At 41.6% G+C, this 72,089-nt stretch overlaps 3 protein-coding genes and 1 pseudogene across 3 annotated transcripts; 3 read left to right on the top strand and 1 right to left on the bottom strand.

Annotated features, from left to right (window-relative positions):
- The first annotated feature begins 8,713 nt into the window (after positions 1-8,713).
- On the top strand, positions 8,714-14,936 carry LOC145416284 (hemocyanin subunit-like). The gene is made up of 3 exons (XM_080285285.1): positions 8,714-8,813; positions 12,809-14,335; positions 14,506-14,936. Exons 1-3 carry the CDS (start codon positions 8,717-8,719, stop codon positions 14,934-14,936), a joined length of 2,055 nt encoding a protein of 684 aa, XP_080141411.1. The 5' UTR covers positions 8,714-8,716.
- A 22,206-nt stretch (positions 14,937-37,142) lies between these two features.
- Positions 37,143-44,348, top strand: LOC145416274 (hemocyanin subunit-like). The gene is made up of 3 exons (XM_080285275.1): positions 37,143-37,248; positions 42,211-43,737; positions 43,915-44,348. Exons 1-3 carry the CDS (start codon positions 37,152-37,154, stop codon positions 44,346-44,348), a joined length of 2,058 nt encoding a protein of 685 aa, XP_080141401.1. The 5' UTR covers positions 37,143-37,151.
- On the bottom strand, positions 38,583-38,702 carry LOC145416883 (5S ribosomal RNA; annotated as a pseudogene).
- Positions 44,349-60,986: 16,638 nt separating the features above from the next.
- LOC145416264 (hemocyanin subunit-like) lies at positions 60,987-67,533 on the top strand. The gene is made up of 3 exons (XM_080285266.1): positions 60,987-61,092; positions 65,396-66,922; positions 67,100-67,533. The coding sequence occupies exons 1-3, from the start codon at positions 60,996-60,998 to the stop codon at positions 67,531-67,533; spliced, it is 2,058 nt and encodes a 685-aa protein (XP_080141392.1). The 5' UTR covers positions 60,987-60,995.
- Positions 67,534-72,089: the final 4,556 nt, after the last annotated feature.

Below are 72,089 nucleotides of genomic sequence, written 5' to 3'. Positions count from 1 at the left end.
TTGGATAAGGGCTAAGGCGTTGCCCCTGGGTAGAGGACTTTGGTTTGGAGCGTGTAGCATTTTATGACCGGATGCCCTTCCTGATGTCTACCAATGACCCTTGGGTGGATTCGATCCTCCGACCCTTCGGTGAGAGCGGAGCGCTGTAACCCACTGAGCCACGTAGGTAACAGTTGGGAATATAATTAATTACTTTAATCTACACACACACACACACACACACACACACACACACACACACACACACACACACACACAGAATCAATCCATACATACAAACATACATACACAGAAATACGCAAGAATATACACACACAAGCATAAATATTTATTTATTTATTTATTATTCATTTGCTTACAAGTTTATCTGGGTGTGCTCATCATCCACTCATTTGATGTGGTGCTTTCATCAGGTGACTCTACAGTGAGTGACAAGCCAAGTGGGTTCCTGTATCCCGGGAAACCATAAACTACGCTGGATGGTAACTATACAACCAAATTACTCTTGGTGGTTTAGTGGGTTAGGGCGGTTCAGCCAGATGGAACCTGTAAAAGTTTCCATCTGAGGGTTGGTTGGGGTTTCTTTCTGATATAATGGCACACACACCTTTGTTCTAAATGTCGGGACTGTGTAGCCTACCCCGAGGCCTTTTCACTCCTGATGGGACAAAGAAAGGATTGGATGATGGATGGATGCATTTCCTTGATGTGCCACATCTTGATCTAAACTTTTTCTTAACTAACTTAACCTAAAATTGTAATATCTTTATTATGAATGTGAGTTGAAAGAATACATAGCACTCGGATCCTATGCCTGTCGAGATGAATGCTATGGAAAGAGTGTACACAGTCGTAGTATTGTCTTTTTCTGCCACTGAACTATACAAAATACACTGCAAAAGGACCAAAATGTGGGCCAAGCTAAGATAAAGCGAGTATTGTTCGAAAATGTACAGTGAGGTGAAAAAGACTGAGTTGCATCGCAATATAAAACACAGAGCTACAGTATCCATTACAGTGTTGGGGTACTAAAGGAAGTAGTTGACAACAGAGCTGTGGAGATCATTTTTGGTTAAGAGTGCAGAGAAGACTATTAGAGATGTGAAAATGTATGTAGAAACCAAACTAGAGGTCCCCCCAAGGGGGAGTCACACCAACCGCGGGCCAATATATATCTGGCGCGGCTCGGAATATGACCTTGACCTACTTTCGCCAATTTTGAACTCTTAGGAGATTTTCATCCCTACTACACACCTGTAAAGTTTTGTGATGATACCTTGAGCGGTTGCGAAGTTATCATAGTAACAGACACGGGGACCTTGACCAACTTTCACCAGTTTCGGACTCGATAAAGATTTTCATCCCTACTACACACCTGTAAAGTTTCGGGATGGTATCTTGAACTGTTACGAAGTTATCATGCTAACAGACACACAGACAGACAGACAGACTGAAAACAATATTCGTAGGAAATTTTTATCCCTACTACACACCTGTAAAATTTTATGATGATATCTTGAGCGGTTGGGAAGTTATCGTGGTAACAGACACACAGATTTGGACCTACTTTTACCGATTTCGACATCGTGATCAATTTTTTCTCTGCTAAACACCTATAAATGTTTTTATGATACCTTGAGTTGTTTCGAAGTTATCATGCTAACAGACATGGAGACAGACAAACAGACAGATAATAGAAAACAATACCAGCTTCGCTGTCGCGGCTGGCAATAACATACCTAACCGAGTGACAGATAACTATGTAGGCCTACCAGGTATTATACATTTTAACTGCTGGTTCAACTGCCATCTGTTCATCTTGAAAGCTAAGCTGTAATTGTAAATTAACATTAGGATATGATGCTAGTCACGAAAAAGGCATATGGAAGGATACTGTGATGCAGTGGTATAGTATTGTGTTATCCTGCCTCTGACTCTGAGGAAGTAGCTGCAAAAAGACGAATATCTCCGACAAGTTAAAGGTGTCCTGTATGAACTGCAGAGCAACTGGGGTGTGTGCAAGAACGCTAAAATAATAATTGAATATACTATAAATAAATTCCCGTAGCTATCGTTTCGTTTCTGTGTATATCTAAATAATGTATATATGTCTATCCATCCATCTATCAGTCTACCTGTCTGTCTCTTTGTCTGTTTATCCAGATATTCGTTGATGTCTTCAACATTTTTCATTCTATCTGTCTTTCAGTCTGTCTCCGTCTATATTTGTCTGTCTCTCTTATCTGATCTAATCTATAGCTAGACTCCTTAATCTCGAAGGGATTAGCTAAGAACAGATCACCATTGTGTTTGCTAACGTTTCCACCATCATCCCGCCCTCTCTCAATCCCACACCACTATCATTCATTTACTTTCCTCCACTCACCTCATCCTCTGTCTCTTCCCTATGTCTCCTTCCACGTCATTATTCACACACACACACACACACACACACACACACACACACACACACACACACACACACACACACACACACACACACACACACACACTCTCTGTTTTATATATATATATATATATATATATATATATATTTTATATATATATATATATATATATATATATATATATATCTTCCATGCTGTTAGTTCTGTCTCTCAACGTATTTCCACAGGATCCTCTCAGATAACTCATTTCCACTCTACGCTTGACTTGTGTCCTGGTAGCAGAGTCCAAGTTTCACCTCCTCACAGTACGACTGTAACAAGTAAAAATTATAAAAGGCGTGAAATTACTAGTACATTGGATTTGTTTTCATCTGAAGAAGGATCCGTAACCCCTCTCACGTCAGCTTATGGCCAGATGGTCAGATTTGAGAGAATTTTGACTAATACCCAGAGAGATTCATTTCTGACAAAAAAAAAAAAAAAAAAAAAAAGGCTTACCGAATTTCGCGCAAGCACGACTTAGTACTGTAGTTGTCATAGTCGTCCAATTCCGTCAGATGAAAACGCCCGTAGCAGCCAATGACACTACAACCTACTTGGCGGGAAGCTCCTCTAGTACACAAGGAATGATGGTAAGTGACGGAGGCCCGTATTCTCAAAGAGGGAGTCGTAGCATCTTTTCCCTAGCGATTTACTTTTTTTTCTTAACATTCTCCTGTATCTTGCTTTAATTGTTATAATATCGACATAGTTTGCGTCAGTAATTTACTTGAGAATACTGATGTGTCATGTTTGGAATAAATCACTAAGGAAGAGATGTTATGGAATCACAATTGAAATTTTTCTTTACTAACAGAACAGAGTAAGAAAAAACAAATGTTAAAAAAAAAAAAAAAAAAAAACATGCACCAGATTACTGACGTCCTCCATTCATAAAATATCTGTAACAATTGAACTTGAACAGCTGTAGGTTGATGTTTGGAGGGATACAACTCCGGGGAAGCGAGTTCCAGAGAGATGCAGTTCGGGGAATAAAAGAACTCTGATGGGCAGAAGTTCTGCAATATGGCTATGTTACATTCCAATCATGAGCGCTACCAGATGCCCGTGTAGCACGAGGGATGGCATGGAGAGGTGGCACAATGGACGCAACTTCGTCTGAGCATTTGCCATAAAAATATTTGTAAAATAATGCAAGGGAGGGAACAATCCTTCTTCCTTGTAGGGGAGGTAGTTTATTAATAATTGCAGGGTTATTAATAATTCCAACAGCTTTGTTCTGAATTTTGTTTAGTTTTAGTGCAATCTCTCCACATCGTTCCACAAGGGTAATCAATATTCAAGCTGAGAGCGCACATAACTCATATAAACTATAGCTAACTGCTCGTCAGTGAAGAAGTTACTGACTCTGTACAATAATTTAAGTTTCTCTGAGGCGGTTTTAGCAATTGATCTAACAAGAGAGGTCCAGCTGAGGGCATTATGAAGTGAGAGACCGAGAATTTGAGTGCTTTTGGAGATGGGAATCTTAGTAACACTTAAGGTAGTATATGAATCTAGCAATATCTGTCTATTATTAAACAGTATGTATTTGGTATTACTAGCATTAAATGAGACAAGGTTGTTTGGTCCCCATTCATTGATCGTAAATAAGTCTTATTTATGGAGATGGCTGTACTGAGTTGAGAGTTAGAGGTGTTAGACTTTGTAAATGGGTGTTTGAATGTGAATGAACTGTGAAGTGCTGGGTCATCAACATATGAATGGATGGGATTTTAGGTGACAGATACGAGATCATTAATATGAACCAAGAACAGGGTTGGCGCTAGAACTGATCCGTGTGGCATGCCTCCGTCAATTGATTGGAAATTGGAATATACATCATCTACTTTTACTCTTATTTTTCTGTCGTTGAGATATGAGGAAAGCAGAGGAACAAAAGGCATTAGTCCATAGCTAGGGAATTTGGACAGCAGGGAACAGTGCCACACTCTTCCGAACCTTTAGAAATATCAAGGGCCACTGCATGAGTTTCTTTGTGTTGGTCAATTGACTGATGGATGGTATGGGTCAGGAGATTGAGTCAGTGGTGGATCTTTCGTGGCGGAAACCGTTTTGTCTATCACTAATTAAATTGTTGCATTCAATATGTTTAATTATGTGCGTATTAATTAAAATTTCATATACTTTACCTAGAGAAGATGTGACAGCTATTGATATATCAGAGGAATTTCCTTTCTTTGGAATTGGATGAATATTGGCTTCTTTCCATGAATTACGGAATGAAGAAGCACGTATGCATAGTCTGAATAATTTAGCTAGAACACAGGCAAATTCTGGGGAACACTTTTTCAAAACAACTGGAGGAATTCCATCTGGGCCTGGAGCTTTTGTTGGTTGGTAAATGTCTAGGATGGATTTTACGTATCTTGTCTGTATTTTAAGTGAAACAATTTCGGGAGAGTCAAGTTCTAGTACTGGGACGTTCTGGCTGACTTCCTCTATGGTAGAATGTCTGGCAAATGTACTGGCAAAGATATTTGCTTTCTTACGCGGGTCATTTGTAACGCTACCATCTGAAGATTTTAGCAGGGGAGTAGATGATTTGGTAAAGTTAGTACTGAAAGTATTAAGAGTTGACCAGAATATTTATGGGTGATTTGTTAAAGTTATTACTGAATGTTGACCAGAATATTCTATTGTCGTCAGGGTTAAGTAGTTTTGATGCTTGATTTAGAGGAAAGTTTTATTTAGCGAGATTTATTACAGCTTTTGCATGGTTTCTAGCAATTTTAAATTGGCAGAGTGATTCAGATGTTTTTCATTTTAAGTTAGAATTATATGCTAATGACTCTTGGGCCGTTGCTCGGGCACAGTTGCTATCAAACCATTTTGGAGAGTTCGATCTTTTAGTGAACTATTGGCTTGGTATGAATAAATCCTAATTATTAAGTTATTCATGTGGGACTGGGTAGAACTGACATCACCAGTGAAGAGAGACTGACACAGAATGTCAGCAAGATAATTTCTAAATCCATCTCAGTTTCTCCTGACAAAAGTGCCATCGGGTCACTCTGACATATTCAGAATGGGGAGGTTTGTGGAGGGGCTAACTAATGAGGCTTTGATGAGATTGTGGTCAAAGAATCCAAGTGGGTTTAGTACTTCTATCTCGCATTGACCTGGATTACTTGTCAGGAATAGATCCAAGAGATGGGCATTATGGTCAGGATTATCTGGTATTCTGGTTGGCTGCATTACCAACTGAGTGAGATTAAACGAATCTGCAACCAGCTCGCACTCTAGACCAGCATCATCAGTCCTGGCAGAATGCATTAACCGTTCAACATTATGTACATTAAAATCACCCAAAATGGTAATTTCGGTGCTAAGTGCAAGGTTGAGGTTACTCAACTGTATGGATATGGAGTCAAATACACTGGGTTCTGAAGAAGCACTGGAGGAGCGATAGACTTCACAGATATATTTGGTAATATTTAGATCATTTAGTTTATATAGTGAGGAACCAAAATTAGTTGAAGTGAAGTTTTTAAAACATTGTCAGCTGCATATTCATATTGGTATAACAACAGGTGCCACCCTTGTTACGGAAGTTTGTGAGATGGTAGCCAGGAAAATAAAATGGGGATATTTCGGTGGAAGGAGAGATTTGTGCTTCTGTTGAGGAACAGGGCCAGAGGGAATTTGGACTGTAGGAAAAAATGAAATGAATTCAGATTGGTGCTGAGACCACAGATATTGGTGAAGAATAAGGCAACACCTGCATTTCTTTGCTGACAAGCATGAATAGAATCTGCAACAGTCGCTGCCGGCACAGTCGCTTGATGGCGACCGGGAGGACCCTGTGCCGCCCGTCCTACCCTGCCGGTGGTGGCAGTCCAAGATACCTCCTAGTTTGTTAATAATAATGCAGCGGCCATTGCTAAAGCGAGTGGAAATAGAAGTGTGATATCTTTCGTGCATGTAGTGTGGTGTAGACAGTTCAGGTAAATGTATTAAGAGGGTATGCTAGCCTACTCTCTGCGTAAATGAAAGCACTGAAAATATTCAGCAGAGAGAGATGGTCAGGATCAAGTCCTGAGGTCTGATGAAACGAGAGCTCCAGCTCTCCCTGTCACCAGCTTGCCATCCGCCTCGGGAGTACTGTCCTCTTCGACTGGTGGTACAGTCTACTTCTCATATAAGTAGGTCCCAATATAGACATTAAGTATCACCGCAACTTGGCCTAAGATTTTCAGACATACTTATGATTGATTCCATATCATAATCATGATGTGCTTTTGTAGGAAAGACCAGGGGGGGTGGGGAAGGTTTATTCTTTCCATGTTTTATGTCCCTATGATAATACCTAATACCTAATATCGTTACAAGAAAATTATCATAAGTTATATATGCTTTCTGTTGAAAAGGTTAGGAGGGAGTATACAGAATATTTTCATTACTCCTTGGGTAACCTGAATACAGTATATTACTAGATAATCACTGATACATTCAGCTTTTTGTCTTAAACGTTTTACTTCGATCTGTAAGGCTTCATCATCATCCTTTAGGGACTGGTGAAACCTTTGCCATTGCACATGACGTTCCAAAGATTGAGTCTGGCACGACTGCACCATAGCCAAATTTTTTTCCCCACAGGCAAAGTAACTCATGTCGGATCCAAATGGATTCAAGTATTCATAACCTTCACCTTTCATCTATTTGCACCAATAGTGACTCACGTCTTCCAGCACTCCACATATGCGACATTTTTTATCTAAGTCTGATCAGTTACCTGTGAAATAGTTTAACAAAGATACATACATAGAAATGGCGCCAGGAACACCAGTGACGTCCAAACTGCTCTCATTGTATTTCTCTCCTAATTTGTGGCTTCAAGATTCCTCTCTAGCCGGTCTATAAAACAGTTACTGTCACAGTGGGCCATTGTTCTTAAAATGTCAATAGTGGTTGTTCCTCATGGGTCTCTCCTTTCACCATCTCTTCCTCATTATCATCAAAGAGCTTCTGAACCGCACATCTGTCCTTATTTACCCATACATTGACGACTCTAACCGTTTCATCTGCATTTCACAGTATCTATCAGAAGTCACTTTAACAGTCATGGAAAGGCTATGCGTGCTTAGTTACTGACTTCTCTTTTTTTTTTTTTTTTTTCTGATTTTAGTTAAAGAGGCCCTGTTATTTTGCTCCATCAAAAATTCAGTGTTTCCATCTTTTAATGCACCGCAGTATCATATGCCTTTCTATCGAGGTCTCTCAAGGAAAGGTCATATTAATTCTCGTGCAAAATCCGAGACCCAAACATTGGGTATGTTGAAACGAATCAGTATTTTCTTTAATCATGCATTTTGTTGACGTCGTGCAAGCTCCATATCACCTCTATGTGCAGTACAGCGCTAAAGTGCAAGGGTCCTCACCAAATACAGAACGACTAAACACTGGTGAATCGAAGACTTTTCGTGTTACTAACTCCTCTCCTCTTGCCGACTCACTTCTGTCTTCTTGTCTTCACTGCAGTGTTTCATTTCTCTCCCTCTACTGTCGAATTCAGCAGTCACTGCACTTCTGAATTCTCTGTTTGCATCCCTCATTCAATATAATGAACGGGCAGTACCTGTCTAACAACAAACTCTCATGCAAATTTGTGTCCTGCGTTCTAATGCAAGAGTTAACTGTAATTCTGTCATTTAGTAACGTGGTTGGTCAGCTTTGAACTGTCTTCCCCTAACTATATTTCCCTCTTCCTTTTCAAAAGCTGCTTGTAATGTGTCCAGACATTTTCATAGGAATGGATCTTGATTTTGTCTCTGTTGTTCAATTTTTTCTGAAAAGGACAACCTTTTGCCAAATTACAGCCTTTTGTTCATTCTTTTTATTAGAATAATTAATTGGATGATAGCTAAACGATAGAAAGCAATCGCTATTCTTTGGTACAGGCTAAACTAGAGCGTAGCTCCGTCGAGAAACAAATATGCCATTTAAAATGCAAAGGAGAAAGTTTTGCATAGCTACGGTGTTAGTACACAAGCACTGTTATTGAAGAACAACATGAGGAATCCAAATAGAACTATACGCATTAATAGAATCAGAGCTAATTTTGTGTAATAACAATTGCTTGCATGGCTTTGTCCTTCAGAGATAAACATACTGCAACGTGATAAACGACTGGGCACAGCAAGCACACCCGTTGCCAAGCAGCTGTTATCATGGTGGGCGGTGAGAGGTCAGGCTGTTTGTGGGGTATATAAGGTGGGCGGTAGCACTGTGCTTTCAGCATTCTCGCCATGAAGGTCCTAGTACTGTGTGCTCTTCTGGCCACTGCCGCTGCCTGGCCAAGCTTCGGGTTCGACGACACGGCCGGCTATCAGTCCGATGCAGCTGGTGAGAACAAGGATCATAATTTTTCACTTTTTGCACTTTACTATGGTCAATATTTTCGTCCTTTTGCAGCTTGTTTCACTTAGCTCAGTGACAGAAAAAGATAATAACTACGTCTCTACACCCTTTCCGTGGCATCTTTCCAAGACAAGCATCATATTGCAATGTTGATGTATTGTTACACCTTAGCATTCATGATAAAGAGATGACAATTTTACTCCAAGTTAAAGTGAAAATGCAATTGTTTGGTTTTCAAGGTGTCGTAACGCCTCTCCCTCGGCGATTATTCTCTTACGTTCACTTTAATAATCCTCTGTTTTGCTGCTGATCCAAACTGCAGAGATTCCAACACCTTCAATCTGATGACTTCACATATATTAAACTCTAGCTACCCATAAAGGTTATAGTAAGGTCAGATGTTTCTCGAAAGAGTAATCTCTCTTAAGATGAATAAAATCGTCTGGAGACAGCAAGGATGAGCTATAAAAGAATGTCACTGCAATAAAGTGGTTGAAAGAACATTACTGGTATATAAGACAATGTTAAAGTGTAACATGCAAGATGAATCGCAAGAAAGAGGTACAGCAAGAGCTGGTGTCACCTAGAAAACGATGCAAAGATTCCTCTTAAAACAGATTTTATTATTACCTAAGTATTCTGATCCCTCAATATACTATTTCAAGTTAATGCTCTCTATCACCAATAATCCCATTCACACATAGGGGACAGGGTGGGTCAGAGGTAGAGCATCGAGCTCATGATCGGGGGATAGTGAGCTCGAGCCTCGCCCGGGACTTCCGTGCCGGGACTGGTAGCGCGCTCGTGTAACCTGCGGGGCTATATAGCCATAGTTGCCTGGCTCGGGGATTAAATCCCATTCACACTTATGCAGATGACTCAACTTTCACAGTTCATTCACACTTAAACACCCATTCACAAAGTTTGATATCTCTAACTTTCAACTCAGTATAATAGTCTCCATAAATCAAAACTCATAAGATCGTTGAATGAGGACAAAATAATATTGTCATTTAATACTAAGAAAGCCAGATATGTACAGTTTACTAATAGACTGACATCGCCTGATGCCCATGTTACCTTCAATGCAACTAATATTCCTACCTCTAAAAGTACTGAAATTCTAGGAGTTTCACTTAACAATACACTTAGTTTCACCTCACATATTAGAGCACTTGCCAAAATTGTTTCAGAGAAATTTGAATAATTGTACAGAACCCGTAACTTTTAACCGACAAGCAGTTAGTTATAAATTACAAGAATCATGTGCGCACTTAGCTTGAATATTGGTCGTCTTTCTGGACTGGATGTGGAGAGGTTGTGCTATAACAACTGGACAAAATTCAGAACAAACAAATACGAATAATTAACAACTCAGCAGTTACAAATGAGCTACTTCTCCTACAGGTAAGAAGGAATGTTGCCTCCCTTGAATTATTCTACAGATGCTTTTGTGGCAAATGCTTAGACGAACTTGCATCCATTGTGCCATCTCTCAATGCCTTACCCAGTGCTACGCGGGCATCTGGTTGTGCTCATGACTGGACTGTCACGCTGTTTTATTGCAGAACTTATGCCAATCAAAAAATTTTTATTCCACGAACTGCTTCTCTTCGGAACTCGCTTTCCCAAAATAGTTTCCCCCAAACTTCAACGTGAAGCAGTTGAAGTCTTAATTGTTAAGGATTTTTAATGAATGGAGGTTGCCTGTAATCTGGTGTATGGATTATTTTTTTTTTTAATTTGTTATTCCTTTTTCTTTTCATCTCCTGATAAAAAAAAAAAAAAAAATCAGATTCATTGAGGACTTTGTTGCCCAGAAGTAACTACTCTGGTGTCGCCTTAGGTAGAATGGTACAGAATTTTACTGTCTCTAATGCTCGGGACAACTCTAGGACCATTAATTGTTAACGCGAGACGCTTTTATTATACCTGAGATAGTCAAAGGAGACTCATAAAAAACATACACCCTATAGAGTTAATAAAATAATTTTGAACCTATACGGTAATTTTAAAAGGAAAGCACATGTTACTGACCATGAATTGAATCAAGCACTTGAATATGACCGCGTAAGAGAAATACTTGTTCTAAGCACTAGAACCTCAGACACCACCTTTCCTCAAAGCACACACACACACACACACACACACACACACACACACACACACACACACACACACACACACACACACACACACACACACACACACACACACACACACACACACCTCTTGATTTCCTTTTGGTGGGATGATTGTCTCCCAAATATTCAATGTTAATGCAATTTGTAAATAATTTCCTTTCTGCATCACCTGAAGATCACCGACAAGCATCTTCGGTACAATGGCAACTTCTCTGTTATATTCTTCCTACTATTCCATGGGTATATTTGGTTCCGTACAGATTTTTTCAACAGGAAGAGTTAAAAATAACTTTCATAAACTTCTTCATTAGTAGAGAACTTTCTTGTGCCGAAGAGATTCACACTGAAGTGGCAAAAATAAATTGGTTGACTAAAAATTGTCAAAATTCTCAAATGGATATATACTGGTCTACACCAAAAATTAAAAGAAAAAAAATAGTAAATAAATCTAACTGCCAAGACGTATTTGCAAACGTTGGTAAACTCTACGGACTAGTGTTGTCCCATTTCCCGTATCTTTTACACCTATGATCTCGTAAAACTCACTGAAATAAACATGAGAATATAAATGAAAAAGGCAAATTGATGCACTTGACCAATGAAGACATACGAATATTCTGTGTTTAAAGTGAATTGGTGAAGGAATGATATCCAGGTTACAAGTGTTTGGAGGAACAGAAAAAAAAAAATTATTGAGCATATACAATACTGTCTACATTACATGGTGGTGGCCGTAAGAAAGACGTCACCATATTGATGGGGTTGGATTTATCATGGTGCGATTCTAACCAATATCAGCTTCTAACACTGATCCTTATTGTCCCATCAGGACCGGAGGGGCCTGAGGTTAGAACGAGTAGTCCCGACGTTAAAGGCGAGCGTGAACAATTGTTCGCCCTTAAGAGAGCATTAATCCCCAACATTCCTTCACATGTATGCTCTAATAGGTCATACCTAGCTGGAGTCCCTTAACCCACTGACCACAAGGCGTCTGTTTGGCTATATGGTCACCATCCAACTTAGTAAACTGTTTCCCGGGTTACAGGAAACCATTTGGCTTACTACTCAGTGTCGAGTTACCTGAAGGCAACAGTACATCAAGTGAGTTGATAGTTGGCCCCCTTTTCTACTTGATATCTTACGTATAGCTTCTGTAATTTTCTTATTCAGGTCCCCAGGGAAATGAAGGGCCCTTACTCTTGATTTCCTTAGACCGTGTGAAGATGGGAAAGTACACAATAGTGTTTATAGTGATAATACTTCCCTCGTCAATTACCTCACAAAAAAACAAAATATTGCGCCATCTACTTGCCCGAGTGCAAGGGGGTTAACTCATCCTCTTGATGCCCACAGTGGGGGCGGAGGGACGTTGGTTACAAGATTGTGACAACGTGAGTTAACTTTTACCTGGTCGTGGTGTAGTGGTATGCTGCCTGGCTCTTATCTGAGAGTCCCTGGTTCGATTCCCAGCATATTGGTAATTTACCAGATGATTTTTCCTGTGTACAGTACAGGTTTCTCCCTTCAATTTACCTCAAGTTGAGAATCCCTGTACACAGTGTGAGATAACCTCTGTACTTGGCTGATACTCACTTCCTAGATATTGGTAATCACACTCTTGGATATGAAGTGAAATCTAAAAACTATCCACAAGCATCTGTACATACATACTGCTTATCTACAAACCCTTCATTTTTATGATTCTTTAACCAGAGATTCATATTAAAATCATCAGCACGACCAATTCACTGCATATCATGGTCAGTGGCATATCACATATCCTTTGTTCATTGTCTCTAACTCATCAAGTGGCTAAGAAGGTAATATTTGCAACAGGTGCCTCACTGGCTCAGAAGCAGCATGATGTCAACTACCTGCTCTTCAAGATTTACGAGGACGTTCGTGACCCACACCTGAAGGAGCTCGAGGACTCTTGGGACCCACTGGGCCCCAATGCCCATTACGATGACGGTGGTGTTTCTGCCAAGCTGCTGGTGAAGGAGCTCAATGACGGGCGTCTTTTGGAGCGAAAGCATTGGTTCTCCCTCTTCAACGATCGCCAGAGGAAAGAGGCTCTCATGCTCTATGACGTCATTGAATACGCAAGTGACTGGAACACCTTTGTCGGTAATGCTGCTTACTTCCGTAAGCGCATGAACGAGGGAGAGTTCGTGTATGCCATGTACGCCGCCGTCATTCACGCTCACATCACCGAACATCTCGTCCTACCTCCTCTCTATGAGGTCACTCCCCATTTGTTCACCAATAGCGAAGTCATTCAGGAAGCTTACAGAGCCAAGATGACACAGACACCTGAAAGGATTAAGTCCTCATTCACTGGAAGTAAGAAGAACCCTGAACAGCGTGTGGCCTACTTCGGAGAAGACATTGGCATGAACATTCACCACGTGACCTGGCACTTGGAGTTCCCCTTCTGGTGGATCGACGAGCGTGAGAACTGGCACCTGGACCGCAAGGGTGAGAACTTCTTCTGGGTTCACCACCAGCTCACCGTCCGCTTCGATGCTGAGCGTCTCTCCAATCACCTCCACCCCGTTGAGGAACTGCACTGGGATGACGTCATTCATGAGGGTTTTGCTCCCCACACCATGTACAAATACGGTGGGTACTTCCCCTCCCGCCCCGACAACATTCACTTCGAAGATGTGGACGGTGTGGCCAGAGTTCGTGACATGCTTATGTGGGAGAGTCGCATCCGTGACGCCATTGCCCATGGCTTCATCACTGCTCGAGATGGAAGCATCATCAACATCCGGGACTCCCACGGTATCGATATTCTTGGTGACGTCATCGAGTCGTCCACGTACAGCCCCAACTCCGAGTACTACGGTGCCCTCCACAACACTGCCCACGTAATGTTGGGTCGCCAGGGAGACCCACATGGGAAATATGATCTTCCTCCCGGTGTCCTGGAACACTTCGAGACGGCCACCCGTGACCCGGCTTTCTTCCGTCTTCACAAGTACATGGATAACATCTTTAAGGAACACAAACACAGCCTTCCGGCTTATACCAAGGAAGACATTGAATTCACCGGTGTTGCCGTTGACAGCGTTAGCATTGATGGCGAACTAGAGACATACTTTGAGGACTTTGAGTACAGTCTAGTCAATGCTGTTGATGACACTCCTGAAATTCCTGACGTTGACATCACCACCTACATCCAACGTCTGAACCACAAGGACTTCTCCTTCAAAATTGACGTCACCAACAACAACGGCGAACCTGTTCTCGGCACAGTGCGTATTTTTGTCTATGTTCGCAGGGATGACAATGGAATCATCTATGACATCAATGATGGCTTCTGGAATGCGATTGAGGTCGACAGATACTGGGTGATGCGTAAGTAACACTCTATCTATTCTTTCATAAAAGTTTTATATAATATTAAAAGCCTAGTTATTATTAACGAATCATAATGATGTAATATTATATGTAATTGTCATAATATTTCCCATTGCCATAGACCTGCATATGTATTATTTTCCTAATGATCATATTCCCCCTCATAGTCCAGCCAGGTACCAACCACCTCGTTCGTGCATCAAAGGACTCTGCAGTGACCGTCCCTGATGTGCCCTGCTTCAAGACTTTGAAGGAAAAGACTGAGGCCGCTCTCTCCGGTGGCGGTGAACTTCACCTCGAGGAGTTCGAGAGTGCCCTGGGTCTGCCCAACAGGTTCCTCATCCCTAAGGGTAACGAGGAGGGATTGGAGTTAGTCCTTGCGGTGGTCGTAACTGATGGAGAGGCTGACGCCGCTGTGGACAACCTTCACGAGAACACCAAGTTCAACTACTATGGCTACCAAGGAAAGTACCCAGACAACCGCCCCCACGGCTTCCCACTTGATCGCCATGTTGACGACAGGAGAATCCTCGATGAGCTCAGCAACTACGGCTACACCATTGTCAAGGTGTACAACCATGGCGAGGAACGCCATTGAGACGAGTACTGACCTTCAGTATTATGCCGCACTAAATGATGCTTAGTAATTAACATAGTTCACCTCTTGCTGTGAATATATATTGCTTCCCTACTAGGTCTAATAGTTCTTTTTAGTAAAATCCATACACGTTTTCCTAACCAACAATATTTTATACCAACACTAACAAATCCAGTACACCTCTCTCAAAAAATTGTTGTTTCCAACTTTGATTCTGGAAGCTGGCAGGCATAATACAATATTCTGTAATATTAAGAAAAACCGAAAATCTGTTTATTTTGTTTTTATTAGCCTCTAATTAGATTTATGAATTATTCCCTAAAAAGTGTTGTAATTATTCATGAGGTTTTGCATCGTGATCCTACTATAATAATGCGCTCAATGGATTCGAAGTATGAACTCTACATCTGAAGCAGGAAACTTTTAGTATTTCTTTTCTTAAGTATCTTTTGCTAAAGATATCATAGTGTAAGAAATAAAAACACGTTGAATGTGAGTGAGAATAATACTGGTAGAGGCAGACATTTTGTGGGATGAAAGACGTGACTGGAACAAAATAATGGTAACAAAGAAGGAGGAAGAGTAGTGTTTGCCAGAGAGAGAGAGGTATTTTTGACTACATGCTAGGGGGGGGGGCTCCCTATGAAGGAGCTAGGGAATTGAGAGAATGATTTTCTCTTTTTTGTTAGTATACTTACTACATTTACCTTGATCATTCCTCATGCCTTCCTGATAAAGCAGTGTTCTCTTCTCATAATGTAGGTCATAAAGGTCTTACTCACCCTTTCACAGTGATTGTATGATTTACATTCTATTCTCGTTGTCACCAGGCTGTTTTACTTAGATGTCACGCTTCGACAAGGGAAGGTAAGATACACTACTTGTAAAATATTCTATTGCGAGAGTTCTCCCGTAACCCCAATAAACTAGGGTAGAGATAGCAGGAATAAATTAAAACAATATGTTCTCGTCCTGAAGTTGTTAAAAGTCTGTCGGGCATCAACGTCTGCTGCTCACTGATGCTTCACTCCGATGACCGATGTTCCATTTTCTTTCCACTACCTTCGGACTACTTCAGGTTAGAGGAGAGTTTTCGAACCGGGAAGGGGTTAGGTGCAAATTTAAATAACTCTATTACTATGAGATCCATCATTTGGTGAGCAAAGATCCTTTGGTGGCACTTATAATAAACTCAAAATGTGTTTCCAAATTATGGGACGAAGCCATCATACTGAGCATATGAGTCCGTTACAGCACTCAGTGAGGAGTAAACGGGGCCTTTAAGGCCCTTCCACATAATCAGTGGGAACCTGTGGTGTAGAAGGATGATTACTGGAAATGTATGGAAAATTATCGTACTGAGGTGATGAACTGAAGCACCATTCTTGCCTTAGCTCCACCGTTTATAGCATGTTTTGTCACGATGCTTCAAAGCGATGAGTAGTGTGCCTGGACACCTCAAGTACCCACTGATCGTGTGGAAAGGCCTTTAGAGAAGCAGTCATTTATCAACCAATTAGCTGTTATTTCTCAGTGTTAGTTCAATCATTGCCTGCCGCGATAGAGAAGCTGGTAGGCTATTGTTTTCAATTTGTCTGTCTGTGTGTCTGTTTGTATATGTGTCTGTTAGCACGATAACTTCTCAACTGCTCAAGATATCATCACAAAATCTTACATGTGTTTAATGGGGAAAAAGAAAAAAAAAAGATCACGAGTTCGAAATATGTGAAAGTAGGTCAAGGTCTTTGTGTATATTAGGACGATGACTTCAGCACCGCTCAAAATATCATCACAAAATTAAACAGGTGTGTAGTAGGGATGAAAACCACCTACGAGTACGAACTTGGTGATAGTAGGTCAAGGTCTGTGTGTCTTGTTACCACGATAACTTTGGAACCGCTCAAAGTGCTATCACAGAATTTAACAGGTGTGCAGTAGGGATGAAAATCTCCTACGAGTTCGAAATTGGTGAAAGTAGGTCTAGGTCAAGGTCATATTCCGGGCCGCGCAAGATATATATCGGCTCGCGGCTGGTGTGATTACTCCTTTGGGGGGGGGCCTCAGTATGCTTTTTTTATTCCATCAATTATCCCATCTTATGAGACTCACTGCATCAAAATCAATCGGATTGTTCTTATCACTGCATATAAAGATTCCAGCCTGTAAGCATGGTTGTTTAGAGAAGTTTCAGAGCTAATGATAATGCTGTTCTGGTTGCGTCGCATCAAACTTCTTAATGAATTCAAATTAATTACTCTTACTGATGTATACAAAGCTACTGCGTTTATAATGACCATCTAGAAGGACACTTTTCGTCCTAATGTTCGTCTAAAAACCATATAAATCGTTCACCTCAGTTTGGTTTAGAGTTCATTATTTTGCAGCTTATTTCATGCAGCCGTGTGGGCAGAACAAGGCAGTGCTACGGCTTTACGGCACTTTTTCATGACAAGCATAGTATAGTATTAATCTCTTGTTACAACTCAGAGTTCAAGCTGGAGAGATGGCAGCTTTAAGCCAAATCTGAGTAAACGGAGTATCAGACGTAGTAGGACTTAGAGAACATTGCAGCATCCTGTCCGTAAGGTATACTTATTTTATGTATTATTATAATGTTATTAACGCGTTCGTGGTTGAGACAAATCTAGGATTCTATTCCAGCTAACACCAAACTATTTTATTCATCTAAGCGGGAGTAGTAGGAGCCTGAGATTGTTGATACTGTCACCATTACCCTCTATTGGTCGGGACAGCGCTAAAATTCTATTTCAGCTCTCATAAATGCAATCGTTTCAGTTCAATACAAAAACATAGCTAACAGTGTACTAAGTGCAATAACTTTATGTAATAGCAGAATATCACTACCATTTCATGCGGTGCTGTAATAATAAAAAGCGTTATGTGTGTGTGTGTGTGTGTGTGTGTGTGTGTGTGTGTGTGTGTGTGTGTGTGTGTGTGTGTGTGTGTGTGTGTGTGTGTGTGTGTGTGTGTGTGTGTGTGTGTGTGTGTGTGTGTGTGTGTTTGTGTGTTTGTGTGTGTGTGTGTGTAAGTGTGTGTGTGTGTGTGTGTGTAAGTGTGTGTGTGTGTGTGTGTGTGTGTGTGTGTGTGTGTGTATGTGTGTGTGTGTGTGTGTGGGTGTGTGTGTGATGTTTTTGTTGTTGATCTACCCCAGTCTGGCCGAGCAGACCCAACAACCACTGCCAAGCAACCGCTCCTTCAGGCACGTCCCGTGCAGTGAACCGAAGTTTCCATGCGATTGACAGCGCTTCGCCACAACTTGGCTTGGGCAAAAATATGGAAAATCGGTTCCTGAGTGGATGCCACATTTGCATCTCTCCGCCCATTTGACAGTGGCACCATAGTTGGCACCACTTTACGTCATGATCTTGTTATATGGTTACAACCCAGCGTTGTAAGGGTTCCATGAAATCATTAGACTTATTTCCCATTGTAAGACCACCTGAAGCAGAGAGAAGAGTAAAAAGAAGTGACAGGAAGGCAAGTGAGAAGTAGGAAAAAAGGAGGGCCTACACAGAAATACTGTAGAATGGTAAAGGTGAAGAAACAAGTAGGCAAAACTACATCAAGTGAGTGGATGAAAATTGCTACCGGCTATCATGTGTGTGTGTGTGTGTGTGTGTGTGTGTAAAGAAAGTGAAGACATTATTTAATGTACTTCGATAACAATGAAGGAAACTGGATGAGGAGAGATTATACGTAGATGACCACTCCCCTCACCACGCCCCCAGTCATCCCCACATCACGTGGTCCCTCCCACGACATGTAATTGATCAGTCGGCTCCTCCCTGATACCAGCCCTTATCTGTTGTCATCCCCACCGTCTGTACGTGATCACACACACACACACACACAAACACACACACACACACACACACACACACACACACACACACACACACACACACACACACACACACACACACACACACACACACACACACACACACACACACACACACACACACACATTCCCTTACCGGATTGCCACTTCTGGCAAAGTTTCTGGAGATTCCACGTTATCACACTAGTTAATAAAGAAAAGGTAAACTGAAATCCGTATTAAAAAGTAAGTTGAAATTCTCACTGGCAAATCAGTTATTGTAATTTTCAAAATGCAGCTTCGACAAATTTTGGGATCCTACACGCACCCCTCGTAGGTTGAAAAGAAACAGTAAATAATATAAACTGAAAAATATTATTTCAAATCTTTTATTATAATTATGAGAATGTTGTTTAGATGGAATTATTGGAACTTACATATACTCCGAGTCTTTAAAAATCTAACTATATACCTAGGTTGCTTCCCCCAAGGAAAGGGAGGTAGCCGAGACAGGACGACACACTCCCAATTTACTTATCCGCTCAAACACATTCATTCACATCTTAGTCCCAGAAGGGAGAAGGGACAGATCCTCACTACACTTCACTGCGCGAGGGTCAACTAGGCAGCGCAATCAGTGACATCCGCAGCAGGGCCCGACAGCAGAGCTGGTTTACCCCTGCCACATCATAATGGGCCCATCCCCTTATCCACACCTGACCTGATCAGCTGATCGGACAAAATGCGGGAGAATATCCTCTCAGGGCTGCGTCATCATTCATGCATTCACAATTTCTCTCCATTCATTTCTATCATGCACAGCCACTCTTCCTTGCTAAACAGATATCCCTCTCGCATCCAACACTCTCTCCACACTATCCATCCATCCTATTCGTGGTCTTCCTCTCAGCCTTACACCTGTCACATCAGATCTAGTTATCTTTTTCACCAATCGCTCATTATCCATTCTCTCCATATGCCCAAACCATCGCAACACCCTCTGCTCAACTCGGTCAGCCATCTCCCGAATAACTCCAGTTCTCCTTCACACTTCATCATTTCTCACTCGATCCATATGTGTCACTCCACACACACTCCTCAGACACCTCATCTCCATTACAGTCAAACTTTTCCTCTCTGCTACACCCATATTCCATGTTTTAGCCACATATAACGCAGTCAGTACCACTACTTCCTCATACAGCCTTCTCTTTACATCCATTCTAAGCAAACAACATCTAAACACTTTGTTCATTCCTCCCAGCACCTTTCCTACTTCATTCATTCTAAACTTCACTTCTGCATCTAATCTTCCATCCACAGCAACATGTGACCCTAAATACTTAAAACACTCTACCTCCTCAAGCAACTCACCATTCAAAACATATTCATCCTCCTACCATCTACCAACCTCGTACACTTCGTCACTTTATTCGTATTCTCATTTACTTTCAATTTCCTCCTTACACACACCCTTCCAAACTCCTCTACCAACTGTCTCAAACTCTCCTGTGAATCAGCCACCAGTGCAGTATCATCTGCAAACACCAGCTGCTTCACATTCCACTCTCCACCATCAACATTCACGAGACTCAGACCTCCACCTAAACACTCTTGCAATCACCTCCCTTACAACACCATCCATATAAATATTCAACAGCCAAGGCGACATCACACATCCCTGCCGTGGCCCCACTCACAGGAAACCAATCACTCATAGCATTTCCCACTCTTACACACGCTCTACTATTTATATAAAACTTTTCATTCCTTTTAGTAAACTACCATGAAGTCCATACAATCTTAGAACAGTCCACAAAGCCTCCCTATCAGTTCTATCATACGCTTTCTCTAAATCCATGAATGCCCAAAACACATCCTTACCTTTCGCTAAATACTTTTCACACACCTGTCACACAGCAAACACCTGATTCACGTATCCCCTCCCTCTCCTAAAGCCACACTGTTCATCACCAATCACTCCCTTTGTACCCTCTCTAACTCTAAATTAACGCTCTGCCATACAGCTTACCTACAACACTCAACAGACTTATACCCCTAAAGCTAGTATATTCACACTTATCACCCTTACCTCTATACAACGGGACCACACAAGCACTTGCCTAGTCAATTGGCACCATACCTTGCACAAAGCACACATTCAACAATCTTACTAACTAGTCAGCAATAGTTGCTCCACTACCTTTCAGACATTCCACAGCACACCAGTCCATACCAGCAGCTTTCCCTGTTTTCATCTCCTTTACTGCCTCCTGCACTTCCTCCATCGTGATCAAAGAATCATTCAACTCTCCCAACACTTTTATTCCTTGCATCCTTCCATCTACCACAATCTCAGCCTCCTTTTCCTCCTTTACATTTAACATTCTTTCAAAATACTCCGCCCATCTCTTCCTTAATGCATCCATCTCAGTTAACATCCTTCCATCTTTAAAGAAAATAAACAGAAATCTGGAAATGGGGGGGGGGGGAACACCCTACTAGACTGACGATGTAGGTTGGGCGGTATGGGCGTGGTTGTAATTTGAAAGTTTCTCCAAGAACACCTGGAGGAGAGTAAGGAGAACTCGCTCATAGATCTCGTGTTACAACAAAATTTATTCTAGCTATCCCAAGACAATTTTTCTCTTGGGCAAAGGGGAGGAAAGAATAGGCTACTTCCGCAGTATCCCTGCTTGTCGTTGTTGACGAGTGAAAGGGGCCTTTTTGTCTCCAATAATTCTTTCCTTCCTCCTCTCTTCTCTTCTGTCAGCACTCTCTTCTCTCCACATTCTCCTCTCTCCTTACAGTAGTTTCTTTTTTATATTTATGTGTTTCCTCTGCCCTTATTTTCGCCTTACTGTCAGTTTGGACATTTGGTTTCATGACATAGATATTTTCAGAACCTCCCATATGACTGACGTCGACCTTTCCCCCATTCCTGGAAAAGTCATGCTTATTAACCAACGAAACAGTCAAGCTACTTCGCTGCAAAGCTACTGCAACGCCAAAACCGCCTCAACGCCTCGATCTCTGCCGGGCCAAAACCACCTCACTGCTAAACCACTCCTACGTCAGAGCTACTTCTTTGCTAAAACCACGTCTTCAAAACCACTTCCACGCCAGAATTTCTTCAAAGATAAAATCACGTCAACACCAAAACCATTTCAACGCCAGGACAACATCAATGCCAAAATCACTTCAATGCCCAAACCACTTCAGTGCCAAAACCACATCAACGCCCAAACACTTCAATGCCAATAACCACTTCAGCGCCAAAAATACTTCAACGTTAAAACCAGTTGAACACCAAAACCAATTCACCGCCAAAACCATTTTAGCACCAAAACCAGCTCAGCCCCAAAACCAATTCGGCCCCATAACCAATTCAGCTCCAAAACCAATTCAGCGCCAAAACCAAATCAGCTCCAAAACCAATTCAGCGCCAAAACCAGTACAGCCTCAAAAATATTTCAACCCCAAAACCAATACAGAGTCAAAAGCCACTTCAAAATCAAAGCTACTTCATCGCCAAAACCACTTCAGCATCTAAAACACCTCCTTGCTAAACCACCTAACTGTCATCCCACTGCACTGTCAAACCATTTCCTAGCTAAACCACTTCACTGTCAAACCAATTTAACGCCAAACCAATTCAACGTCACACCACTTCAACCTCAAAACAACTTCAATGTCACCACCACTGCAGCGTTAAGACCACCACTTTCTCCCTTTCTGCGTTACCTTTCCCTACCTTAGAGCCTTAGGGCCCTAAAAGCCTGGCGATATAAGGTTTACTTAATCAATCAACCAGGGCGATTGTATTCAGCTTAGGATAAACTATTTGAACTGTGAGGGTTGGCAATAACGTCCATTAACCCCATTGCCTTAGGTGGATTCTCTTTAATTTATTCTTGCTATCTCCTAGTGAGTATATTCAGCTTAAGGGAGGCTTCTCGAAATGGAAGGGTTAGATAAAGCAGTCCTTAACCCCCTCAGTACAGAACGTCCCACTTGCGATGACTGATATTTTCTAGCAGAGGTAAGAATAAATGAATGTCATCGTATTCAAGAGGCTAACCCATTCAATGCAGTGAACATCTGTTTTATTTATTTATTTATTTATTTATTGTTGTTACCACCATGCGATTTTACTTTGCTCAGGAGAGACCTGTTTAACCGTAGGTTTTAGGTATAGCTTTCAATAATCCCTTTACCTCTAGATGCCGTTCCTAAATTTAGTAAAATCCTCTGTAGGGAGTAAGAATAAACTAAACATGCATCACTGGATACAATAGATATATTCAGTTTAGCTTAGTCATTAAGAATATACTCCTTTTACTTTAACTTGACCTAATATTGCGATCTCTCCATCTTGAATACTAAGTTGTAACGGTAGATTCTAGAATATTTTGCCAGTCACGAAGGAGTGCTATGAAAATTATGTAGAGCCGTACCGTTGTCTATTTCCACCATCAAGCTACGTGAAATTAACAGGAAAAAAAATCTGGGTTAAGTTATCGTAAAAGTACAGTATCATTTCACGTAATAAATTGTCCAGAGTTACGAACAGCATTTACTCTCAGCTGTTTCATAACTCACATTTTGCTTTACAGGAATAACAAGAGTCATGGACAGTTTCCCTTGTTATTCCTGCAGTTACAAATAATAACTCGCTCTATTTCATATCTCAAATAAAATTTATTTTGGACAATGAACAAGAGACATGAGAAGACTCGACGCTCGCCTGGCCCTTTCCGCAGACCCAAATTAAACACTAATTACGAGAAGCAGTTATTCGTAAATGGAAGAATTATAACAACAATGGGGAAAGTTTTTTGTTAGGAAGATACAACACTATCGGCCCGACTTGGAGCCTCGTCGAGTATAAGATTATTCTTGGGCTAATTGTGAATACTAATTGCTATAGCACCATAGGTCACGTTCTCAATAGTTACGAAGCTACGGTTACTGATGAGCCTGGGAATGAATCATGAGCAACACCATTTCCAACACAAAGACCTTCAATTATTGTAGCTCCTTAGCGGTTGAGAGCTGGACCAATTTTAACACAGAATTTCTCACTCAAAATTAGTCCCGAAACTTGCCACGCCTTTCACTGAACACACTGAGTATAGAGTAGTAGGGAGGAGGAGAAAGAAGGGTGGTTTAGAGGGGTGAGGAAGGCATGAAGACAGAGGCACGCAGCACGCTTAGGTGTGGGTGTTATCTTTCCATTTCAACAGTTCACGTCACCGCTGATTTGTTGTTGTTGTTATTGTCTCAGGTTCATCTGAAACGTAAACCCGGTGGACTGCAGGCTGAACTTGCCCTTCTGCGGTCCACCATCCTCCATTTAGGGGATAAGGAAGGAATTGAGGGATGTTTCTATAACTGAGTAGTGGAGTCCTTTGGCTACATCGGTGTCACCACGAGAAGGTATCCCTTATAGGCGCCCTCACGTCATTACTATGGCAAGACACAGTTGTCTTAAGTTTCTTTGTGAATCTCATAACAATACAAAAGAGTACAAAGTAAACCAGACAACTGCAGGTGACGTTTATACAATTTTGTTCCTGCTAAGGTGAAACTTTTGTAGCAAAGTGTGGAGAGCTGCTGTCTTTCCTCCATCACTTTCTTCTTTCTTCCTAAGATTTTTTTCAGCTTGGTGCCATTCCGTCATATCTTCATTATTTCGCTTCAAGTATGGCACAGTCTGTCAGTGTACTGTAGTATTGAGGAGACCATCTTGCATTCACTTTTGAAGCTTGGCAAACTTGTCTGAACTAGTCTCCTCATCTCCTTCATTACAGTGGTCTCATTTTATTCTTCCTATATCCAGACGATTTAATTCAGCTTGGAGGAGACCCGTCATACTGAAGGGGTTATACATGAGCATGCAGCTCCTATGGCTCACTCTCAACTAAGGAAATTCAGCTGGTGTTGGAGGGCATAGAATACGAGACTTCTTCAGACTATGAGAGATTAATGGTGATGGCAACTTTCACCTTCAGCTAAAAAAAAATCGTCTGCCATTAACTGGACAACACTGACATTTCCTACGATTCCAGCATGGTGCCACATTTGCTACCGAACTACAGCATTTACGGTTTGTGTGTGTGTGTGTGTGTGTGTGTGTGTGTGTGTGTGTGTGTGTGTGTGTGTGTGTGTGTGAAAGGCTTTTCTTCGCGTCCTATTGTTTTTTGGATTTTTACTTTTAAATTTTTGTCCTTTCGCAGATCATTTATTTCACGTAATTCAGTAGCAAAGACAAAGCTACTAGCTCCACCTGCTTATTTCTTCTTTTGAGTGGCGGCAGATTCTGTTGTTAATCTACCGCTACAACTGAATATGCCAAACTTAGAGATGGCAGGTTTAGTTCAAGTAATTGTCTGGTCATAGGAGAAATATAAAGCTCTGATGGGTGAGAGAATAAAGCCGTAAGATTATTTCATGGTTTCGAAATGTTACATATACTCCTTAGGATAGGGACGAAAGGTAACTACCAATGTGTTCAGCAAATACCGCTTGGTGGTGTAGTGCTTGGAACGCCCCAGTCGGAGTGACAGCCCTGCATGAGTTCGATCCCCAAGAGGTGACTGGAGGTTTTCTGATCATGTTCTGCCACCATGGAAAGTAGGTTTGTTATTGACCTTAAATTGTCTGGTCTGTTGAAACTTAGCTTAGGGTTCCAACACCTCGACGTGGATAAAAAGAAATTGGGTATTGCGTAGAATATGAATGACAGAGAGGAAAAGGAGGAAGAAGCAAGGAAGGAGGAGAATCAGGTACAACAAGACGTCGTCATATAGAAGAGGTTTGCACTTGAAGGTTACTGAAATTTGTGTCTAACTTCTCCAGTTCAAAACACTCCTCATCAGCTGAATAAATCCCATTCTTTGGTCAGCTAGAATGAACTACAACAAAATGTCACAATATGAAACTAGGTTGATTTTGCCAGGCAATGAAGTGTAAATACTGTATATCCCCCTTCCAGTTCATAATGCCCATCTTATGCTGAATGGAAATAGTCTTTGGGTACCAAGAATTAAGCACCAGAAGACGGCAGAGTATGAAATGATAACGGTTGATTGTTGCCACACACACACACACACACACACACACACACACACACACACACACACACACACACACACACACACACACACACACACACACACACACACACACACACACACACACACACACACACACACACACACACACACACACATAATCAGCACAGCATGTCAACATATCACTATCTTCACGTAATCGGTGCACGATGTCAACAACTTGCCCTTTCTTCACCTTGTCGATGTGCTCCTTGTAACTCTCAACAGGGCAGAGAGCTCTGTCACAACACATTATCGCTTCGAGGATAAGAAAGAAAAAAACAGTGTTATCAAACTTTTACAGAAAGAGGACTTTGTTTGTACTTGTGCCTTGCTGTTACCAGACCATTTTCCTCAGTTTATAAGGGACTTCTCGAAAGGCTGGAATTGGGTATAGACTCAGTTAACTCCTCTCTCCCGAAAGGTATTTTCCTACTGTAAATCAATAGGCCGTATGCACGGCAACTTAAAAATATTCGTCTCAGTTCATCAACGATATATTTTGTATGTTACATTTTAACATGGTGCTGGAGCTGGAGGAGGAAGCCTCACGATGGCACCTATGTAGTTGGTTGGCAATGCTTCCCGGTTATATAATACCCCTCAGCTCCCTCCCTATCCCCCAAAAGGAAGACTGTGAACTGCAGAACGAGGACAACTGCAGTTTGCACACTACCGAGTTCACGTTTCAGATGAGCCTGGGGTTGCAACTATTACTGTATTTCTGATGCAAGCAATGTCGATATTAAAAGATCTGAACAGCATGCTCGGAATATTGATATAATATTCTGCACTTCTGGGTGATTGATTAAGAGCGAGTAAGCGCGGCGAGCGAAGGTATGTTTACATTCAGCTGAGAAAGGTGCGGCCGGACACGACACGGCCCGACCGCGATGGTTTTCAGAGACTAATAACTTTTCTACTATGTGAGATAGAAAAGAGAGTCTTTCAGTAGTTAGTATATACATTCAATAAATTTTGTTTTTGGCTACTTATTTGCTCACTAGTAAAACGCCTTTGTCGGCGAGGAACGAGCATGACCAATCAAATCCGGAATGATTAAAATATTGCCTTACACCCCCAGGATGCCTAGAATATATTGATGGCTCTCTACCTACCAAGTTTCATGCCTTTACGACAAACTGTCTGGCCTGTGGCCCTCTTTTGAAGATATTCGATATGCTGCACTTGGCGCGTCACGTGCCACGTGCACCGCCTGAGTGTGATGACAAATCTTAAAGAATTGGGTTATCATAAGTTGCAAATCACGCAGCGATTAGCCCTGTGGTTGCTGAGCTCCAAGTTTCACAAAGACGTTACGGTCGGGCCTGGTCAGGCCGGGCCGGGTTAGGCCTCGCCGGGTCGGACCGCTTATATGTGAGAAAATGCCACTACTAGACGAGATATTCGCGAGGGCTTCGCCTTTTTTCGTAATGAGACCAAAGAAATCCCTTGGAATTCCTGCTTTCCAAGGGAATGTACCGAGGGCTTCAGTTAACATGCTCCAATATGAAATGGAATTAAGAAAGATTCCCTGTTGTAACACTATGTTTTACTGCATGAATTCAAAGAATCAAATATCGGATATTACGCTCATAATTTCACATGAAGGTTTTTTCTATGTTTAGGGGGTGAAATCAGCAAGAGTAGTCTCCCCATTTCTGGGTTTTATCATTCGATCAGTAGCCAACCGTTTACCGACGCAGTTCCTTGACACGGCAAGCCGGGAACAGAGAATTCAGCATTGTACGTGTGATAAATACTACTGCGCCTTGCTATATGCAAATCCAGAGAGAAAACGTGAAAGCGAGAAAAAGTGAGAAAGTAAATATATTAGCTCAATTATCCTTCTGTATTGTTCAGCTACCTCACCAGAAATGTTGAAAGTTTAAACCAAAATGAAATTATGATGATAGGCGAATGTACAAACGCTTGCTCGCTCGTCATGCGCTCACAAAGCGCATTTAACTGGTATTGTAGGATTCTTCTGTTTTAGTGCTGAGGATGAGCACTTGGAAACCTCCCTCGAATGATGAATACATATATATATATATATATATATATATATATATATATATATATATATATATATATATATATATATATATATATATATATATATATATCCCATTGGAGCCCGGTGTCCGGAATATTGGACAGAACTGGGATTTTTCAGGTCTTTATAAAGCAGGGAACCCCCGGGTAGGGGCCTGTGAGCTTCGCAACTATGAGCCGATAGGCGGAGGGTGGTACACTTAGTACCCATCCAGTGCTATGCCTCGCCCAGCACCCCTGGGATCAAATGGGTTAATGACTGGCAAACTGATCAGTCTCTTTAATCCATTGGAGCCCGGTGTCCGGAATATTGGACAGAACTGGGATTTTTTAGGTCTTTATAAAACAGGGAACACCCGGGTAGGGTTCTATGAGCTTCCCGACTATGAGCCGATAGGCGGAGGGCGGTACGCTTAGTACCCACCCAGTGCCATGCCTCGCCCAGCACCCCCGGGATCCAATGTGTTATATATATATATATATATATATATATATATATATATATATAGTTAAGGGTGGAGGTTTTAATTTTGTATACAACTAATGCATACCTTAATTTTTTTTATTTTGTTGGATAATATTCCATATCTTATATTACGTGGAGAATGCGGCGGGGTATTTCTGTGGAGTTTCATATCTCTACCCCCCCTTGGGGGTAGAAGGGTTTTTCAAGAATACTCCCCCAGTATCCCTGCTTGTCGTAAAAGGCGACTAAAAGGGCTGGTGGAGGGTTAGTGCCCCTCCCCGGAAAACAACTAACTAAAAAAACAAACAATAAGCCTCGGACAAGGACTGACCAAACGATGACGACCAAGGACCGGACAAAGGACATGGTTATCGGAACGTGGAATGTAAGGGGAGCGAATGATGAGGTGAAAGAGAGAGAGATTGTCCAGGTGCTTGAGGGTGCGAAAGTGGATGTATGTGGAATAACTGAAACAAAATGGAGAGGAGAAAGTGTGAGAGAATGGGAGTATGGATGGGGTATATGTGCAGGAGTAGGTGAGAATGAGAGGGCAAAGGAAGGAGTATGTATAGTTGTGAGTAAAAGATGGAAGAAGAGCATAAGACAGTATGGATCAGTTGGGTCAAGGATTGTGTGGGTAAAGTTGAAAGTTGGAATACAAATGTGGGCGATTGTGTGTGTGTATGCGCCAACGCAAGATCGTGCTAGAAGAGTGAGAGAAGAGTTCTGGACAAATGTAGAAGTGTGCATGGAAAAGTTTGGATGGAATGAGAGAGTGTTTTTGATCAGTGATATGAATGGTAAGGTTGGGAATGTGAAGATGGATGGAATAGTTGGTGAGTGGGGTGTGCCTGCTGAGATAGATGGGAATGGGAGTGCGTTAGTGGACATTTGTGCTGGGAGGGGGTTGATGATAGCCAATACCCTCTTCAGGCATTAAATGATCCACAGGTATACATGGCGAGTGATGAGAAGGGTGGGTGGTGAACTGAATGAAAGGAAGGCAATGATTGATTATGTGCGTGTGGATGAAAGGATGCGAAGGTGTGTAATGGATGCAAGACCTTATAGAGGTTGGGGGAGTGGACTTTCTGACCACTACTTGGTGGTGGCCAGAATTAGGGTTCAAGTAAGATGGAGGAATAGAAGAAGGGAAAGACGAGAGGAAGGAGTAGTTGCAAGGAGAGTAGAAAGGTTACAAGAGGATGAGAAAAAGGCAGAGTATAAGAGAGAAGTGGAGGAACGATTGGGCAAATATGAATTGGAGCAGATGGGAGACGTGGAAGGTGTGTGTAGGATATTTACAGAAGATATATGTGCAGCATGTGATGTGGTGTGTGGAAGGAAGAGAAGACGGAGGGGGGTGCAAGCAACAGCGTGGTGGACTGAAGAGGTGAGACAGGCTGTGGCACAAAAGAAGAAAGCATACAATGAATGGATGAGAGATAGGGGCGTGGAAGAAGTTGAGAGGCGGAAGTGAGAGTTATATGTAGAAAGAAAGAGAGAGGTGAAAAGATTAGTAAGAGAGAGTAAGAAGAGAGTGGATGAGGAATTTGGAAGGAATTTGAGTGTAAAGTGGAGGGACTGTAAGAAAATGTTCTGGAAAGAGGTGAAAAGAGTAAGAGTAAGACAGGGTGGAAGTGAAGTTAGTAGGGGAGTGAAAGATAAAAATGGTAGATTACTAGTGGAGAAGGGAGAAATGGTGAGCAGATGGAGAGAACACTTTAAGGAATTGTTGAACATAGAGTATGGAAGTAATGCGAGTATAAGTGGCTGGGGAATGGCTGGGAGAAGGAGGGAGGTGAGAAGACAGGAAGAAATCAGTAGGATAGAAGTTGTGGAAGCAATGAAGAAAGTTAAATCGGGGAAAGCCCCAGGAATTGATGGAGTGTGTGGTGAAATGCTGAAGCATGGGGAAGAGACAGTAGTAGAATGGATGTGGAAGATGTGCAGATTGGCCTGGGAGGAAGGTACAGTCCCGGAGGATTGGAAGTAAGGTATAGTTATTCCCTTGTACAAAGGAAAAGGGGAAAAAGAAGTGTGTGGTAATCATAGGGGCATTTGTCTTCTTAGTATAATAGGAAAAGTGTATGGTAGGATACTTATTGACAGAGTTAGAGAAAGAACAGAGAAATTAGTTGGAGAAGAACAGGGAGGCTTTAGGAAGGGAAGAGGTTGTGTAGATCAGATATTTATTCTTAGATCTTTAGTGGAAAAGTTTCTAGAGAAGGGAAAGAAGTTGTATGCGCCTTTCATGGACTTGGAGAAAGCATATGACAGGGTGGATAGACACGGATTGTGGAAAGTGTTAAGAATATATGGAGTAGATGGAAAGTTGTTGAATGCTGTGAAGAGTATGTACGATGGTGCGAAGGCTGCAGTGCGTGTGGATGGTGAACTAAGTGAATTTTTCTCTTTGAAAGTTGGGTTGAAACAGGGATATGTCATGTCTCCATGGTTGTTCAATCTGTACATGGATAAGGTAATAAAAGAGGTACAAGGTAGGGCAATGGATGTTGGAGTGGCCCTGGTGAGAGAGGATAGTGTTTGGAAACTCCCTTTACTGTTGTTTGCAGATGATTCTGTGTTGTTGAGTGGAGACGAAGGGGAGCTGCAGGGCTTGGTGGATGAGTTTGGGAGAGTGTGTAAGAAACGGAATCTAAAGGTGAATGTAGGGAAGAGTAAAGTGATGGTCTTTGAGAGAGGTGAAGTCAGTGAATGTACAGCGAGGTTGGATGGTGAGGAATTGGAAAATGTGAGTAAGTTTAAGTACTTGGGTAGTGTGATGAGTGGGGATGGAGGTTTGGAGGGTGAAGTGCTTGAAAGGGTGCAGCGGGGAAGAAAGGTTGCTGGTTCTTTGAAAGCAGTGATAAGAAACAGTGAAGTGAGCATGGAAGTGAAAAAGTTACTACATGACAGTATTGTGATACCAACTCTAACGTACGAAAGTGAAGCTTGGACGTTGTTGGATGGACACAAGTCAAGAGTGAGAGCAGTGAAAATGAGTTATTTAAGAGGAGCCTGTGGAGTCACATGGAGAGACAAGCTGACGAATGAGGATATAAAGGAGCGTTGTGGTGTGGATGTGGATGTGCTAGGAAGCGTTATGAGGAACACACTGAGGTGGTTTGGCCATGTGGAGAGGATGGAGGGTGAAAGACTGACGAAGAGAGTGTATGTGAGTGAGGTGGAGGGGGGAAGAGGGAGGGGAAGGCCGAGGATGAGATGGAGGGATGGGGTGGAGAGGTATATGAGAGAGAGGGGTGTGAGTTGGGAACAGGGCAGTGAAATGGCGGGGGACAGGGCGACTTGGAGGCGATTTGTTTGTGGCCACCCCAAACGGGATTGAGGCGTCTGGCAATAGATAGATAGATAGAAACATTAAGCTGAGCAACGTTATTATTGGGATGTTCTGTTACTTATACTTCTACCGTAGCTACAGAGCCTGAGACCCGATTTACTTTTTTTCGTACAGTAATGCGTTGTTATCTTGGTTAAAGGTCTAATGCCAGCCATGACGCTAAGTCCCTCTTTAAGCAATTCGGTTCTGTCATATCTAATTTCAAGTCGTATAGATTTTTTAAAATCATATTTTATTTGCCAGTTCTCTGGCTGTCTACTACTGAAGACTATTACAGTCGTCTTTTCAGGTAATGATTTGTCATTTCTGTCATCAACACACACCCCTACACCCACACACACACTCACCCCCCCCCAAACACACGTACACATATACACACACACACAGACACATATATATCTATATATATATATATATAGATATATATATATATATATATATATCTATATATATATATATATATCTATATATCGATATATTTATTTATTTATTTATTAGGGAGCAGAATGTAGCACCAGCCGAACAGGGTGTTGCATCCATGATCGATGAAAAGCTGGTGACAGGGACAGCAAAAGCTCCCGTTTCATCATCCCTCGGGCCTAGCCTGTGACCATCTCCCATTGCTGAACTTTTTCATTGTTTCAGTAACACAGATTAGGCCAGCATACTCCCCTGTACACCTTCCAACTGTTACCACCAAATTGCACCCACATTTCACATCACACTAATTTTTCTAAATTAAAAAAAAAAGAAAAAAAAATGGCATCTCAAATCCAAGCCTCGGAGTCCGGGGGGGGAGGGGGTGGGGGAGGACTATAAACGCGCCCACCATCTATCTTTCTCCCGATAACGGCGAAGAGAGATGCTTGGAACCACTATGTAACTCACTTCTTATTTATTTCTGCAATATTCGCTGCCATTCCTCCAATTTTCTCCCTGTTGAATACCACATCTCTTCCTGTAAACCTTTCCTTCTCTTTCTCACCGAGACTCAGCTGTCTGAGGCGACTGATAACAAAACCCTTCTCCGTATCCTCTTACTTTCTCCATATTCAAACCCGAAGGTGACTGTGGTGCATACGTACGCAACAACATAATCTTGATCTCGTGTTTCGGAGCTTGAATCTTCTGAATTCTCTTCTCTCTGCCTTTGGCTCTCCTGACATTCTCTGACTAAATACAAATGTACTCTATAATATTCCTCTAATTCTACCAACTATGCAATTATTTTTGACTATCTTACTTCTAAGATGGAACACATCCTATCAATATCTCCTTTCTCTGAAATATCCATTTTTAATTATTTCAATGTTCACCACCACCTTTGACTCTCGTTTTCTTTCACTGATCCACCTGGTGAACAAGCCTTCATCTTTTCTATCAATGACTTGGAGGAGCCTGTACAGCGCCCTACCAGTATCCCTGATTGCATTGAGAGAGTTCCAAATTCTTGACCTTTTCTTTACAATTAATCCTTCTACTCACACTGTTAATCTTTGCTCTCCGTTGGTCTCCTCCGATCACAGCCTTATCCTCTTATCCTGTCATTTCAGTGAAGCCTGTGGACCCATCCAAAATGCAGTGGCTTTTGCACTTTGAAGCTGCTGACTCGGAGGCCCTCGGGAGGCATTTCTTTTATTTTCCTTGCAATGATATTTCTTCCATGGCAGAGAGGCATCTGAGCATGCCTAACGCATTACGGAGGTTATTTTCTTGGGCATGGAAGCATGCATTCCTTTCTCTTATCCTGTGATTAATGCAGAGAAAATGGTTTAATCTCGCTTTTTTTAATACTGTCCATAACAAAGAGAAAGCCTACAGAAGTTATTGGCACCAACCCACCAATAAATCTCATCTCTTTTATGTTTCTGCCCAGAATCGTGCAAAGTCTGTTGTTTGCTCCACTAAAAATAATATCATTCTCACTAAAAGCACTGAACTCTCCCACTCAAATTCTTCCAGCCCCCACTGGAACGTTGACAAAAACCTTTCTAACAACTTTACTTAATCATCCTTCCCTCCTCTTTCCCGCACAGATGACTATGTGGCTGTTACTTCTACTGATAAGGCAGAACACTCTGTTCAGAGTTTCTCCCCCAATTCCACCTAGACGATTCCAATGCTGCTTCTCCATCACTGCTCCTTTCTGACTTCCTCATGGCTAACATTAAAATTTCTTCTATTAATATGTTTTCTGTCATCACTGGCCTCAATACTAACAAGGCATATGGGCCTCATGGGGGTCCCTCCTGTTGTCTACAAGAACTGTGCTTCTGTGCTTACACCTTGCCTAGGTAAATTATTTTGCCTTTGTCTGCCAATTTGCACCTTTTTATTTTACTGGAAGTTTGCTCTCATTCGGCTATATCCTAAGAAGGGTGGCAATTCCCAGCCCTCTAACTATCTCCCAATTGCTTTAACATCCTGTACTTCTAAAGCTTTTTATTCTATTCTTAGCCAAAATTATAAAAAACCTTTCCTATCACAACTTTCTGATCGTCAGTATGGGTTCCGTCAGGGACTCTTGGTCATTTTCCTTTCGGGACTTTGGCGAAAGCTTTTCCATTCCACTTGACATCTCAAAGACTTTCGATTGATTCTGGCATAAATCTTTAATTTCCAAACTGCCTTCTTACGGTTTCAGTCACTCTATCTGTGCCTTATTCTCTAAGTTCCTTTCTGGTCGTTCTACAACTGCATGTTTAGATGGCCACCGTTTCTCTCGTAGAGCTATCAACAACAAAGTTGTTCATCTAACCTTATCCACACATACGCTGATAACTCCACCTTTCAACTTTCCATTTGCATCTCGCCGCGTCCAACAAACAAGGGGTAACGCTATGGCACACTTAATGTCTGACTTGGCTCATATCTCTGATTGTTGTACAAGTAATCTTGTTGTTTTAAATGCATCAAAAATTCATTTCCTACATTTTTCGATCTGTCAAAATCTTATTCAGAAGTATCCTCCAATTTTTAACACTATCTAACTCAATCTAGAATCATCTGTTAATGTACTTACGAGTTCAGTTTCAGTCCTCTGGATTTAGCATCGAAATATCATAATATTACCCATCTCGTAAAAACTTGCATCCAAGGGATTAGGTATGATAAGCCGACTCCGTGTCTTCTTTACCCCTGCAGAGTTATTGACTTTATATTGGGGTTTTATTCGCCCGTGTATAGAGTATAACTCTCATGTGTGGGGAGGTTTCCAATATACAGCTCGTCTCAACAAGGTTGAATCAAAGGTTTTTCGTCTCATTAACTCTTCTCATACTGGTTCCCTTTAACCACAGTCTCTTCGCCGCCCTGATACGTCTAACTTCTTTTCTAACACTACTTCAATAGTCACTGCTCTTCTGAACTGTCTGCTATATTCCTTCAGCACTACAGCGGGCGTGTAGCATCCGTCTAGCAGGAAAATCTCATCCTTTTTCTATCCAGCTCTCTAATGCAAAGGTTAACTATTACTCCCAGTCTCTCATGTAAGCAACAGGGCAAAACTGGAACTGTCTTCCTCTATCTGTATTTCCTGCTTCCTATGACTTCCAGTCATTTAAATGCAGAGTGTCCAGGCATCTCGAATTGAATATATCCTATATTTGACTTTCTCCTTGGAGGGAACAATGTTGTTGGTTCTAGCCTTTGTTTCGTTTTTGCCTCTCTCTCTCTCTCTCTCTCTCTCTCTCTCTCTCTATATATATATATATATATATATATATATATATATATATATATATATATATATATATATATATACTTCTAGTCCTTCATGTAAGTAACAGGACAAAACTGGAACTGCCTTCCTCTATCTGTATTTCCTGCTTCCTATGACCTCCAGTCATTTAAACGCTGAGTATCCAGGCATCTCGAACTGAATGTATTATATATTTGGCTTTCTGTTTGGAGGGAACAATGTTGTTGGTTCTAGCCTTTGTTTTCTTTTTACCTATATATATATATATATATATATATATATATATATATATATATATATATTTATTTATTTATTTATTTACTTATTTATTTAATCATTTATTTATTGATATTTATTTAGTTATATATTTATTTATTTTTTATTTTTCTATACATACTGCAGTAAGAAATTATTCTCGGGTCAGTAAAGAAATATTGCTAACAGGAAAGCCAGTACTACCTACCTTTTTTTTTTTTTTTTTTTTTTTAGGGCAACTATAACTGTACAGAGAAATGAAATAATATCCCGGCATTCTGGTATAATGTGCCCCAGGCGCCGCAATTTACAAGTACGTGAAAGCAGTATCGTAAAAGCTTTGTGCAGCCTCTGTGCCCCAGACAGGAGCAGATGGAACTGGCTGTCCATTTGCTGATTCATGTTCAAAAGTGAACCTTGTTTCACTTCCCTTACAGCATATAAGCGTGAGAACCACAGTCGGGATGATGATGATAATGATGATGATATACTCAGTCAGTATGAATTTCTCAAGTTCAGATTCTACTCCCCTTCTGGCATTAAAATTCACCCACACCTGATTGTCATCGTTTAGCGTTAACCAGTGTAGAAAAATTATCTGAAGAGAGAAGAATATCCAAGAACATCGGAAAAGAAACGTTGCGCCGGTCTAGCCTATATACACCAATGCATGAGCAGGGACAGCGAGCAGAAAAAGCGTGTATACGACTAGGGCGTTCTAACCACTACATCTTCAGGCACTTACCTCCACCAAAAGAAAAGCATAAAGAGGAAAAGCAAGCAGATAATAAGGCTTAGGCATGTTCTGTAAGTGATAGGGGCGTTCAAACCAGTACACCATCATATAATAATCTCAGACAAAACAAAAAATGACAAGCAAGTGAGGCGTACAGAATAAATCGAAGGCATTCACTGTTTAAGTTTAGGGAGTTGTAACCACTACACTGGCAAGCGATTTCTTAATTAAAAAAAACAACAACTGTAGGAAAAGCAACCAGAAAGGATCGTAGTCGTGTGTGGAAAAGGAGCGTTCTAACCACACTTCTACCAGGACTAGTTTTCATTACCTTCTTAAGGTAAATTGGCTTGTGAGATCGCTTGTTTATAACTTTTCTATCACTCATACAGCCACCAAACACTTAGCAACTACGAGGAAATGAATGTTAACGTGAAAATTATGATTAAGCAAAATGATCCATGGTAATTTACTACTGTTATAGAAACATGTTTTTGTGGCAGCGAAGAGCGTTGTGGAAGCAACTACAGCTACTTATCTCAAGCACCCAACAACACGAGCAGGAAAGGTATGCAAAAATAGAGATATCTGCTTGTAAGAATGCATTATCACGGTGGACTGTGAAAAATTAGGCTGTGTGGGTTATATAAGGCGGGCGGTGGTGCTGAGCCGGAACCATCGCCGCCATGAAGGTCCTGGTGCTGTGTGCTCTCCTGGCTACGGCTGCTGCCTGGCCAAGCTTCGGGTTCGACGACACAGCCGGCTATCAGTCCGATGCAGCTGGTGAGAATATGGACCATAATTTTAGACTTTTGTCACCGTAATTTGGAAAAGATTTTCTTCCTTTTGCAGTTTATTTCATCTAATTTAGTGGCAGAAAAAGATAATAGCTGCACCTGTACTTCCTTTCCTTAGCACCTTTTTGAGACTAGCATCATGTTCCAGTGTTGGTATATTGCCACATCTCAGCATTCAAATTGAAGAGACGGTAGTTTTCTGCCAAGATTAAGTGATAATAATAGTGCTTGCCCTAAGAGGTGTCGTAACACTCCTCCCTCTGCGACTTTTTTTCTTTATGGTCACTTTAATATTCGTCTTCAGTGATGCTGACCCAAACTGGGTCACTTGCAACATCTTCAATCCGATGACGTCATTAGCTACTCATATTGATTAAACTAAGGTTCGGAGTGATTTCTCAATAAGAAACCTCCCCAAGATTAATAAAACTGCCTTAGCAAGGATAAGCTATAAAAAGACGTCAACGCAATGAAGGGATTAAAGGAACATCAGCAATATATTAAACAATGTTTATGTGTAACAGGCAAGATGAATCGCCAAGGAATATGTGCTACAAGAGCTCCTATGTCACCTAGAATACGATGCTAAGACTTCTATCAAAGAAGTCTATTTTTTTCCTAAATTTACTGATCCCTGAATGTACTAAAGGATTTATTGAGGCTTTTGCTGCCCCTGAGTAACTCGTCTAGTGTCAGCTTAAGAGGCATGATTCAGGATTTTATTGTCTCTAATGGTCAGGACAACGTTAGTATCCAGTAATAGCTAACGCCAGGCGATTTTACTTTAGCTGAGAGAGTCACGGAAGCCTGAAGAAAATTATACCACCTATAGTGTTAATGTAATACACCTGATATTGTAATTTTAAAGGGAAAGGACATTTCACTAACCATGAACTGAATCTACCTGTTCAATATTACTACGTGTGTAACTTATATAATTTTCTAAGCACTAGACCACAAGACACCCACTTGTATTCACACACACACACACACACGCACACACACACACACACACACACACACACACACACACACACACACACACACACACACACACACACACACACACACACATCGCCGAACACCTCACAGTATCCTTTCGAAGAGTTAACTTTTCCAAGAATGTTCAGTGCCAGTGCACTGATATGTCATTTCTCATATGTCATAAGTAATTTCTTCTTTGCGTACCATCTTCTTACTAATCATTCATTCATTCATTGCCAGACGCCATGTATCCCAGACAGGGTGGCCAAGGGCTTAGAGTTAATTGTTTTACAGGGAGGGGCACTAATCCTCCACCAACCCCACTTGACGTAGGGATGCCAACAGCATCTGGTGTTCCCAGGCGGTCACCCATCCAAGTACTAACCAGACCCAACGTTGCTTAACTTCGCTGATCGAACGGGAAGCGGTGTACTCAACGTGTGCTTGGCTATATTCGGCTAAGAAAAGATTTTTTAAACTAATAAAATAATTTAAAAATTGGGGCAGACTACATGGGACGCATAGCCACAGTACTCATCTCTATAACAGAGGCCTCTGAGCCTGAGACGAGTTATTCACCCACTGTCCTGGGATACGAGCCTGATGCTTCATTCAGATCACCATACTTACTTTACGTAGGTGTTACCCTAGGCAGTCGTCTAACCTGCGAGCCCACAAAAGGAGGATAAACACCAATCGAATGAAGCCAGTTGCCTACACCAGGATTCGAATCCTACCGCTAATTAGCCGGCAGCTTCGCAGTCACCGATACTAACCACTTTCAACTGAACCAGTTAAAAGTAGCCTTGATTAACCATTTCCTTTCAAGAGAACTTTCTTGTGGTGAATAAGCTTTGCCAGTCAGTAGCATGAAATATACTGGTAATTTAAAGATTGCCAACAGTTTCAGGGGAATGCATGTTTTTTTTTTTTCCACCAGAAATAAAAGAACAGATTTTTAGAAATTTGTGGTAGGTGGTGGCGACCATCATCCACTCACTTGATGTAGTACTGCCTACTTCTTCCTTAGCCTTTATCATTCTTTTTCTATGCCTGCCCTACTCTCTTCGTATTTCTCCCATCTTTCCTGTCACTTCTTATTGCTTTTCTTTCCTTTACAGGTGGCTTTACATTGAGTGACAAGCCAAATGGTTTCCTGTAAGCCAAGAAACAAATTACAACGCTGGGTGGTAACCACATAACCAAACCATACGTGCTCCCTATGTGTCAACAAGTGGGTTGGTGGAGGGTTAGGGCCCCTCCCCGTAAAACAAATAACTCAGAGCCAAATGGCCACCCCTTACTGGATTGTGGCGTCTGGCAATAAATAGATAGATAGATTTTTAGAAATCAGTAATAATACTTGTAACAGTCATGTCCTCGTTGCATAAAACTGGTAAAATCCAAGGATTACCGTTGCCCCGTTGCCCATACTTATATTGTTTCCCATAATATACTCTGCACTTTGGGGTGATTGCTATCATAGGATTGTTCTCTTTAGTGTTGAGGCTGAGCACTTCGGTAGCTGCCTTGAATAATAACATACATTCGTAGTTAAGGGTGAGGGGGGGTATTTTTTGCATTCAGCTCTAACATACCTTAAAATTAATATTTCTTAGATAATATTCCATATCTTATAAAGTGTTCCGCGGAAAATTCGGCAGGACATACCCGTAGAGTGCGCGCACACACACACACACACACACACACACACACACACACACACACACACACACACACACACACACACACACACACACACACACACACACACACACACACACAAATGGGGAGCGTTGCACATCTACAGTCCGACGTCTCTTTCTTCACTGGTGCTACGCACAGACGATTTTATTTCACAGAAAATGGTTGGTAGTTTCGGTGGTGGGGATAATAGGTGTGTTGATGGCGATGGTAGTAGCTGTGGTGCTGGTTGTGGTGGTGATGATGGTGGTAGTTGTTTGTTTTGTATTAACCATAACTGCCTTACTTTCGTACATTAAAGTTAAATACACAAAAGGACTTTCCCAGAGAAATTATTTGAATGTTACTGATGCGGAGCCTACCTTTGACCCGGGCGTTCTTATATTCTGCACATTTGAGTGACTGATATCGTGGGATTCTTCTCTTTAGTGTCGAGGCTGAGCATTTCGATAACTGCCTCGAATGATGTAAATATATTCGTAGCTAAGGCTGTGGATATTAATATTTGTGTACAGCTCTTACATATCTTAAAATTTGTGAAATCATTTTCAAAGAAAAGGTTTCACTTAGGAAAACATGGCGGGAGAATACCGTAGAGTATATCCGCATTTAAAACGTTCTACGTATTCCATACTGCACTTTTGGATTACTGCTATCGTAGGATTGTTCTGTTTAATGTTGAGGCTGTGCTAAATGAAAACTGCCTCAATTGACCAATATGTATGCGTAGTTAAGGGTGGGGGTATTAATTTTTCTTTCTATACAACTCTTACATTCCTTAATAACTTGTGATTTCTCTTCGATAATATTCCATCGAAAATCATCGCTCGCCCTAAAGCCATAACCACCACTTTACCGATCAATACTGAGTGCGCATGCGCAGGGATGGTTAAACTGACGTTTCGTTGAAACTAATTAGGAGGACCACCCGAATCATCGAGCAGTGCATTCCCCGGGTTCACGATAACAAGAGTTTCTAAAAAGGTTCATTCTCCAACCATCATGTTCATGCGAATAATATATGATAGTTATTTCCCATATCAAAGTATATTTGTTGTTAAATCATACGCTTTTACAAATACATTTTCTGTAACTTGAATTGTCCCTCCCCCCCCCAAATTACTTGCACAAGAGTATTGCTGATGTGGTCCCGGCATTACACCCGTTAGTCAGCCCGGGGTCAAAGCTAGCGAACCCATAAAACCCTTTAAATTACCTAAATGGAGTAAAAGAACGACAAAAGATGTATTTTCGTATTGATCCAAATACGACGTGAACCAGGTTTCAATGAACTGATGAAGAAATGAAGATATGACATCCAGTTTACGAGTGTTTGGAGGAATAAAAGAAGAACCTGAGCAGATGCAATGTACGGCCTGCACTACATAGTGGTGGCCTTAAGAAAGGCGTCATCATGCTGAAGGTGTTAGATTTTATCATGATGTCATTCTAACCTGATCATCAGCTGTCTAACTTAGATCCTTAATGTTCCATCATGACCGTAGGGCCCTGAGGCTAGGCTACTTAATCCGGACATTTAAGGCGAGCGTGACCAGTAGCTCGCCCTTATGAGAGCAATAATCCCCAACCTTTCCTCAGATGAAAGTCTTAATAGGCCATATCTAGTTGGAGCCCCGTAAATCACTGACCATCAAGTGTAGGGGTCTGTTTGGTTATATGTTTACTATCCAGCGTAGTAAACTGTTTACTGGATTCCAGGAAACTATTTTGCTTGTCACTCAGTGTACAATTACCTGAAAACAGCTCTACATCAAGTGAGTGGAAGGCGGGCACACCTTCCTACTAGATATTTTCCATAGTCAACGCCACAAAGAAATGAAGGACCTTTATGCTAGGTCTCCTTAGCCCGCGTGAAGATGGAAAAGTGATAATGGTGATAACATTTTTCCCTTCAAGTACCCCATATAAAACATAGAATTATCCCATTTGGAAACAAGTTCAGAATCCCAGTAGGCACTGTGAGGTAACCACAGTAATGAATAGATACTCACTTGCTTCAAATTGGTAACCACACCCTCGAATATACAGCATACCGAAGGAAATATCCACAGGCATCAGTACATACACTTATCACGGACATTACATTTTTATAATTCTCGTTCCAGAGATTCACATCAAAATCATTTACATGACCAGTCAATGACCAGTGTAAATCCGATCATGGTCAGTGACATGCCAATTATGCTTTCTTCACTGTCTTTAACTCGTCATGTATATAAGAACGTAATATTTGCAACAGGTGCCTCACTGGCTCAGATGCAGCATGATGTCAACTACCTGCTATACAAGATCTACGAGGAGGTTCATGACCCACACCTGAAGGAGCTTGAGGATTCCTGGGACCCACTGGGCCCCAATGCCCATTACGATGACGGTGGAGTTTCTGCCAAGCTGCTGCTGAAGGAACTCAATGACGGGCGTCTTTTGGAGCGAAAGCATTGGTTCTCCCTCTTCAACGATCGCCAGAGGAAAGAGGCTCTCATGCTCTATGACGCCATTAAACACGCAAGTGACTGGAACACCTTTGTCGGCAATGCTGCTTACTCCCGAAAGCGCATGAACGAGGGCGAGTTCGTGTATGCCATGTACGCCGCCGTCATTCACGCTCGCATCACCGAACATATTGTCCTACCTCCTCTCTATGAGGTCACTCCCCACTTGTTCACCAACAGCGAGGTCATTCAGGAAGCTTACAGAGCCAAGATGACACAGACACCTGCAAGGATTAAGTCCTCATTCACTGGAAGCAAGAAGAACCCTGAACAGCGTGTGGCCTACTTCGGAGAGGATGTTGGCATGAACACTCACCACGTATTCTGGCACTTGGAGTTCCCCTTCTGGTGGATCGACGAGCGTGAGAACTGGCACCTGGACCGCAAGGGTGAGAACTTCTTCTGGGTTCACCATCAGCTCACCGTCCGCTTCGATGCTGAGCGTCTCTCCAACCACCTCAGTCCCGTTGAGGAACTGCACTGGGACGACGTCATTCACGAGGGTTTTGCTCCCCACACCATGTACAAATACGGTGGCTACTTCCCCTCCCGCCCCGACAACATCCACTTCGAAGATGTGGACGGTGTGGCCCGTGTTCGTGACATGCTTATGTGGGAGAGTCGCATCCGTGACGCCATTGCCCATGGCTTCATCACTGCTCGAGATGGAAGCGTCATCAACATCAGGGACTCCCACGGTATCGATATTCTTGGTGACGTCATTGAGTCATCCATGTACAGCCCCAACTCCGAGTACTACGGTGCCCTCCACAACACTGCCCACGTTATGTTGGGTCGCCAGGGAGACCCACATGGGAAATATGATCTTCCTCCAGGTGTCTTGGAACACTTCGAGACGGCCACCCGTGACCCAGCATTCTTCCGTCTTCACAAGTACATGGATAACATCTTTAAGGAACACAAACACAGCCTTCCGGCTTACACCAAGGAGGATATTGAATTCACCGGTGTTGCCATTGACAGCGTCAGCATTGATCGTGAACTAGAGACATACTTTGAGGACTTTGAGTACAGCCTCATCAACGCTGTTGATGATACCCCTGAAGTCGCTGACGTTGATATCACCACCTACATCCAACGTCTGAACCACAAGGACTTCTCCTGGAAAATTGACGTCACCAACAACAACGGGGAGCCAGTTCTTGGCACAGTACGTGCCTTTGCCTGGCCTCACAGGGATGACAATGGAATCATCTATGACATCAATGATGGCTTCTGGAATGCGTTTGAGGTCGACAGATTTTGGGTGATGCGTAAGTAGGACTCTATCTATTCTTGCATATAAGTTATATATAATAGCCTATTAAGATTGCAGTTATTATTAACGAATCATAATGAGGTAATAATATCTTTAACTGTCATAAGGTGTCCCTTTGCATAGACCTATATTTGTATAATTTTTCTTATGGTAATAATATTCCCTCTCATAGTCCAGCCAGGTACCAACCACATTGTTCGTGCATCAAAGGACTCTGCAGTGACCGTCCCTGATGTGCCCAGCTTCAAGACTCTGATGGAAAAGACTGAGGCCGCCCTCTCCGGTGGCGGTGAACTTCACCTCGAGGAGTTCGAGAGTGCCCTGGGTGTGCCTCACAGGTTCTTCGTCCCTAAGGGTACCGAGGAGGGAATGGAGTTCGACCTTGTGGTGGTCATAACTGATGGAAAGGCTGACGCCGCTGTGGACAACCTACACGAGAACACAAAGTTTAACCACTATGGCTACCAAGGAAAGTACCCAGACAACCGCCCCCACGGCTTCCCACTTGACCGACATGTTGACGACATACGAATATTCGATGAGCTCAGCAACTACGCCCACGCCGTTGTCAAGGTGTACAACCGTGGCGAGCACAAGCAACACTAAACGATGCCTATTAATTAGCATAGTACACGGCTTACTGTGAACAAATATTGATTCTCTCTAAACTTTATTTTATATTTTTAGAGAATCTTTACTCGCTTGTTAGCTAACATTATTTTATATGAACACCAGCATATTCAGCACATCACTCACAAAAATATTCAGAAGAACATTGATTTTTAAAGCTGACAAGAATATGAATCATTTTGTAATATTCATTAAAACCGAACATCAGTTTATTGTGTTTATATTAACCTCTGATTACACTTATAAAATGTTCCTTAAAGAATGTCATAATTGTTTAATCTCTTTTGCTAAAGTTATCATTGTGTTAAAGAAAATCGTTGAAACTTATTGAGAATAATATTTGAAGTGGTAGACATTTTGTGGAATGCAAGTAGAGAGTGTAACAATAAACTAGTAAGAAAGGAGGAGGGAGAATAGTGTCTGCCAGAGGGACAGAGGTATTCTAACTTCGTCCAAATGGGGGGGGGGGACTGCCCATGAAGGAGTTAGGGAACGGAGCAAATGATGTTCTCTTTATTGTTAGTATACTCGCAATATTCGCCTTGATCATTCCCCATGTCTTCCTGATAAAGCAGTGTTCTCTTCTTATAAGGTAGGAAATAAAGATCTTGTTCACCGTTTCACACTGAATGTATAATTTATATTCTATTCTTGTTGTCACCAGGCTGTTTTACTTAGAGGACGCTTTTTGAAATGGGAAGGTTAGATACACTACGTGTAAAACATTTTATTGCAATAATTCTCCCATAAGCTCAATAAGCTAGGGTAGAGATAGCAGGAATAAATTAAAACAATATGTCCTCGTCCCGATGTTAAAATTCTCAAGGGCATCAACGTCTACGTCTCACTGATACTTCACTCAGATGACCGGTGTTCCATTTTCTTCCTTCTGTCTTCGAACTACTTACTTCAGTTTGGAGGAGATTTTTCGAACGGGGAGGGGGTTATGTGCAGATTTAAATAACTCAATTACCAAGAGATCCTTCGTTTGGTGAACAAAAATCCTTTGGTGGCGCAAGAATACACTCAAAATGTGTTACCAAATTATAAGACGAAACCATCATACCGAGCATATGAGCCCGTTCCAGCACTCAGTGAAGAGTATACGAGGCCCTTAAGGCTCTTCCACATAATCAGTGGGAACCTGTGATGTAGGAGTATAGTAACTGGATATGCGTGGAAATGATCGCATGGAGGTGATGAACTGAAGCCCCATCCTTGTTTTTGCTCCACTGTTTACAGCATTTTTCGTCACGATGATTCGAAATGATACGTAAAGTGCATGTACACCACAGGTGCCCAGTGATCATGTTGAAGGGCCTTTAGGGCTCGTCCACCCGTACACTCGAACATGTGTTGAGAACACAGCTGGCAACAAATTTGGATACATATATGCTGCAGTATTTGGACGGATGTATGCAAACATGTTACACTGTGCAGCTTCAAACCTGCTGGTAGAAGAGGTAATGGGATAAGTGTGTCCATACTAGACAGCAAAGACTTCAGCATGATATTGCCAACATGATCTGGACGCTGCTGTTCCTCGCATGTCTGCATCTTGTTCTATATTGTCTTGTGTAAATATTGCCAGCATTTGTTCCAGCACAGCTGTGGACTCGCGCTTAGAAAAGCAGTCATTTATCAAGCAATCGCTTGCTATTTCTCAGTGTTTTACAATTATCATTTTTGTATTCCATCAGTTATCCCAACTGAGACTCACTGCATCAAAATCGAATGGATTGTTCTTATCATTGTATATGAAGATTTCAGCATGTAAGCATGTTAATGCAGAAACATAATATTAGAGATAATTTTAATGCTATTGTAGCTGCTTCATTTCAAACTCTCTCTTAATGAGTTAAAACTCAATACTATTACTGATGCATATAAAACTACGGCGATTGTAATGACTATCTAGAAGCACACACGGCTATTTCAACCGCCTCCAATCAAGCACCCTCTTTATATTATTTGTGTAGAGATTGTATAATATCGGTGATTTTTTTAATCAGTTGAAATTGATTAATGGGAAGATGTGAACACTTTAATGAAGATACCGTAGGCTAATAACATTAAAATATTATGCACAGCTTTCCCAAAGTTGATCAAAAGTCCATTCATAAATCATATAGATCGTTCACCTCAATTTATTTTGCAGCTTATTTCATGCAGCCATGTGGGCAGAATAAGGCAGTGCTACGGCTCTACGGTGCATCCTTTTCATAGCACGTTTCATGACAAGCATATTATAGTATTAATCTCTCGTTACAACTCAGAGTTCAAGCAGGAGTGATGGCAGCTTTAAGCCAAACAAGAGTAAAGAGAGTATCAGACATAGAAGGGCACAGAAAGCATTACAGCATCGTGTCTCTAAGGCATACATATTTTGCGTATTATTCTAAACTTATTAACGCGCTCGTGGTCGGGACAGATCTAGTATTCTATTCCAGCTAACACCAAACTATTTTATTCAACTGAGCGGGAGTAGTACAAGCCTTATGTTGTTGATATTGTCACCGTTACCCGTCTAGTGGTCGGGACAGCGCTAAAATTCTATTTCAATTCTCATTAATGCAATCGCTTCAGATTAATACCAGATTACAGCTCACTGTATACAAAGCACAATAACTTTACGTCATTGCAAAATATCACTCTATTCTATGCGGTGCTGTAACAATAAAAACCGTGTGTGTGTGTGTGTGTGTGTGTGTGTGGTGTGTAAACACGTACATCCAATGAAGGGTTTGGGTTTATTTTGTTCTCATAAGGGCGAGCAACTGTTCACGCTTGCCTAAAATATCGGGACTAAGGAGACCAGCCTCAAACCCCTACATTCCTGATGGGACAATAAGTATCTCTGTTAGAGAACTGATGTCCAGGTTGGAATCACATCGTGATAAATCTAACACCTTCAGTCTGGTGACGTGTTTTTTACGGTCACAACCCTGTAGGTGAGACAGTCCCGGTATTGCATGTGTTTAGGTTTTTCTCTCATTCCTCCAAACACTTGTAAACTGCATGCCTTTTCTTCACTTCTTCACCAATTCCCTTTAAACCTGGTACACGTCCTCCCTGGGCAGATACAAATATATAGCTTTTTCATCTACGTATTTTAGGTATTTTTAAGATTTTTCCGGATTTATTAGTGTAACATTACAAATACGGGAAATGGGACAACACTAATCCGTTGAGTATGCCAACTTTTGCAAAGAGGTCTTGACTACTAGAAGTATATTCACTCATTTTTCAAAATCTGTTTTTAGATTTGTATTTGGCGGAGACCATCATGCTTTCCCTTCAGAATTTTGAAAATATTTAAATTACCCGCATATTCTTGCTGCTACTAGGCGAGTCTATTCAGCACAAGAAAGTTCTCTAGTAACGAAAATTTATGGAAGTTGTTGCAAACTCTTCCTGTTAGAAAAAAAAAATAAAAACACTCTGTCGATGCAACAAAGAAGTTGTCATCGTACTGAAGATGTATGGCCGTGATCTTCATTCTACGCAGAGAAAAAATGACTCAGGAGAAACTGCATTAACACAGCTTTCCCGAGACAGTAAACCCACCGAAAGTATATTATTAACCTATTAATGCCCTGGATTTCTGTGTGAGGAATTGTGCTGGGAGGGTATAAAACGGACCGCCCTCCGCCTATCGGCTCATAGTCGCGGAGCTTATAGGTCGCTAACCCGGCGTTCCACCTCTTTGTTAACTTTTGGATATGCCTACATCCGTCCTATGTTCAGGACACGGCACAAATGGGTTAAAAGGTATGTGTGTGTGTGTGTGTGTGTGTGTGTGTGTGTGTGTGTGTGTGTGTGTGTGTGTGTGTGTGTGTGGTTTTTCTTGTTGGTCAAAGTCAGTCTGGCCGAACAGACCCAACAACCACTGGCAAGCTACCACTTCTGCAGGGCCATCCCGTGCAGTGAACCGAAGTTTCCATGCGACTGCCAGCGACTCTTCACAACTAGGCGCGGGGAAAAGTTTGGAAATGTAATTTCTGAGGGGATGCCACATTTGCATCTCTTCACGCAGTGATCTGGTTATATGGTTACAACCCAGCGTTGTAAAGAGTTACATGAAACCATCAGACTTAATTGTCAGCCTAAAGCCACCTGAATTGGAAAGAAAAGTATTAAGAAGTCACAGGAAGGCAAGGGAGAAGTACAGTAGGAAGAAAAGAGCGCCAACACAGAAACAGAATGGTAAGGATAAAGAACGAAGTAGGCGGAACTATATCAAATGGATGGATGGTACTCGCTACCGGATATCATGTGTGTGTGTGTGTGTGTGTGTGTGTGTGTGTGTGTGTGTGTGTGTGTGTGTGTGTGTGTGTGTGTAAAGAAAGTGAAGACATAATTTAGTGTGCTTCCATTACAATGAAAGTGAATGAAGAAAAATTATACATTGATGACCACTCCCCTAACCACGCTCCCAGTCACCCCCACATCATGCGATCCCTCCCACGACATGTAAATGGTCAGTCGATTGCATCCTGATCCCAGCCCTTATCTGTTGTCATCCTCACCGTCTCTACCTGATCCTTCCCCCCCCCACACACACACATTCCCTTTCCAGATTGCTATTTAGGCATAGTTTCTGGAGCTTGCACGTACTCTCACTAGTTAATAAAGAAAAGGCAAACTGAAGTCTGTATTGATAAGTAAGTTGAAATTCATACAAGCGAATCAGTTATAATTTTCAAAATGCTGCTTCGACGAACTTTAGGAACCTACACACACTCCTCGTGGGTTCAAATAAATAATATACATTGAAAAATATATTAAAGAATCTTTTACTATAATTATGAAATTGTTGCTTAGATGGAATTATTGGAACCTACATACACTCCGAGTCTTTAAAAAATTAAATAAACAGAAATCTGGAAATGGGAGGGAAATGCACCCTACTAGATTGACGTTTATGGCTGGGCAGTATGGGAGTGGTGTTAATTTAATTTGAAAGTTTCTCCAAGAACAGCTAGAAGAGAGTACGCACAACCCGCTCTTAGATCTAATGTTACTACCAAATTTATTTTAGCTAACGCAAGACGAGTTTTCCCTTGTGCAAGGGGGGAGGAAAGAATAGGCTACTTCTCAGTATCCCTGCTTGTCGGAAGAGACGACTAAAAAGGGTCTTTTTATCTCCAATAATTCCTTCCCTCCTGCCCTCTTCTCTTCTGTCAGCACTATTTTCTCTCCACATTCTCCTCTCTCCATAGTTTCTTTTTTATATTTACGTGTTTCCTCCGACCGTATTCTCCTTATTGTCAGTTTTGACATTTGGTTTCAGGACAGATATATTCAGAATCTCCCACTGACGTCGACCTTTCCTCCCGTCCTGGAAAAGTCATTTTTTTTTTTCAGCCAACGAACCAATCAAGCTACTTAACTGCAAAGCCACTGCAACGCCAAAACCACTTCAACGCCAAGATCTCTGCGGGGCCAAATCCACGTCACTGCTAAACGACACCAAATGTCAGATCTACTTCTTTGCTAAAACCACTTGGCCAAAACCACTTCAGTGCCAAAGTCACTTCCACGCTAAAACCACCTCAACGCTAAAAACACGTCAACGTCAAAACCACGTCAACGCCAAAACCACGTCAAAGCCAAAGCCACGTCTATGCCAAAACCATAGTCAACGCTAAAACCAATTCAGCGTCAAAACCAATTCAACGCCAAAACCAAGTCAATGACAAAGCCAGTTCAACGCCAAAACCAATTAAAGGCCAAAACATATTCAACGCCAAAGCCAATTCAGCACCAGAACCAATTCAGCACCAAAACCAATTCGGATCAAAAGGCACTTCAAAATCAAAGTTACTTCAACGCCAAAACCACTTCAGCATCTAAACCACTTCCTTGCAAAACCACCTAACTGTCATCCCACTGCACTGTCAAACCAAATCGTAGCTAAACCACTTTATTTTCAAACCACTTTAACGCCAAACTAATTCAACGTCACACCACTTCGACCTCAAAACAACTTCAATGTCACCACCACTTCAGCGTTAAAACCACTACTTTCTCCCTTTCTGCTTTACCTTTCCCTACCTTAGAGCCTTAGGGCCCTAAAAGCCTGGTGATATGAGGTTTACTTAATCAATCAACCAGGGCGATTGTATTCAGCTTAGGATAAACTATTTGAACTGTGAGGGTTGGCAATAACGTCCATTAACCCCATTGCCTTCGGTGGATTCTCTTTAATTTATTCTTGCTATCTCCTAGTGAGTATATTCAGCTTAAGGGAGGCTTCTCGAAATGGAAGGGTTAGATAAAGCAGTCCTTAACCCCCTAAGTACAGAACGTCCCACTTGCGATGACTGATATTTTCTAGCACAGGTAAGAATAAATGAATGTCATCGTATTCAAGAGGCTAACCCATTCAATGCAGTGAACATCTGTTTTATTTATTTATTTATTTATTTATTGTTGTTACCACCATGCGATTTTACTTTGCTCAGGAGAGACTTATTTAACCGTAGGTTTTAGGTATAGCTTTCAATAATCTATTTACCTCTAGATGCCGTTCCTAAATTTAGTAAAATCCTCTGTAGGGAGTAAGAATAAACTAAACATGCATCACTGGATACAATAGATATATTCAGTTTAGCTTAGTCATTAAGAATATACTCCTTTTACTTTAACTTGGCCTAATATTGCGATCTCTCCATCTTGAATACTAAGTTGTAACGGTAGATTCTAGAATATTTTGCCAGTCACGAAGGAGTGCTATGAAAATTATGTAGAGCCGTACCGTTGTCTATTCCAACCATCAAGCTACGAGAAATTAACAGGAAAAAAAATCTGGGCTAATTTATGGTAAAAGTACTGTATCATTTCACGCAATAAATTGTCCAAAGTTACGAACAGCATTTACTCTCAGCTGTTTCATAACTCACATTTTGATTTACAGGAATAACAAGAGTCATGGACAGTTTCCCTTGTTATTCCTGCAGTTACAAATAATAACTCGTTCTATTTCATATCTCAACTAAAATTTCTTTTTGGACAATGAACAAGAGACATGAGAAGACTCGACGCTCGTCTGACCCTTTCCGCAGACCCAAATTAAACACTAATTACGAGAAGCAGTTATTCGTAAATGGAAGAATTATAACAACAGTGGGGAAAGTTTTTTGTTAGGAAGATACAACACTATCGGCCCGACTTGGAGCCTCGTCGAGTATAAGATTATTCTTGGACAAATTTTGAATACTAATTGCTATTGCACCATAGGTCACGTTCTCAATACTTACGAAGCTACGGTTACTGATGAGCCTTGGTATGAATCATGAGCAACACCATTTTCAACACTAAGACCTTCAGTTATTGTAGCTCCTTAGCGGTTGAGAGCTGGACCAATTTTAACATAGAATTCCTTACTCAAAATTAGTCCCGAAACTTGCCACGCCTTTCACTGGACACACTGAATATAGAGTAGTAGGGAGGAGGAGGAAAAAAGGTGGTTTAGAGTGGTGAGGAAGGCATGAAGACAGAGGCACGCAGCACGCTTAGGTGTGGGTGTTATCTTTCCATTTCAACAGTTCACGTCACCGCTGATTTGTTGTTGTTGTTGTTGTTGTTGTTGTTGTCCCAGGTTCATCTGAAACGTAAACCCGGTGGACTGCAGGCTGAACTTGTCCTTCCGCAGTCCACCATCCTCCATTTAGGGGATGAGGAAGGAATTGAGGGATGTTTCTATAACCGAGTAGTGGAGTCGTTTGGCTACATCGGTGTCACCACGAGAAGGTATCCCATATAAGCGCCCACGTCATTACTATGGCAAGACACAGTTGTCTTAAGTTTCTTTGTGAATCTCATAACATAAAAGAGTACAAAGTAAACCAGACAACTGCAGGTGACGTTTATACAAATTTGTTCCTGCTAAGGTGAAACGTTTTGTAGCAAAGTGTGGAGAGCTGCTGTCTTTCCTCCGTCACTTTCCTCTTTCTTCCTAAGATTTTTTTTCAGCTTGGCTCCATTCCGTCATATCTTTATTATTTCGCTTCAGCTATGGCACAGTCTGTCAGTGTACTGTAGTAGTGAGGAGACCATCTTGCATTCACTTTTGAAGCTTGGCAAACTTGTCTGAACTAGTCTCCTCATCTCCTTCATTACAGTGGTCTCATTTTATTCTTCCTATATCCAGACGATTTAATTCAGCTTAGAGGAGACCCATCATACTGAAGGGGTTATACATGAGCATGCAGCTCCTATGGCTCACTCTCAACTAAGGAAATTCAGCTGGTGTTGGAGGGCATTGAATACGAGAGTTGTTCAGACTATGAGAGATCAATGGTGATGGCAACATTCACCTTCAGCTAAATAAAATCGTCTGCCATTAACTGGACAACACTGACATTTCCTACGATTCCAGCATGGTGCCACACTTGCTACCGAACTACAGCATTTACGGTGTGTGTGTGTGTGTGTGTGTGTGTGTGTGTGTGTGTGTGTGTGTGTGTGTGTGTGTGTGTGTGTGTGTGTGTGTGTGTGTGTGTGTGTGTGTGTCAAAGGCTTTTCTTCGCGTCATATTGTTTCTTGGGTTTTAACTATTAAATTTTTGTCCTTTCGCAGATAATTAATATCACGTAACTCAGTAGCAGAGAGAAAGCTACTAGCTCCACCTGCTTATTTCTTCTTTTGAGTGGCGGCAGACTCTGTTGTTAATCAACCGCTACAACTGAATATGCCAAACTTAGAGATGGCAGGTTTAGTTCAAGTAATTGTCTGGTCATAGGAGAAATACAAAGCTCTGAGGGGTGAGAGAATATAGCCGTATGATTATTTCATGGTTTCGAAATGTTACATATACTCCTCAGGATAGGGACGAAAGGAAACTACCAATGTGATCAGTAAATACCGCCTGGTGGTGTAGTGCTTGGAACGCCCCAGTCGGAGTGACAGCCGTGCATGAGTTCGATCCCCAAGAGGTGACTGGAGGTTTTCTGATCATGTTCTGCCCACCATGGAAAGTAGGTTTGTTATTGACCTTAAATTGTCTGGTCTGTTGAAACTTAGCTTACGGTTCCAACACCTCGACGTGGATAAAAAGAGATTGGGTATTGCGTAGAATATGAATGACAGAGAGGAGAAGGAGGAAGAAGAAAGGAAGGAGGAGAATCAGGTACAACAAGACGTCGTCATGTAGAAGGGGTTTGCACTGGAAGGTTACTGAAATCTGTGTCTAACTTCTCCAGTTCAAAACACTCCTCATCAGCTGAATAAATCCCATTCTTTGGTCAGCTAGAATGAACTACAACAAAATGTCACAATATGAAACTAGGTTGATTTTGCCAGGCAATGAAGTGTAAATACTGTATATCCCCCTTCCAATTCATAATGCCCATCTTATGCTGAATGAAAATAGTCGTTGGGTACCAAGAATTAAGCACCAGAAGACGGCAGAGTTTGAAATGATAACGGTTGATTGTTGCCACGCGCGCGCACACACACACACACACACACACACACACACACACACACACACACACACACACACACACACACACACACACACACACACACACACACAATCATCACAGCATGTCAACATATCGCTATCTTCACGTAATCGGTGCACGATGGCAACAACTTGCCCTTTCTTCACCTTGTCGATGTGCTCCTTGTAACTCTCAACATGGCAGAGAGCTCTGTCACAACACATTATCGCTTCGAGGATAAGAAAGAAAAAATAGTGTTTTATCAAACTCTTACAGAAAGAGGACTTTGTTTGTACTTGTGCCCTGCTGTTACCAGACCATTTTCCTCAGTTTATAAGAGACTTCTCGAAAGGCTGGAATTGGGTATAGACTCAGTTAACTCCTCTCTCCCGAAAGGTCTTTTCCTACGGTGAACTGTATTTCTGATGCAAGTAATGTCGATATTAAAAGATCTGAACAGCATGCTCGGAATATTGATATTATATTCTGCACTTCTGGGTGATTGATTAAGAGCGAGTGAGCGCAGCGAGTGAAGGTATGTTTACATTCAGCTGAGAAATGTGCGGCCGGACACGACACGGCCCGACCGCGATGGTTTTCAGAGACTAATAACTTTTCTTCTATGTGAGATAGAAAAGAGTCTTTCAGCAGTTAGTATAAACATTCAATAAATTTTGTTTTTGGCTATTTATTTGCTCACTAGTAAAACGCCTTTGTCGGCGAGGAACGAGCAAGACCATTCAAATCCGGAATGATTAAAATGTTGCCTTAGACCCCCAGGATCCGTAGAATATATTGATGGCTCTCTGTCTACCAAATTTCATGAATTTACGGCAAACTGTCTGGCCTGTGGCCTTCTTTTGAAGATATTCGCCATGCAGCACATGGCGCGTGTCACGTGCCACGTGCACCGCCTGAGTGTGATGACAAATCTTAAAGAATTGGGTTATCATAAGTTGCAAATCACGCAGCGATTAGCCCTGTGGTTGCTGAGCTCCAAGTTTCACAAAAACGTTACGGTCGGGCCGGGTCAGGCCGGGCCGGGTCAGGCTGGGCTGGGTCAGGCCGGGCCGGGTTAGGCCGGGCCGGGTTGGGCCGAGCCTGGTCGGACAGCTCATATGTGAGAAAATGCCACTACTAGACGAGAGATTCGCGAGGGTTTCGCCTTTTTTCACAATGAGACCAAAGAAATCCCTTGGAATTCCTGTTTTCCGAGGGATTGTACCGAGGGCTTCAGTTAAGATGCTCCACTATGAAATGGAATTAAGAAAGAAAGATTCCCTGTTGTAACACTATGTTTTACTGCATGGATTCAAACAATCAAATATCGGATATTACGCTCATAATTTCACATGAAGGTTTTTTCTATGTTTAGGGGGTGAAATCAGCAAGAGTAGTCTCCTCATTTCTGGGTTTTATCATTCGATCAGTAGCCAACCGTTTACCGACGCAGCTCCTTGACACGGCAAGCCGAGAACAGAGAATTCAGCATTGTGCGTGTGATAAATACTACGGCGCCTTGCTATATGCAAATCCAGAGAGAAAACGTGAAAGCGAGAAAAAGTGAGAAAGTAAATATATTAGCTCAATTATCATTTTGTATTGTTCAACTACCTCACCAGAAATGTTGAAAGTTTAAACCAAAATGAAATTATGATGATAGGCGGATGTACAAACGCTAGCTCGCTCGTCACGCGCTCACAAAGCGCACTTAACTGGTATTGTAGGAGTCTTTTCTTTTAGTGTTAAGGATGAGCACTTCGAAACCTGCCTCGAATGATGAATGTATATTCGTAGTTCAGGGTGGAGGTTTTAATTTTTGTATACAACTAATGCATACCTCAAAATTTTTTATTTTGTTGGATAATATTCTATATCTTATATTACGTGGAGAATGCGGCGTGGTATTTCTGTGGAGTTTCATGTCTCTACAGTCAAACATTAAGCTGAGCAACGTTATTACTGGGATGTTCTATTACTTAAACTTCTACCGTAGCTACAGAGCCTGAGACCCGATTTACTTTATTTCGTACAGTAATGCGTTGTTATCTTGGTTAAAGGTCTAATGCCAGCCATGACTCTAAGTCCCTCTCAAACTCTAAGCAATTCGGTTCTGTCATATCTAATATGAAGTCGTATAGATTTTTTTTAATCATATTTTATTTGCCAGTTCTCTGGCTGTCTACTACTGAAGACTATTACAGTCGTCTTTTCAGGTAATGATTTGTCATTTCTGTCATCAACACACACCCCTACACCCACACACACACTCACCCCCCCCACAGACACACACACACACACACACACACACACACACACACACACACACATATATATATATATATATATATATATATTTATTTATTTATTTATTAGGGAGCAGAATGTAGCACCAGCCGAACAGGGTGTTGCATCCATGATCGATGAAAAGCTGATGACAGGGACAGCAGGAGCTCCCGTTTCATCATCCCTCGGGCCTAGCCTGTGACCATCTCCCATTGCTGAGCTTTTTCATTGTTTCAGTAACACAGATTAGGCCAGCATACTCCCCTGTACACCTTCCAACTGTTACCACCAAATTGCATCCACATTTCACATCACACTAATTTTTCTAAAAAAAAAAAAATGATATCTCAAACCCAAGTCTTGGAGTCCGGGGAGGAGGGGGAGGGGAGTACTATAATCGCCCCCACCATCTATCCTTCCCGATAACGGCGAAGAGAGATGCTTGGAACCACTATGTAACTCCCTTCTTATTTATTTCTGCAATATTCGCTGCCATTCCTCCAATTTTCTCCCTGTTGAATACCACGTCACTTCCTGTAAACCTTTCCTTCTCTTTCTCACCGAGACTCAGCTGTCTGAGGCGACTGATAACAAAACCCTTCTCCGTATCCTCTTACTTTCTCCATATTCAAACCCGAAGGTGACTGTGGTGTATACGTACGCAACAACATAATCTTGATCTCGTGTTTCGGAGCTTGAATCTTCTGCATTCTCTTCTCTCTACCTTTGGCTCTCCTGACATTCTCTGACTAAATACAAATGTACTCTATAATATTCCTCTAATTCTACCAACTAAGCAATTATTTTTGACTATCTTACTTCTAAGATGGAACACATCCTATTAATATCTCCTTTCTCTGAAATATCCATTCTTAACTATTTCAATGTTCACCACCACCTTTGACTCTCGTTTCCTTTCACTGATCCACCTGGTGAACAAGCCTGCATCGTCTATATTCATGACATAGAGGAGCCTGTACAGCGTCCTACCAGTATCCCTGACTGCATTGAGAGAGTTCCAACTTCTTGACCTTTTCTTTACAATTAATCCTTCTACTCACACTGTTAATCTTTTCTCTCCGTTGGTCTCCTCCGATCACAGCCTTATCCTCTTATCCTGTCATTTCAGTGAAGCCTGTGGACCCATCCAAAATGCAGTGGCTTTTGCACTTTGAAGCTGCTGACTCGGAGGCCCTCGGGAGGCATTTCTTTTATTTTCCTTGGAATGATATTTCTTCCATGGCAGAGAGGCATCTGAGCATGCCTAACGCATTACGGAGGTTATTTTCTTGGGCATGGAAGCATGCATTCCTTTCTCTTATCCTGTGATTAATGCAGAAAACATGGTTTAATCTCGCTTGTTCTAATACTGTCCATAACAAAGAGAAAGCCTACAGAAGTTATTGGCACCAACCCACCAATAAATCTCATCTCTTTTATGTTTCTGCCCAGAATCGTGCAAAGTCTGTTGTTTGCTCCACTAAAAATAATATCATTCTCACTAAAAGCACTGAACTCTCCCACTCAAATTCTTCCAGCCCCCACTGGCACGTTGACAAAAACCTTTCTAACAACTTTACTTAATCATCCTTCCCTCCTCTTTCCCGCACAGATGAGTATGTGGCTGTTTCTTCTACTGATAAGGCAGAACACTCTGTTCAGAGTTTCTCCCCCAGTTCCACCTAGACGATTCCAATGCTGTTCCTCCATCACTGCCCCTTTCTGACTTCCTCATGGTTGACATTAAAATTTCTTCGATTAATATGTTTTCTGTCATCACTGGCCTCAATACTAACAAGGCATATGGGCCTCATGGGGGTCCCTCCTGTTGTCTACAAGAACTGTGCTTCTGTGCTTACACCTTGCCTAGGTAAATTATTTCGCCTTTGTCTGCCAATTTGCACCTTTTTATCTTGCTGGAACTTTGCTCTCATTCGGCCATATCCTAAGAACGGTGGCAATTCCCAGCCCTCTAACTATCTCCCAATTGCTTTAATATCCTGTACTTCTAAAGCTTTTTATTCTATTCTTAGCCAAAAATACAAAAAACCTTTCCTATCACAACTTTCTGATCGTCAGTATAGGTTCCGTCAGGGACTCTTGGTCATTTTCCTTTCGGGACTTTGGCGAAAGCTTTGCCATTCCACTTGACATCTCAAACACTTTCGATTAATTCTGCAATAAATCTTTAATTTCCAAACTGCCTTCTTACAGTTTCAGTCACTCTATCTGTGCCTTATTCTCTAAGTTCCTTTCTGGTCGTTCTACAACTGCTTGTTTAGATGGCCACCGTTCCTCTCTTAGAGCTATCAACATTGCTGTTCCTCAGGGCCCTATCCTACCACCAGCTCTCTTCATTCTATTCATCAGCGAACTTCTAAGTTGTTCATCTAATCTTATCCACACATACGCTGATAACTCCACCTTTCAACTTTCCATTTGCGTCTCGCAGCGTCCAACAAACAAGGGGTAACGCTATGGCACACTTAATGTCTGACTTGGCTCATACCTCTGATTGTGGTACAAGTAATCTTGTTGTTTAAAATGCATCAAAAACTCATTTCTTACATTTGTCGATCTGTCAAAATCTTATGCAGAAGTATCCTCTAATTTTTAACACTATCCAACTCAATCTAGCATCATCTGTTAATTTACTTACGAGTTCAGTTTCAGTCCTCTGGATTTAGCATCGAAATATCATAATATTACCCATCTCGTAAAAACTTGCATCCAAGGGATTAGGTATGATAAGCCGACTCCGTGTCTTCTTTACCCCTGCAGAGTTATTGACTTTATATTGGGGTTTTATTCGCCCGTGTATAGAGTATAACTCTCATGTGTGGGGAGGTTTCCAATATACAGCTCGTCTCAACAAGGTTGAATCAAAGGTTTTTCGTCTCATTAACTCTTCTCATACTGGTTCCCTTTAACCACAGTCTCTTCGCCGCCCTGATACGTCTAATTTCTTTTCTAACACTGCTTCAATCGTCACTGCTCTTCTGAACTGTCTGCTATATTCCTTTAGCACTACAGCGGGCGTGTAGCACCCGTCTAGCAGGAAAATCTCATCCTTTTTCTATCCAACTCTTTAATGCAAAGGTTAACTATTACTCCCAGTCTCTCATGTAAACAACGGGGCAAAACTGGAACTGTCTTCCTCTATCTGTATTTCCTGCTTCCTATGACTTCCAGTCATTTAAACGCAGAGTATCCAGGCATCTCGAATTGAATGTACCATATATTTGGCTTTCTGCTTGAAAGGGAACAATGTTGTTGGTCCTAGCCTTTGTTTCCTTTTTACCTATATATATATATATATATATATAATATATATATATATATATATATATATATATACTCCCAGTCCTTCATGTAAGCAACAGGGCAAAACTGGAACTGCCTTGCTTTGTCTGTATTTCCTGCTTCCTATGACCTCCAGTCATTTAAACGCAGAGTATCCAGGCATCTCGAATTGAATGTATCATATATTTGGCTTTCTGTTTGGAGGGAACAATGTTGTTGGTTCTAGCCTTTGTTTCCTTTTTACCTATATATATATATATATATATATATATATATATATATATATATATTTATTCATTTATTTAGTTATATATTTATTTATTTTTTATTTTTCTATACATACTGCAGTAAGAAATTATTCTCGGGTTAGTAAAGAAATATTGCTAACAGGAAAGCCAGTACTACCTACCTTTTTTTTTTTTTTTTTTTTTTTTAGGGCAACTACAACTGTACAGAGAAAGGAAATAATATCCCGGCATTCTGGTACAATGTGCCCCAGGCGCCGCAATTTACAAGTATGTGAAAGAGGTCTCGTAAAAGCTTTGTGCATCCTCTGTGACACAGACTGATTCATGTTCAAAAGTGAACCTTGTTTCACTTCCCTTACAGCATATAAGCGTGAGAACAACAGTCGGGATGATGATGATGATGATGATGATGATATACTCAGTCAATATGAATTTCTCAAGTTCAGGTTCTAGTCCCCTTCTGGCATTAAAATTCATCCACACCTGATTGTCATCGTTTAGCGTTAACCAGTGTAGAAAAATTATGTGAAGAGAGATCCAAGAACATCGGAAAAGAAACGTTGCGCCGGTCTAATTATACCAATGCATGAGCAGGAACAGCGAGCAGAAAAAGCGTGTATACGACTAGGGCGTTCTAACCACAACACCTTCAGGCACTTACCTCCACAAAACGAAAACCATAAAGAGGAAAAGCAAGCAGATAATAAGGCTTGGGCATGTTCTGTAAGTGATAGGGGCGTTCAAACCAGTACACCATCATATAATAATCTCAGACAAAACAAAAAATGACAAGCAGGTGAGGCGTACAGAATAAATCGAAGGCATTCACTGTTTAAGTTTAGGGAGTTGTAACCACTACACTGGCAAGCGATTTCTTAATTTAAAAAAAAACAACTGCAGGAAAAGCAACCAGAAATGATCGTAGTCCTGTGTGGAAACGGAGCGTTCTAACCACACCTCTACCAGGCCTAGTTTTCATTACCTTCTTAAAGTAAATTGGTGTGTGAGATCGCTTGTTTATAACTTTTCTATCACTCATACAGCCACCAAACATTTAGCAACTACGAAGAAATGAATGGTAATGTGAAAATTTCGATTAAGTAAAATGATCCATGGTAATGTAATACTGTTATAGAAACATGTTTTTGTGGCAGCGAAGAGCGTTGTGGAAGCAACTACAGCTACTTATCTCAAGCACCCAACAACACGAGCAGGAAAGGTATGCAAAAATAGAGATAGCTGCTTGTAAGATTACATTATCAGGGTGGACTGTGAAAAATCAGTCTGTGTGGGTTATATAAGGCGGGCGGTGGTGCTGAGCCGGAACCATCGCCGCCATGAAGGTCCTGGTGCTGTGTGCTTTCCTGGCTACGGCCGCTGCCTGGCCAAGCTTCGGGTTCGACGACACAGCCGGCTATCAGTCCGATGCAGCTGGTGAGAACATGGACCATAATTTTCGACTTTTCTCACCGTAATATGGAAAAGATTCTCGTCCTTTTGCAGTTTATTTTATCTAATTTAGTGGCAGAAAAAGAGAATAGCTGCGCCTGTACTTCTTTTCCTTAGCACCTTTTTGAAACTACCATCATGTTCCAGTGTTGGTATATTGCCACATCTCAGCATTCAAATTGAAGAGACGGTAGTTTTCTTCCAAGATTAAGTGATAATAATAGTGCTTGCCCTAAGAGGTGTCGTAACACCCCTCCCTCCGCGAGTTTTTTGCTTTATGGTCACTTTAATATTCGTCTTCAGTGATGCTGACCCAAACTGGATCACTTGCAACATCTTCAATCCGATGACGTCATTACCTACTCATATTGATTAAATTAAGGTTCGAAGTGATTTCTCAATAAGAAACCTCCCCAAGATTAATAAAACTGCCTTAGCAAGGATTAGCTATAAAAGGACCTCAACGCAATGAAGGGATTAAAGGAATATAAGCAACATATAAGACAATGTTTATGTGTAACAGGCAAGATGAATCGCCAAGGAATATGTGCTACAAGAGCTCCTATGTCACCTAGAATACGATGCTTAGACTTCTCCTATCAAAGAAGTATATTATTTCCTATGTTTACTGATCCCTGAATGTACTTAAGGATTTATTGAGGCTTTTGCTGACCCTAAGTAACTCGTCTAGTGTCAGCTTAAGAGGCATGATTCAGGATTTTATTGTCTCTAATGGTCAGGACAACGATAGTATCCAGTAATAGCTAACGCCAGGCGATTTTACTTTAGCTGAGAGAGTCACGGAAACCTGAAGAAGATTATACCACCTATAGTGTTAATGTAATACACTTGATATTGTAATTTTAAAGGGAAAGGACATTTCACTAACCATGAACTGAATCTATCAGCTCAATATTACTACGCGTGTAACTTATATAATTTTCTAAGCACTAGACCACAAGACACCCACTGGTATTCACACACACACACACACACACACACACACACACACACACACACACACATCGCCGGACACCTCACAGCATCCTTTTGGAGGGTTAACTCTTCCAAGAACGTTTAGTGCCAGTGCACTGATAAGTCATTTCTCATAAGTCATAAGTAATTTCTTCTTTGCGTACCATCTTCCTACTAATGCTTGGCTATATTCGGCTAAGAAGAGATTTTTTAAACTGATAAAATAAGGTAAAAATTGGGGCAGATTACATGGGACGCATAGCCACAGTACTCATCTCCATAACAGAGGCCTCTGAGCCTGAGACGAGTTATTCACCCACTGTCCTGGGATACGAGCCTGATGCTTCATTCAGATCACCATACTTACTTTAAGTAGGTGTGACCCTAGACAATCGTCTAACCTGCGAGCCCACAAAAGGAGGATAAACACCAGTCGAATGACGCCAATTGCCCACACCAGGATTCGAATCCTAACGCTAACGGGCCGGCAGCTTCGCAGTCGCCGATGCTAACCACTTTCAACTGAATCAGTTAAAAGTAGCCTTGATTAACCATTTCCTTTCAAGAGAACTTTCTTGTGGTGAATAAGCTTGCCAATCAGTAGCATGAAATAAACTGGTAATTTAAAGATTGCCAACAGTTTCAGGGGAATGCATGTTTTTTTTTTTTTCCACCAAAAATAAAAGAACAGATTTTTAGAAATCGGTAATAATACTTCTAACAGTCATGTCCTCGTTGCATAAAACTGGTAAAATCCAAGGATTACCGTTGCCCCGTTGCCCATACTTATATTGTTTCACATAATATACTCTGCACTTTGGGGTGATTGCTATCATAGGAGTGTTCTCTTTAGTGTTGAGGCTGAGCACTTCGGTAGCTGCCTCGAATAATAACATACATTCGTAGTTAAGGGTGATGGGGGGTAATTTTTGCATTAAGTTCTTACATACCTTAAAATTAATTTTCTTCTATAATATTCCATATCATATACAGTATACCGGGGAAAATGCAGCAGGACATATCCGTAGAGTGCGCGCACACACGCGCACACACACACACACACACACACACACACACACACACACACACACACACACACACACACACACACACACACACACACACACACACACACACACACACAAATGGGGAGCGTTGCACATCTACAGTCCGACGTCTCTTTCTTCACTGGTGCTACGCACAGACGATTTTATTTCACAGAAAATGGTTGGTAGTTTCGGTGGTGGGGATAATAGGTGTGTTGATGGCGATGGTAGTAGCTGTGGTGCTGGTTGTGGTGGTGATGATGGTGGTAGTTGTTTGTTTTGTATTAACCATAACTGCCTTACTTTCGTACATTAAAGTTAAATACACAAAAGGACTTTCCCAGAGAAATTATTTGAATGTTACTGATGCGGAGCCTACCTTTGACCCGGGCGGTATATTCTGCACATTTGAGTGACTGATATCGTGGGATTCTTCTCTTTAGTGTCGAGGCTGAGCATTTCGATAACTGCCTCGAATGATGTAAATATATTCGTGGATATTAATTTTTGTGTACAGCTCTTACATATCTTAAAATTTGTGAAATCATTTACAAAGGAGAACTTTCACTTTGGAAAATATGGCGAGAGAATACCGTAGAGTACATCCGCATTTAAAACGTTCTACGTATTCCATACTGCACTTTTGGATTACTGCTATCGTAGGATTGTTCTGTTTAATGTTGAGGCTGTGCTAATTGAAAACTGCCTCAAATGACCAATATGTATTCGTAGTTAAGGGTGGGGGTATTAATTTTTCTTTCTATACAACTCTTACATTCCTTAATAACTTGTGATTTCTCTTCGATAATATTCCATCGAAAATCATCGCTCGCCCTAAAGCCATAACCACCACTTTACCAATCAAAACTGAGTGCGCATGCGCAGGGATGGTTAAACTGACGTTTCGTTGAAACTGTAATTAGGAGGATCACCCAAATCATCGAGCAGTGCATTCCCTGGGTTCACGATAACAAGAGTTTCTAAAAAGGTTCATTCTCCAACCATCATGTTCATGCGAATAATATATGATAGTTATTTCCCATATCAAAGTATATTTGTTGTTAAATCATACGCTTTTACAAATACATTTTCTGTAACTTGAATTGTCCCCCCCCAAAAAAAAAAATACTTGCACAAGAGTATTGCTGATGTGGTCCCGGCATTACACCCGTTAGTCAGCCCGGGGTCAAAGCTAGCGAACCCATAAAACCCTTTAAAATACCTAAATGGAGTAAAAGAACGACAAAAGATGTATTTTCGTATTGGTCCAAATACGACGTGAACCAGGTTTCAATGAACTGATGAAGAAATGAAGATATGACATCCAGTTTACGAGTGTTTGGAGGAATAAAAGAAGAACCTGAGCAGATGCAATGTACGGCCTGCACTACATAGTGGTGGCCTTAAGAAAGGCGTCATCATGCTGAAGGTGTTAGATTTTATCATGATGTCATTTTAACCTGACCACCAGCTGTCTAACTTAGATCCTTAATGTTCCATCATGACAGTAGGGCCCTGAGGCTAGGCTGCTTAATCCGGACATTTAAGGCGAGCGTGACCAGTAGCTCGCCCTTATGAGAGCAATAATTTTCCAACCTTTCCTCAGATGAAAGTCTTAATAGGCCATATCTAGTTGGAGCCCCGTAAATCACTGACCATCAAGTGCAGGGGTCTGTTTGGTTATATGTTTACCATCCAGCGTAGTAAACTGTTTACTGGATTCCAGGAAACTATTTTGCTTGTCACTCAGCGTACAATTACCTGAAAACAGCTCTACATCAAGTGAATGGAAGGCGGGCACACCTTCCTGCTAGATATTTTCCATAGTCAACGCCACAAAGAAATGAAGGACCCTTACTCTAGGTTTTCTTAGCCCGCGTGAAGATGGAAAAGTGATAATAGTGATAAGATTTTTCCCTTCAAGTACCCCATATAAAACATAGAATTATCCCATTTGGAAACAAGTTCAGAATCCCAGTAGGCACTGTGAGGTAACCACAGTATTGAATAGATACTCACTTGCTTCATATTGGTAACCACACCCTCGCATATACAGCATAGCGAAGGAATTATTCACAGGCATCAATACATACATTAATCACAGACATTATATTTTTATAATTCTCGATCTAGAGATTCACATCAAAATCATTTACATGATCAGTCAATGACCAGTGTAAAGCCGATCATAATCAGTGACTTGCCAGTTATGCTTTCTTCACTGTCTTTAACTCGTCATGTAGCTAAGAACGTAATATTTGCAACAGGTGCCTCGCTGGCTCAGATGCAGCATGATGTCAACTACCTACTATACAAGATCTACGAGGAGGTTCGTGACCCACACCTGAAGGACCTCGAGGATTCCTGGGACCCACTGGGCCCCAATGCTCATTACGATGACGGTGGAGTCTCAGCCAAACTACTGATGAAGGAGCTCAATGACAGGCGTCTTTTAGAGAGGAAGCATTGGTTCTCCCTCTTCAACGATCGCCAGAGGAAAGAGGCTCTCATGCTCTATGACGCAATTGAATACGCAAGTGACTGGAACACCTTTGTCGGTAATGCTGCTTACTTCCGAAAGCACATGAATGAGGGCGAGTTCGTGTATGCCATGTACGCCGCCGTCATTCACGCTCACATCACTGAACATATCGTCCTACCTCCTCTCTATGAGGTCACTCCCCACTTGTTCACCAACAGCGAAGTCATTCAGGAAGCTTACAAGGCCAAGATGACACAGACACCTGCAAGGATTAAGTCCACATTCACTGGAAGCGAGAAGAACCCTGAACAGCGTGTGGCCTACTTCGGAGAGGATGTTGGCATGAACACTCACCACGTGTTCTGGCACTTGGAGTTCCCCTTCTGGTGGATCGACGAGCGTGAGAACTGGCACCTGGACCGCAAGGGTGAGAACTTCTTCTGGGTTCACCACCAGCTCACCGTCCGCTTCGACGCTGAGCGCCTCTCCAACCACCTCAGTCCCGTTGAGGAACTGCACTGGGACGACGTCATTCACGAGGGTTTTGCTCCCCACACCATGTACAAATACGGTGGCTACTTCCCCTCCCGCCCCGACAACATCCACTTCGAAGATGTGGACGGTGTGGCCCGTGTTCGTGATATGCTTATGTGGGAGAGTCGCATCCGTGACGCCATTGCCCACGGCTTCATCACTGCTCGAGATGGAAGCGTCATCAACATCAGGGACTCCCACGGTATCGAAATTCTTGGTGACGTCATTGAGTCATCCATGTACAGCCCCAATTCCGAGTACTACGGTGCCCTCCACAACACTGCCCACGTTATGTTGGGTCGCCAGGGAGACCCACATGGGAAATATGATCTTCCTCCAGGTGTCTTGGAACACTTCGAGACGGCCACCCGTGACCCAGCATTCTTCCGTCTTCACAAGTACATGGATAACATCTTTAAGGAACACAAGCACAGCCTTCCAGCTTACACCAAGGAGGATATTGAATTCACCGGTGTTGCCATTGACAGTATTAGCATTGATGGTGAACTAGAGACCTACTTTGAGGACTTTGAGTACAGCCTCATCAACGCTGTTGATGACACCCCTGAAGTCGCTGACGTTGATATCACCACCTACATCCAACGTCTGAACCACAAGGACTTCTCCTGCAAAATTGACGTCACCAACAACAACGGGGAGCCAGTTCTTGGCACAGTGCGTGTCTTTGCCTGGCCTCACAGGGATGACAATGGAATCATCTATGACATCAATGATGGTTTCTGGAATGCGATTGAGTTAGACAAGTACTGGGTGATGCGTAAGTAGGACTCTATTTATTCTTGCACATAAGTTATATTTAATTGCCTATTAAAAGTGCAGTTATTATTAACGAATCATAATGAGGTAATAGTATCTTTAACTATCATAAGGTTTCCTTTTGCATAGACCTATATTTGTATAATTTTTCATATGGTAATAATATTCCCCCTCATAGTCCAGCCAGGTACCAACCACATCGTTCGTGCATCAAAGGACAATGCAGTGACTGTCCCTGATGTGCCCAGCTTCAAGACTCTGATGGAAAAGACTGAGGCCGCCCTCTCCGGTGGCGGTGAACTTCACCTCGAGGAGTTCGAGAGTGCCCTGGGTCTGCCCAACAGGTTATACGTCCCTAAGGGTACCGAGGAGGGAATGGAGTTCGACGTTGTGGTGGTCATAACTGATGGAAAGGCTGACGTCGCTGTGGACAACCTACACGAGAACACAAAGTTTAACCACTATGGCTACCAAGGAAAGTACCCAGACAACCGCCCCCACGGCTTCCCACTTGACCGACATGTTGACGACATACGAATCCTCGATAAGCTCAGCAACTACGCCCACGCCATTGTCAAGGTGTACAACCGTGGCGAGCACAAGCAGCACTAAACGATGCCTATTAATTAGCATAGTACACGTCTTACTGTGAACAAATATTGATTCTCTCTAAAGTCTATGTTTTCTTTTTACAAAATCTTTACTTATTTGTTAGCTAACAATATTTTATATCAACACCAGCATATTCAGTACATCACTCAGAAAAATATTCAGAAGAACTTTGATTTTCAAAGCTGATAAGAACATGAATCATTTTGTAATATTCATTCAAACCGAACATCAGTTTATTGTGTTTATATTAGCCTCTGATTACACCTATAAAATGTTCCTTAAAGAATGTCATAATTGTTTAATCTCTTTTGCTAAAGTTATCATTGTGTTAAAGAATATCATTGAAACTTATTGAGAATGATATTGGAAGTGGCAGACATTTTGTAGAATGCAAGTAGAGAGTGTAACAATAAACTAGTAAGAAAGGAGGAGGGAGAATAGTGTCTGCCAGAGGGACAGAGGTATTCTAACTTCGTCCAAATGGGGGGGAGGGGGACTGCCCATGAAGGTGTTATGGAACGGAGCTGATGATGTTCTCTTTATTGTTAGTATACTCACAACATTCACCTTGATCATTCCCCATGCCTTCCTGATATAGCAGTGTTCTCTTCTTATAAGGTAGGAAATAAAGATCTTGTTCACCGTTTCACACTGAATGTATAATTTATATTCTATTCTTGTTGTCACCAGGCTGTTTTACTTAGAGGACGCTTTTTGAAATGGGAAGGTTAGATACACTACTTGTAAAACATTTTATTGCAATAATTCTCCCATAAGCTCAATAAGCTAGGGTAGAGATAGCAGGAATAAATTAAAACAATATGTCCTCGTCCCGATGTTAAAATTCTCAAGGGCATCAACGTCTACGTCTCACTGATACTTCACTCAGATGACCGATGTTCCATTTTCTTCCTTCTGTCTTCGAACTACTTACTTCAGTTTGGAGGAGATTTTTCGAACGGGGAGGGGGTTATGTGCAGATTTAAATAACTCCATTACCAAGAGATCCTTCAGTTGGTGAACAAAAATCCTTTGGTGGCGCAAGAATAAACTCAAAATGCGTTACCAAATTATAAGACGAAACCATCATACCGAGCATATGAGCCCGTTCCAGCACTCAGTGAAGAGTATACGAGGCCCATAAGGCTCTTCCACATAATCAGTGGGAACCTGTGATGTAGGAGTATAGTAACTGGATATGCGTGGAAATGATCGCATGGAGGTGATGAACTGAAGCCCCATCCTTGTTTTTGCTCCACTGTTTACAGCATTTTTCGTCACGATGATTCGAAATGATACGTAAAGTGCATGTACACCACAGGTGCCCAGTGATCATGTTGAAGGGCCTTTAGGGCTCGTCCACCCGTACACTCGAACATGTGTTGAGAACACAGCTGGCAACATATTTGGATACATATATGCTGCAGTATTTGGACGGATGTATGCAAACATGTTACACTGTGCAGCTTCAAACCTGCTGGTAGAAGAGGTAATGGGATAAGTGTGTCCATACCAGACAGCAAAGACTTCAGCATGATGTTGCCAACATGATCTGGACGCTGCTTTTCCTCGCATGTCTGAATCTTGTTCTATATTGTCTTGTGTAAATATTGCCAGCATTTGTTCCAGCACAGCTGTGGACTCGCGCTTAGAAAAGCAGTCATTTATCAAGCAATTGCTTGCTATTTCTCAATGTTTTACAATTATCATTTTTGTATTCCATCAGTTATCCCAACTGAGACTCACTGCATCAAAATCGAATAGATTGTTCTTATCATTGTATATAAAGATTTCAGCATGTAAGCATGTTAATGCAGAAACACAATATTAGAGATAATTTTAATACTATTGTAGCTGCGTCATTTCAAACTCTCTCTTGATGAGTTCAAACTCAATACTCTTACTGATGCATATAAAACTACGGCGATTGTAAAAACTATCTAGAAGCACACACGGCTATTTCAACCGCCTCAAATCAAGCATCCTCTTTATATTATTACTATAGAGATTGTATAATATCGGTGATTTTTTTTTAATCAGTTGAAATTGATTAATGGGCAGATGTGAACACTTTAATGATGATACCGTAAGCTAATAACATTAAAATATTATGCACAGTTTTCCCAAAGTTGATCAGAGTCCATTCACAAACCATATAGATCGTTCACCTCAATTTATTGTGCAGCTTAATTCATGCAGCCATGTGGGCAGAATAAGGCAGTGCTACGGCTCTACGGTGCATCCTTTTCATAGCACGTTTCATGACAAGCATATTATAGTATTAATCTCTCGTTACAACTCAGAGTTCAAGCAGGAGTGATGGCAGCTTTAAGCCAAACAAGAGTAAAGAGAGTATCAGACATAGAAGGGCACAGAAAACATTACAGCATCGTGTCTTTAAGGCATACCTATTTTGCGTATTAATCTAAACTTTTTAACGCGCTCGTGGTCGGGACAGATCTAGTATTCTATTCCAGCTAACACCAAACTATTTTATTCAACTGAGCGGGAGTAGTACAAGCCTTATGTTGTTGATATTGTCACCGTTACCCGTCTAGTGGTCGGGACAGCGCTAAAATTCTATTTCAGTTCACATAAATGCAATCGCTTCAGATTAATACCAGATTATAGCTCACTGTATACAAAGCACAATAACTTTACGTCATTGCAAAATATCACTTTATTCTATGCGGTGCTGTAACATTAAAAACCGTGTGTGTGTGTGTGTGTGTGTGTGTGTGTGTGTGTGTGTGTGTGTGTGTGTGTGTGTGTGTGTGTGTGGTTTGTGTGTGTGTGTGTGTAAACACGTACATCCAAGGAAGGGTTGGGGTTTATTTTGTTCTCATAAGGGAGAACAACTGTTCACGCTTGCCTAAAATATCGGGACTAAGGAGACCAGCCTCAAACCCCTACATTCCTGATGGGACAATAAGTATCTCTGTTAGAGAACTGATGTCCAGGTTGGAATCACATCGTGATAAATCTAACACCTTCAGTCTGGTGACGTGTTTTTTACGGTCACCACCCTGTAGTTGAGACAGTCCCGGTATTGCATGTGTTTAGGTTTTTCTCTCATTCCTCCAAACACTTGTAAACTGCATGCCTTTCCTTCACTTCTTCACCAATTCCCTTTAAACCTGGTACACGTCCTCCCTGGGCAGATACAAATATATAGCTTTTTCATCTACGTTTTTTAGGTATTTTTTAGATTTTTCCGGATTTATTAGTGTAACAATACAAATACGGGAAATGGGGCATCACTAATCCGTTGTGTATGCCAACTTTTGCAAAGAGGTCTTCACTACTAGAAGTGTATTCACTCATTTTTTCAAAATCTGTTTTTAGATTTGTATTTGGCGGAGATCATCATGCTTTCCCTTGAGAATTTTGAAAATATTTAAAATACCCGCATATTCTTGCTGCTACTAGGCGAATCTATTCAGCACAAGAAAGTTCTCTAGTAACGAAAATTTATGGAAGTTGTTGCAAACTCTTACTGTTGGAAAAAAAAAAAAAAAACTGTCGATGCAACAAAGAAGTTGTCATCGTACTGAAGATGTATGGCCGTGATCTTCATTCTACGCAGAGAAAAAATGACTCTGGAGAAATTGCATTAACTCAGCTTTCCCGAGACAGTAAACCCACCGAAAGTATATTATTAACCTATTAATGCCCTGGATTTCTGTGTGAGGAATTGTGCTGGGAGGGTATAAAACGGACCGCCCTCCGCCTATCGGTTCATAGTCGCGGAGCTTATAGGTCGCTAACCCGGCGTTCCACCTCTTTGTTAACTTTTGGATATGCCTACATCCGTCCTATGTTCAGGACACGGCACAAATGGGTTAAAAGGTATGTGTGTGTGTGTGTGTGTGTGTGTGTGTGTGTGTGTGTGTGTGTGTGGTTTTTCTTGTTGGTCAAAGTCAGTCTGGGCGAACAGACCCAACAACCACTGGCAAGCTACCACTCCTGCAGGGCCAACCCGTGCAGTGAACCGAAGTTTCCATGCGACTGCCAGCGACTCGTCACAACTAGGCGCGGGGAAAAGTTTGGAAATGTAATTTCTGAGGGGATGCCACATTTGCATCTCTCCACTCAGTGATCTGCTTGTATGGTTACAACCCAGCGTTGTAAAGAGTTACATCAAACCATCAGACTTAATTGTCAGCCTAAATCCACCTGAATTGGAAAGAAAAGTATTAAGAAGTCACAGGAAGGCAAGGGAGAAGTACAGTAGGAAGAAAAAAGCGCCAACACAGAAACAGAATGGTAAGGATAAAGAAAGAAGTAGGCGGAACTATATCAAATGGGTGGATGGTACTCGCTACCGGATATCATGTGTGTGTGTGTGTGTGTGTGTGTGTGTGTGTGTGTGTGTGTGTGTGTGTGTGTGTGTGTAAAGAAAGTGAAGACATAATTTAGTGTGCTTCCATTACAATGAAAGTGAATGAGGAAAAATTATACATTGATGACCACTCCCCTAACCACGCTCCCAGTCACCCCCACATCATGCGATCCCTCCCACGACATGTAAATGGTCAGTCGATTGCATCCTGATC

Source organism: Coenobita brevimanus, chromosome 13 (genome assembly GCF_032717465.1).
Source record: "Coenobita brevimanus isolate Jiangsu-jjx chromosome 13, ASM3271746v2, whole genome shotgun sequence".
Taxonomy (NCBI): Eukaryota; Metazoa; Arthropoda; class Malacostraca; order Decapoda; family Coenobitidae; genus Coenobita; species Coenobita brevimanus.
The sequence above is the reverse complement of the archived record's forward strand: the minus strand, read 5'-3'. Positions and strand labels throughout refer to the sequence as shown.

Excerpts from the sequence above, each read along its gene's own strand:
- LOC145416284 (XM_080285285.1), top strand. The coding sequence starts at position 8,717 with ATGAAGGTCCTAGTACTGTGTGCTCTTCTGGCCACTGCCGCTGCCTGG. Across the intron at positions 8,814-12,808 it reads CTATCAGTCCGATGCAGCTG|GTGCCTCACTGGCTCAGAAG; the intron begins GTGAGAACAAGG and ends TATTTGCAACAG. Across the intron at positions 14,336-14,505 it reads CGACAGATACTGGGTGATGC|TCCAGCCAGGTACCAACCAC; the intron begins GTAAGTAACACT and ends TCCCCCTCATAG.
- LOC145416274 (XM_080285275.1), top strand. The coding sequence starts at position 37,152 with ATGAAGGTCCTGGTGCTGTGTGCTCTCCTGGCTACGGCTGCTGCCTGG. Across the intron at positions 37,249-42,210 it reads CTATCAGTCCGATGCAGCTG|GTGCCTCACTGGCTCAGATG; the intron begins GTGAGAATATGG and ends TATTTGCAACAG. Across the intron at positions 43,738-43,914 it reads CGACAGATTTTGGGTGATGC|TCCAGCCAGGTACCAACCAC; the intron begins GTAAGTAGGACT and ends TCCCTCTCATAG.
- LOC145416264 (XM_080285266.1), top strand. The coding sequence starts at position 60,996 with ATGAAGGTCCTGGTGCTGTGTGCTTTCCTGGCTACGGCCGCTGCCTGG. Across the intron at positions 61,093-65,395 it reads CTATCAGTCCGATGCAGCTG|GTGCCTCGCTGGCTCAGATG; the intron begins GTGAGAACATGG and ends TATTTGCAACAG. Across the intron at positions 66,923-67,099 it reads AGACAAGTACTGGGTGATGC|TCCAGCCAGGTACCAACCAC; the intron begins GTAAGTAGGACT and ends TCCCCCTCATAG.